The sequence below is a fragment of the Homalodisca vitripennis genome, chromosome 8, assembly GCF_021130785.1.
Source record: "Homalodisca vitripennis isolate AUS2020 chromosome 8, UT_GWSS_2.1, whole genome shotgun sequence".
NCBI classification, from domain to species: Eukaryota; Metazoa; Arthropoda; class Insecta; order Hemiptera; family Cicadellidae; genus Homalodisca; species Homalodisca vitripennis.
The window spans coordinates 4,211,700-4,283,788 of NC_060214.1; the positions used below are offsets into that span (position 1 = coordinate 4,211,700).

The following is a 72,089-nucleotide window of genomic DNA, read 5'->3' on the forward strand; positions in this document are numbered from 1 at the left end:
GTTACAAATGCCGGTTCAGTTTGAAGATATTTTATACTTGTAAGTATTGAAATAAATGTTTAATAAAATCACTGTATTAAATACAATTAAATAAAAAAATATTCTATTTTAGGTTAGTTAGTAAGTTACCAATATTTTGTATGATTAAAATAATTTTAAAAATGTCAACTTTATGGATTAAAATATTTACTCTTTAAAACTCTTTCACTTTTGAAAATATGATATAAAACTATTGTTTAAACTTCAAATAGCACTGATATTAAAATGAGCTGTAAAACAACACTGTGACACTTTCAAAACACATTACAAGACACATACTCAATCAAATTCATGTTCAAATTAAGATTATAAATCTAAACTCATGTCCAAATTAAGATTATAAATCTGCCTACTGCAATCAAATTCGTGTTCCAATTAAGATTATAAATCTAAACTCATGTCCAAATTAAGATTATAAATCTGCCTACTGCAATCAAATTCATGTTCCAATTAAGATTATAAATCTAAACTCATGTCCAAATTAAGATTATAAATCTGCCTACTGCAATAAAATTCATGTTCCAATTAAGATTATAAATCTAAACTCATGTCCAAATTAAGATTATAAATCTGCCTACTGCAATCAGTTTCTCTTTAATTTGAAACAACCCTAATAATTTCTGCTTGAAATTTACCCACATCTTTGGCTCCCTAGGATTAAAATATTTTATTAAAACTAAAATTAATATAATCACAATTATTCAACAGCTGGATAGATAGCGTTACTAAAACATCAACTTACAAATTCTGGAGTGATACCACCAAACACAATGTTTGGTTTCTCCAGGACCTTGAAATTATCTTTTTTGTCCACTTTGAATAGAAAACCAGCATTGACGTAAGCGTGAGCGTTCTGTGATCTAGGCATTATCTGAAAAAATAACATTACTGACTACAAGTTTCATAAGTGAAGTACCTATATACTTTTTACAAAAAACTAACAAACATATCTTGCTCGATCAAATTCAGAGTTATTTATTTTATTTCACTCCAAAATCACATGGTCGATTTGGTCTGTCTAATGTAATGTCTTTGTCATCTTGTTCAGTAGTCTATGGTGATAGTAAGTAAGTACCATTTGGTTCCGAAATTGCTGGTAAACAGGCGTGCTCACCCTCCTTTATTTTGTTACCTGCATACTAAAGTCATTACTGGCAATTAGGTTTACTATGGTAATGTTTTTAAAACAGTAAATAGTCCAACCAACTGTGAGGTTTGCTCTGTTTTTCGGTTTTCGAAAGCAAGAAACTTTAAGGTATTAGAACTCCATGTACCAGACTGAAGAGATATACGTGACAGTGCAATGATACGTGAAACAATATGAAATAAATTTAAGTAGTTCAGTGAAGAACGGACAGAATGTTTACGCTGAAATATGGAGTGGATGGTCTTCCATTGTCTTGTTGACAAGAAAATTAAAGACAAGAAACAGACAATTCATAATCAAATTGCTTTCAAATGAATTATTACAAGTTTGAGAAACTAATTGTATTGGAAGTGCTTTGAATGTGACGACAACACAAACAATTTTTGTATTGGTGTGATTTTTCCTTGAGGAAAAAAGCTGTTCACTCACTTTGACGATTGCCTGAAAAATATTCAAAATATGATTGAGAAACATATTCAAAAAACGTATGATCTGTCAAAATAAAAATATGTTAAAACAAGATTATTTAGTATTCTCAATTCAAACAGGGCATTATTGTGTATGTATCCATTTTCTTCAGACTAGGTTTGAGCAACACTCTTGACAAAATTAAGAGCGATGTAGAAATCTACTGTAAAGAGGGGGCTCAGGGAGCTCAAGCCCCCCCCCAAAAACCTTTGAAAGACAAACATTAAAATTGCACTCAGTAGTTTTTAAGGCCAAAAGGCATTTATAAGGTTTTAAAGCTCAAACAATTTCCCGGGAGAAGAATCCTGAGCCCCTGTTTTTGGAGAGATACCACCTGTGTGTTAGCCCCCCGAAATAAATTTCTATATACGCCACTGCTCCTCTAATCCTCTTTACTGGAGTACTGGATTCGTCTGTTACTATAATAGTAATTTCCAGCAATTTCCAAGAATAAAAATGACCAAGTGAATCAGACTACAAAGGTTTCATTCTCACACATTATTGTTGAGCCAAACATTGAACATTTTCATGTAACGGTGGTCCTCATTGTTTAACCCTCATAGTGGAGGCCATTTTTCCTATAGCGGAAGGCCTTTTCTGAACATTGTGTGCAAGTTTGTTAAATTAATATATATATATATATACGAACATAAAATGTGTTATATGTAATTTTACTCAGACTGAAATAAAAATTATTTATAAATAAAAATAACAATTGATAACTTAAAATATATACAGGTTGCTTAAAAAATGTGGGAAATATTTTGGGATACGGTTTAATTGATGACAATAAAAAAAAATTACTCTAACAACATGGTCTACTTAGCCCTATTTTGTGCCTGTCTGTGTTTTTAATTTTTTAAACTCATAACTCAGAAACAGTTTAAGTTACGCCATTATAATTTTGCACGTTTATAAATTATATTAGGATGTTATTTCCCACCCCCCAAAAAAAATTTGTTGTCAAATTCCAAAAAGGGATGGGCCTTTAAAAATGATACAGCATAAGCGGATGAAAATCCACGAGAAGAGAAAATTGTCAAGACACACTAGCATAAAAGATAGCTTGTATAAAGACATAAAGCCCTCTCTTTCATTCAACCTTGAACAGATGATAAATGATTTATGGTGTTATTAATGTGTATTTACTACTCTCGTGCAGTCCACTTCAGTGTAACAAAAGTGTATTTTGATAAAACATTTACACTTAGCTAACTATGACCGAAAAAATTACAATATTTATTGAAAACTCACCTTGAAGGTTTTACAAACATACTGCTCACTGTCAATTTGAGGCATTATGATTTTCGTCATTAATTTCTTGGTCATGTCAAAGTTCACGAAGTCAGACGGAGACAAGATTGTCTCTTTGTGAGACACATCCTCTGAAAACGTGACAAAAAGTTAATTATTTGGATTGATTTAGTTGGTGGTGCCATTCCGTTAGGCTACAAAAAGAACAAATTTTACACTTAAGTATGACATGGATCCTTTCCAACAATTGTGTTATCCTAAGCAAAAAAATAATCTTGTTTCCCTTGATCTAAATATCCTTTGTAAAAATTTGTACCTATACAACAGAGCTGAAGGTAACCTATAATTATTTTTTAAACTTACCAACCACAATTTGAGCTCCCACAGTCTCCAGGATCAAAAACAAGTCCGAAGGAAATTCTTTGTGCTGATTCTTGATGGCCAGATTTCCTGCCAGAGTTCCAGTCTGAAAAATCACTCGCTTTTAGTTAATTTTAATAAATATAAAATTTTTGTCTCATATCACATGTCACAAAAATTATATTTGTGTTAATTTAGAATTATTATGCTACACAAACTTTGTTTGTTTTTTTTTTTATTTACGATTTTAAAAATACTCTAATTTCATTTCAACAAGGAAATAATGATTCAGGGGGCTGATTAAAAAGTTCCAGAACTTATTTTATTTTACACCAAAAGGATGTTAAGCCACATAATTAACCCACAGTACATTTGCGGAATTATTTGCAGATGCCATATCGTTCTTAAGTGTCTAACACTTTTTTCCACATTACTTTAATTTCCCCAAGAATTGCTTAGTCTGTGATTTTTTTCTCTTTGTCTACTTGGAGATCATTCCAGAGAAGCAGAAGGCGGTAACTTCTGGTGATGAAGCAAGGTCATTTTATCCCACAATTGGCTTTTTCTGCGTAGAATTTATTTAGGACAACTAATAAAATGTTTTATTTTATTAGTTACATTACGAAGAAAGGTTTAACCTTCTAGTTTGCAAGTGTTGAGTTTATCTCCATTTCACCTTCCAATTAGTGCAGCGTTCAAGTAATTACAGCAAACCTTTTCATTGGCAGGTCTTGCTTGAAGTACAGTTGGTTCAACTCCGTTGATGCCTTTTATTTTCTGTTTCAAAGAGATTAATAGACTGTCAGTGTTTGTTCATTTCAATAAATGTGGTTATTAACTGTTTGCTCGAGTTCGGTAATAAAAGCTCTTCTGGTCAACATCTTACTAGTGTTTGATCGAAAGATAAGCTGAGCATTTATTATACCCAAATTCAACAATACATAGAACACAGTCAGTTCATCTTTGGTAATGTTGTTGTCACAAATTTCAAAAAAGTTTAATTCAATTTGTTTTTTGTTAAAAAATATAATCAAACACTGCTAGTTTTGAGTAATGATCGGTCCTAGAGCTAGATTGAATCTTATAGGAGCAGCGAAATGAGCAATCTCACGGCTGAACAAATATGAACATCCTTGGTACAAACGTATTTTGGAATTTTGAATATTTTGTAAGTTGTGTAAAAATTTTACATAAGAAACTAATTATAATATACATAGCTCTACATAAAATTTAACAGGTTGTATATTTTTAGCATACAGTATAATAAAAATTAAATAACAAGAAATAAAAACAAGTTTCATAATTTGAAGAGAAATAACAAGATAACTATAAATAAACGTAATTAAAATGTTAAACTTGTTACTTAATTTAATTTCAAACTTTTACATTTAAAATTAATCTATAAGTTAAAATTACCCATCTTTTCATCTAAAAGATAGTCAACACAATGTTCTGTAATATACTTTGTAATATTAAAATATTAAAACACACTCCAATGTAAAAAGTACTGTTTTACAAAAAAGAAGATTTAAAACAACAAATATCAAACACCAAACAATCTAGAAAGAGTAATATTTTGAAAACTTAAAAATTTTGAAAGATCACAAAAAGGATTTTTTAGCAACCAGTTATACAGTTTAGTTGTATAAAGTTTTGTTGGATACTTCTGAATTACAATTTTTAATTTTTGTAAATGTTTTGAGAAGTTAACACATGACTGTGTTGTGTTTTGCTAACCCTACAATGCTCTATTGCAGTATTATTTCTATTTCTAGTATTATAGCCATGTACTGCTAAAAATGCGAGATGGAAGATTTTTCAGGATGTACGATGTTGAATCAAAAACATATAAATTAATGACAGTTTGTAACTGTAGTTTAATAAAAAGTGGTTTTCAATGATCTATTGTCTGTGCTCCCATTATTACCCTGATGGCCTTCTTTTGTAGAATAAGGATGTTATTAATTTTAGTGCAACTGCCCCATATGACTAGACCATACCTGATTATAGATTGAAAAAAGGCATGGTATGCTGATTTTACAGAGTTACCTATAAAAGCAAAAGAAAAATATCGTACCCGCTAAAAACAAACTAACTTACATTTCGGACTGGAACGTTAGCAATGAGATCAATGTGGTCGGCTAACTCCTTCAGGTATCCAAACTTCTGGGGCTGCAGCTCACTCGTTTTGTAGAAATGTTCCATGGCAGTTGTGAGGCTGGTGGAAGCTCCTAGTGTAATGGTACCTCCTGAATTCTCAATTGAGTGTAACTCTGTCACGCCATTCAAGTTGATGTAATGTTTTATTTTTGAGGTGACGCGATACACACCTGAAACAAGTTTCTGTTTTAGTCTAGTAATTCTTAGCATAGCTCTGACATCAGCATAACTTTCCATTATGTGATGGACATTGTGATCAAATATATAAAATAAAAACCACGAGTAAAATATGATTTCTTGTTGCGCTTAGTCCCACAAGCGACTTTGCGCTCAAGTCCGAAGTAGTAGTTTTTTCGGATTGGTAAGGTTAGTGATAGGGGCTGCCTCCTGTTGAATATTAACCTGTTGAGGAGAAGCTGAAAGTTGTTCCAAAAGAGTACAGACGGTTATAGCCGTTTGATCCCAAAAGAGTATTGACGGTTATGACCATCCATGACGGGGTTGCTAAAACAATCAATATTGCAACTGTTTATGCACTCTAGTGGCGTTCTTACATACTATTTCGACTGTGAAATGTTCAAAGTAATTATTGCTGTACGGTGCTGGCTCCTAGTGGCGGAATACATAATCACAGATTTGCCGCCAAATGTTCTGTCATTTTTCTCGCACCACGTCCATTTATAGGCTATACATGGAATCAAAAAACCCAAATGCTAAGGTTCACATCATGGACTTCCGAATTAACGTTATCAGACAGATACTGGAAGCACATGTTGCACCAAGAGAAGAGGCCGCAGCTGAGATGCGTCCGTTGGGCAGAGCCCAGCAGCCGCTACGCTTGTCAGGTCGCCATTTCCCCCGCCCACTACCAGTAAGGGAAAATGGCCGAAGGAAGCTAAAACGCTGCTTTGTGTGTTCAAATACAACACGGGGTGAGCGTAAAAGGAAAGAAACTGCTTATGAGTGCACAAAATGTGAAGTAGCACTTTGTGTGTACCCGTGTTTTGAAGACTATCATACGTTTGTAAAATTCTTAAAAAAAAAAAAATGTATGAATTTATTAAGTTGTAGATCCAAAAAAATGCATTATTATGATATTTTGTAAGGTTTCAATACATTTTGAATGAAAACAAAAAAAATTTTTTCTTTACTCCCTGGAGTTCAAAGGATAATTTTGCTTACTCTAGTATACACTAGGTAGGATGACGGTTATAGCCGTCAGAGTACTCCCCAACAGGTTAAATGTGGAGAGGTAAAAAAAAAACACATTTTAATATACATTTAACTATATGGTAATATTTATATGTGTACAGATAAAAAACTCAAACAGATTTTAGTGGTACTCAGTAAGGCCACTCTTTATGGCTTTGCAGGTGTGAACTCAAAATTTAGCATATTGCACACCTTTCTTGCATGAGGATAACTAGAATTTGGGGTCAGAACCATCACATGAGTTTGTTAAGCATGAACGCAACGTTTGGTGTGCTTTCATGGACGGTAGATGTTTGGAGCCATTTATCTTTGCTGAGATTTCTGTAACCGGTACAATTTATTGTGATGTGCTTGAACTTTTTGCATTTCCCCAAATCGATGAAATTGAAACTATGCAAGGCCTAAATTACTACCAGCAGGATGGAGTTCCACCACATTTCCAGCAATATTCACACAAGTTCAGCATATTCTGGATGACAAGTTTCAAGACTGATGTATTGGGAGGGAAGCATTGACACAATGGTCACCAAGGGGTCCAGACTTGACTCCAATGAATTTTTTCTGGTTCTATGTTAAGAAAATTGTGTATTCAGAGAAGATAAGAAACATGAACCACCTAAGAGAGTGGATAAGGGATGCTAATGCAAGCTTTACTCAAGAAATGCTGAGAAATGTTTGGTGGAAGATTGAATTTCGATTTGATACCTGTAGAGCAATAAACAGTGGCCTTATCGAGACTTATTGAATACCACTAAAACTGTTTGAGTTTTTTTATCTGTACATTTATAAATGTTACCATATAGTTAAAACTTTGTGAATAAAAATTGATGTTAATATGTGTAATTTATTTTTGGGCCTCCGTCTATTTATCATCATGCATCACCACAAGTCTACTGCATCTATTCGCGGACAACAGCTGATACGCAGTACGCAAATTACTGATTACTAAAAGGTACTTTACTTACGAAGAAAACACAAAAATGGATAACCAAATTAAAGAGTTATCATACTTTTGTAAATAATATTTAGCTTGCAATTCCAAATTCTTATCCTATCTATACTTGCGCATTGCCTGTGTCTGCTCTGTCTATGAAAAGACGTCCACGGTAGACTTAGTGGTAAATAAACAAACGTATGTTAGCTTAATTTATCTCATAATTTTTGTAGTTGTATAAATATGACCTCTAAAAAATATATGTATGTTTTTATATCCTAAAATATTTTCTCATAAGGTTTAAGTGTTTCAGCTGGACACACCGACCTGATTTGCTCCAGTGGTGACAAAATTGAGAATTTAGACTCTAGACTGCAATTTTGGATTCAGAATTAAACTATTTTAGTATCGGCCCTTCAATAATTTTATTACTGCTATTATACTTGCGGTAATAGCATATGAACAGGAGACAGAAAGGAATCAAAGGCTATAGAACTCAGCTATATGATTTGTTTTCAACCCTAAACAGCATGATTATGTGCCTACGCAAAAACCTGCCACTTACAGAGACCTTATGTAGGATGATGTGTGAATGACATACAAGATTTTGATCTGCAGGGAGCTATAATTAATTGAGGAACTACAGTATTTGTATTGCTCAGAGTGACATCAACAGAACTGAAGGCTTTGATTTCTATTGGTAGCTCCATCTAACTGAGTATAATATTAAAAAAAAAATAATACTACTGATTTATACCATGAGCAGTGTTGCCTCCCACGAACATGTAGTTGGTATCAGAGCAATTCTGCAGGATTGCAAAGATCTCCTTCTTCTCTCCAGGGTGGTACCAGCAACTGCCGTCCTGCAAGGGGATAAACCTCGGCCCCTTTCTTCCCACATCGGCCGCTTCCTCTTTTCCATCACAGTTCTCCGTGTTGCATGCCCCATTCCTCACACACAGCTTCTTCTTCACAGGGCAGATCGTAATCAAATCCTGGAAAATTCCTCCGTACACTTAGTCCCACTCGAAAACCTTCAGTTTCTCAATATTGTTTCCAGTCAAGGAATCTCTAAAACTCTCACAGACAACTCTGTCACCTACAGGATGTTATATTGTAAGTTATTACCTCTATATCTGCACATTTGTCAAGTAAACTCTTAGGAGCATCTTTGGCGAATGACTTGAAGGAGTCGAGGATGGGCCTGTATCCTGTGCAGCGACAAAGGTTGCCCCCAAAAGAGTTCTCAATCTCCTCCATTGTGAGTTCGGGTTTACTCTTCAGTAAACTAAACGAAATTTATTGAATTCATTAGTAAATGCCAAACATAAATATTATTCTATACTAAGAACTTATCTTCCAACTTATGGATATTAAAGATGGCTTCAATAAATATTTGGAACAGAATACACTGAGTAAACACTATAAGCAATGGTGTTCACAAAGCTCAATTACCCTTTGATGATCTCAATTTTTTCAAGTTTATTTTAGGATGTGCTAAAAATAGCGCACAAAAACAACACACTACATAATAATAATAATTCGTGTAAGACCGAATCTGTAGTAAACTGTGCATTCATAAAAAGTTCAGTTGTGATTCTCCAAGTGATAATAACATCCATAGTTTGAAGATACTGGCTGCCAGTTTGAAGGATCAACGGTTATTGAAGAGAGTGTTGAGCGAGTGAGAGAGACTTCAACAGAAATCAGTTCAAAAGGCTAGTCGTGAATTAGCAATTCCAGTGATGTTTGGAAAGTGTTATGGAAATGCTTACCACTATGTCCTTATAATGTTGTTACAGGCATTAATGGCTGGAGACTGTAGCTTATGTGCCTATTTTCCAAACAAAATGTTGTTGCACAACAATGAATATCATCTGGATCATGTTGTTTTCAGTGATGAATCAACATTTCACCTCAGTGGACATGTGAACACTCACAATGTATGTATCTGAGGCTCAGAAAAACGTTCACGAGAAGGTGCAATTGCAGTGAAACTCTCCTAAATGGAATGTTTTATGTGCCATATCTAGGCGTAAAGTTTATGGACCTTTCTCTTTTGGAGAAGGAACTGTAACTTGTTTTTTATTTTTTTTTCTTGGCTGGTGTATTTCTTATCTTGATGCTATAGAACTATGGCTATTTTCTCAATTGGAAGATGAAACACAGAAATTCATTTGGCAGCACGATGGTGAACTGCCTCACTGGCATTAATTCAGTACATGATTGGTTGAACGACACTGTACCCGATCCGCTAAATAAAATTGGCCGCAAGGTGACCTAATGACAGAGCGTGTTTCGCATGGCCTCCAAGTTCACCCGACTTGCGCTGTGATTTCTATCTCTGGGGATTCATCAAGGATTGTGTGTATGTGCCTCCGCTACCAGCTGACCTACCCGACTTAAGGAACAAGATTGAAGCAGCAGTTGCAACAATCACTCCAGACACATTGATCAAAGTTTGGGAAGAACTAGGATATTGACGTGATGTGCACCGTGTGACGAATGGAGCTCGCATTGAATACTTGTAAGCTTATAGTTATAACTATTTGAGTTACTCTTTAATTTCATGTAATAATTATAATTTTAAGTTTTATCTAATAAATATTACAAAACGTTTAAAACTCCGATATTCATTTATAAACACCCTGTATTATCCAACTGTAATAAAAGGTGAAAGGTTACAGAGAGTAAGAATCAAATTTTTCATTCAAATTAAGTTTTTTTAAATATGTATTGAATCTTTTGTTAATTCTGGTGGACGAAAGTAGCTTATTAGATGTTACTACTGCAATCAGTGGTAGCTATTGCAGTAGCTAATATACTATTGTCTACAGCTATCACTGTTGACTATAAATTGATAAGATTTATTTTAATTGATTATTTCTGTTTAATATCTCATGACTTGGAGATGGTTCTCTACAGCAAGGTTGAAGTGTCGCAATAATATTTTTCAGCAATGTTTCGTAGCTTCGCAAAATTTATAAGATGGGAATGGAATAGCTTCTAACCTAAGAAGGATAAGAATTAGAGTTATTCCTGGATTAACTTCAGTTATCATTACTTTAATTAGTTTTTACTTATCTCTTTAGAAACAGAAAACTTCATACATACATTTCCACAAACTTTCTTAGAAACATGATAAACATAATTTTTAACACCTAAATTATATATTTCTGAAAATGGCATAAAAACTGTAAGTAAAACTTGTGTATGCTTTGATTTTTTATACTCAGGATGTAATATTTCAAGAGCTAAGGGCCAATTTACACTTTATAAGTAAAATACGTGGTTTTTCTTGTTATTAATAAAAAAACATCACTCAACGATCTCGCTCATTTTGGTGGATGTCAAAAAATAAATAAAAAACAGCGATTTTCTTCTTAGTCTATAATTTCTTAGTTTGACGCACCTAAACCACATAATAATAGTAAGGCACATAATAATTTAAATGAACAATACAAAAAAATTCATAAATAAATTTGCAATCATACAAATTTTAAATTGTAAGATGTTTTATTTGCTTAGAAATATTACATTTTGCAATGTAACGTTATATGGCATATTCTTGCCTTGAGAATATTCTCTAAAATATGGCCAAAAATGGTCTAACCTGTACATATTCATGACCATCCCTACGCTGCAGTAACCACACTGTGTGCCGTTCCCCTTGGCCAGACGGGCCTGGACGTCATGGTAGCCAGTTGTGCGGTTGCCCACACCTTCCACAGTGATGATCTCCCAATCGGCACAAGCAAACACTGGGAGCAGGCACTGGAACATAACAGAGCGCTCTTTTTTGTTTCACTTGAGGATTTCGCCCTAAGAAAAAAAATTACGAAAGATACTTTCTTTACTACCACTATTAAATTTGCTTTGAAATAGCAATTTCTAACTTAGACAGTTTTGTTGTTTCCGATATTTGAAATTGTCATTTTATGATTAAAAAAACTTAAGACTAATTCTTGTGAAGTGAATGCAATGTATGTAAAGCAGACTTTTCCTGGCAGGATTAATTGTTGAAAAAAAGTTGTAAAATAAATTATGTAAGGGGTACTTTTCTTTCAATTCTTATACCAAGAATCTAAGAGTAAAACACTCAACATATCTCTACTAAAATACTGTCCCTAAATATTTGGTTCAACTTTATGAAAAATTATAAACATTACTATATTAAACTTTATTATTAATTGGAAATTATTAGTTTAAAAGTAATGGATAGGAGTCATTGTTAACTAAGACAAAAATAAATAAAACAACATTTTGGGGATTAACATCTGCTCCCTGCATCGAGTGACAAGACATAAATCATAAGGTTGGACATACAGAAAGGTTAGTAAATCACATTTAGCAAAAAAAAAAAAAAAAAACTGAGATATGCACGAGAAGTACACAACAGAGATGTGCACGAGAAGTACACATCAGAGATGAGCACGAGAAGTAAACAACAGAGATGTGCATGATATGTACACAATAGATGTGCACGAGATGTACTCAAGAGAGATGTTCACGAGAAGAAAACACAGAGATGTGTTGTTGTCTTCTCAACATGATAAAAGCTATAGCTTTATATCACGGTGGAAATATGATTGGTCATTCCTTTGTGCTTGTTTGTGTTGAGACACTAAACGAAATAAACTATTGATACGAAAACTTACCATCTCTGATGTGAATGAGTTAAGAAATACGAACATCGTCCTTAAGTTAATGGTTTATCAAACACACACAGAATTGTATCTAAATTTCAGTCTAGCTCTTTACGTAGCTCCTCCTTACAAGTTGACACACTTCTTGTTTGTTGTCCCATGTGTGGATTGTAAGTTCTTTGCTTGTTAGGAAACTAGCAACTAATGTTGAAATTTGGCAAAACAAACGGTAAAGGGTGGTTAGAGGACATCCGAAAACTGGTAGTTGAAGGGTTAAAATGTAAAACGGCAACAAACTGACAAAATAATAATTCACAATTCGACAAGAGGACTCACAGAATTGACTCCATACTCGAGCTGTTCTCCTGTGGTAGGATGTACAGACTTCACTGCTACGATGCAGGCTCCACAGCCTCCTTCCTGGCATGTGTTTTTGGTGCCCTTCAAGTGGGCGTGGGTTCTGATGAACTCGTTCAGGCTGGTGTTGGCTGGCAGGTTATCCGGCACTGGGATAAAAAAAAATTTCAAAATTCACACAAATTCAAAATCCTCAGAACATCTGACAAAATACATTCACTTATTTAAATTCTTATAAAATCTCAGAGTTCAATCAATTTAAAAGCACAGTTTGCTTAAACAATTCAACATATACCCAATTTGAAATGCTGTATTAATGAAAGAAACACTGTTTATAGAATGAACACATTCTTATGACAACTTAAACATTGTTGTTTGTGATCATTGAACTACTTTGAAGCAGTGACATAAATAAGACTTGGCTTTGGGAGAGCCACTGTTGTGGCGCACGGTACGCTTTGAGTACTGGAATTAATTATTGTCTATAAATAAAACACTTTGGTTCAAACTTTGAAACTATTTTATGTGATAATGACACACACTACAATGATATTAGGTGGACTGTATTGTGATGCAATACAGCTGGCTCATGCTACACCTATATGTAATGTAGAGGGCAGTTGTTCTCTACCCTAGTGAGTTCCGAACTGGACTGCCTTGAGGAGAGTGGCTCTGGGCCCTTGTCCTAAGCACAAGGGCCCAGAGCCACTTCCAGCCCTTCACAACCCCAAAGAGACCCTACCATAAACAAGGTGAAGGGGTGACATCCCTTGATTTAATACGGCACCAGCCTACTTTCTGTTCTTGTCTGGGGGGTGGAAGCTCTGTCAACTTTGCTTCCCACTCTCTGAGAACAAACACAACACCTTTAGGTGACCCTTTCATGAACATTAGGGATTTTTTATGGATCTTCATTAGGGATTTTGCCAGTAATATTCATTAATGCACCAACTCTTCTTTTAACAATAAAATGATGACTGACACGAACCTACACTAAGACATATTAAAATTATATTACTATGCAAAATAAACTAACTATACTTAATTAACAAATGAAATTTTAAAAAAAAGTGTCATTCCCCAAAATAATGCTTGTTTGTATGCAGATAACGCAAACAAAAAAATATCAGGCGATTCCAAGGAAGAAATTGAATTATTAGGAATGGTCAAGTTATACAATACCGAAAAAATTTTTAATTCTTATAACCTCATATTAAATGCTTCAAAAACCAATTTTATATAATCGCAATTAGGTAATCATGAACCACTGTTATACCCTAATATAATTATAGACACTGAATTACTTGATGAAGTAATAGAAACAAAAGAGCTAACAGACAAAAATTTACTTTCATATAGATAAATTATTATTTAAAATAAATTAAGGTCTATATGCTTTAAAAATGACTTTCTTGTGTGTTTAAATCACAATGAAGCAAATTTATTTTGTCCTCGTACATTTAAATATATTACATAGTATCTCCTATATGGATCTAACATCTATTTTGAATAAAAATAAAAATTTTATTACATAAAACAAGCTATTAGAATAGTTCTTGGCTTACGTTGTAGGGATTATGTAAGAAAAATATTTATAGATTTTCAGTATTATGACTGTATATGGTCCTTATGTATTTCAAACTATAATATACTGGGTGCTTCAAAAAAAATGTATACACACTTTGAACTTCCATAGAAAATTTATTTACTGTTCTACAAAGTAAAATTTCTGGAAATTAGAAAGCTTAAAGTCCAATGTAAATGAAACGCAAATAACAAAGGTTAATACTGTTCAAATTGGTGACCTGCAGCATCAACACAATTCCGAGTGCGAATCACCACTGATTCTGTACATCGTATCAAAACGTCCAATGAGATTTCTCTACACACAGCTTGAATCTCATTCCAACGAATGTCTAGGTTACGTGGTTTACGTTTGTACACCTCATCTTTTACTGTGCCCCATAAGAAGAAATCCAGTGGTGTAAGGTCTGGAGAGCGTGCTGGAAACTCGATTGGCCCTCCTGCGTCCTATCCACTGGCCCGGCAAATTTTGATCCAGGTAAGCTCGTACGTCCCTGTGATAGTGCGGCGGGGCACCATCTAGTTGAAAATAAAAATTATCATTACCGTATAATGCACGAATTGCAGGAAATATGGAATCAGCAAGCATTGTTAGGTAATTAATACCAGTTACAGTACCTTCGAATCGAAAAGGTCCAATGAGTCCCCTTGAAGACAAACCGCACCACACATTTACACCACGCAAATTTACAGCTTTTTCAATTGTAATGTGAGGATTGTCTTCAGCCCAGTAAACACAATTGTGCCTATTGACAGTTCCATTAAGTTTGAATTGGGCTTCATCCGACCAAATGATGCTACCCATAAATTCCGGTTCACGTATCACCATCTCCTGAACCCATTCACAAAATTGCAACCGTCGATCTGGATCGTCGTCACTTAGCTGTTGTAACCAGCCTTGGAATGTAAAAACACGATACTTGCCTCTCTTCAGAATGCGTAACACGCTGTTAGCACTTGCATCACTTTCACATGCCCCTTGCCTTGAAGATTTGTTAGGAGAGCGTTGAAACAGTTCCAAGACTGCTGTTGAAGACTCATCAATTGTAGCTGTTCGAGGTCGACCTGAATGACCTTTTATGCATATCACACACTGTTCCATGAACTTTGAATTTGTCTTGTATGCGTTTAATTGTTAATCTTGAAGGTGATTCTGTATCATAATCCCTTCTCCACTGTCTTTGAACTTCATTTACATTCTCAAACTTCCAGTACCAACTTAATAACCTGCTTACGTTCTTCAAAACTCAAACGTACATCCGCCATGTTGATATTACAAATTCCAACTAACAATATAACAGATTATGCTGCCACCTGTCGAAAAAATATAACATTAGCCTTGTAGAGCGGGGAAAAACTACGATAGTTCAAAGTGTGTATACATTTTTTTGAAGCACCCAGTATATATTAAATAACACCAGCCTGGTACCTTAGTAGAAAATGAACACTGAGGTAAATGAACAATGTCATAATACAAGAGTCAAAAAAGAGGTACAAACTGGGCATCACAACTTATTAATTTTTTGAAAAGGCAAGTTACATTGGCCTGAAGTTCTATAGACTGCTAACCACCTCGGTAAAACCTATAGGGTCAATTAAACAAATTCAAAAGTTATTTAAACAATTTACTGATCAGTTTAGAAAACTTACTCAATGATAGAATTTGAGGAGGAATTTTCTACTAGGTAATATATTTGAGCAATAGCTATGTATAAGTGTTTGTGTGGTATATTTTTTGTATTACATTACACTGTTAATTATTTTATGTTATTTTTGTGTGTTACAATGTTTTTGTCTTAGTTGGATTGTACAACCTAGTGATAGCATTCTTATTCATTGTTTATTGTGCAAAATGATGAATAAAGAGATTCTGCTGATCCCAATATTTTGCTGATCTATTTTGATAAATAAACTTATTAGACTTCATTAATTGCAACAAGTTTAACTACAATATTTCACAACATTGTTATTATTCCTCAATTGTTTGGTCAATACATAGTTCAAACAAAGGATGTAAAGGAAATATTATTCCATAATGAACACAAGATAATGAATATTGCAAGCACTGAAAGGGTTAAAAATGGAAATTACAAGTCAAAAGACTGTACTAATTTTATTCAAAACAAAGATAACACTTTTTTAACTAGATTTCTTAAATTGTTTAAACAGATTGCAGAAGTACTGATATGTGGGGTTGTGTAAATTGTTTAGATAAACGTTAATCAGTTGGAGTGTGTCACTTCTACAACATTTATAGCTTGTGATTTCAACAACTACAAGTCAACTATTATCTCTGAACAAAAAAAAAACCTCTGTATTCAAGATAGAGCTCTTGTAATATTTTTAACTGAAGTATTATTGGGCTTGATTTTGTAATAGTTTTTAAGCTAGTAGACATGCAATGGAGAATGGTCTACAAGAGTTTTTAACCGTAAGCTTAGCTCAAGATGTACATCATTATAAAGGGATTGTTAAACAGAGATGAATGCTAGAGTGAAAAAACTGGTATCAGTTATTATAATCAAAAATTCTTATTTTTAGGTTGGGCTCTGAACTTCACTTGATGTACATCTTTAAAACATTATTAACATTATACTTTAAAACAATGTATGTCTTGAGCTATGTTTGCATTACATTTTTGCTGAACTGAACTCCTTCTAGACCATCCTTCATTGGATGTGAAAAGTCACTAATTACCTTAAAAACTATTTCATAAGTCCAGTATTAATTTACTAAGTTTAACTTTTACAACTTGAGCCGAGACATTAATATTAAACCAGAACAGGACCTACATTGTAAATGTTTTAAACTTTAAACCAGCGTAATTTTTTAAAGAGTGAACCCTTTGAAGTCGGATTTATGGCATTGTACTCTACTAATAAAGACCTTTAATTTGATATACTACTCGACCTATGCTCTCATTTAAGATTTCCTTCTGACTCCTTGCGGGCCATCCCCCTAACATGACAAAAATATGGTAGTTACTTCAAAAAGTAGATTTATAGGTTCAGTAATGATGTACCAAGTTTTATTGCTTTGCCTGTAATCGTTCGGGAATGATCAAGCCCGTGCGGGAGTTTTCTTACACCCTGTATATGATGTGTGTTAAATTAAAATTAAAATGTTCTCCCAGTTTTAAATTCTACATTTTATTATGAAACATTACTCTGTATTCAATAATACAGTTTTTATTTTATAACAATAATAAAACACATTGTAAAATACATTTCAAATAAAACTCAAGGTTCACATGTACAATTTCTTTCTGAAATCCTCGCCTGTGGCTCTGTATTGATTACGTGTTAATTAACAAGCACTATGGCGTCTGCTACGTTAAACACTATTTTATTCTTGAAAAAGGTTTAGTGCATTAACTATTAACAAAAAGTATTTATAAAGTAAGAAGTAAATGTTGTGTAATTGTCAAAAATAACAATTACTTGGAAACCACATACAATCAGATTACTACATAGAGTTCTCACATTAGAAATTACCACCCAGACCACCTCTCAACATTTTATATTCCATTTACGGGACATCATGTACAACGGTTACAGCACATATATTCCTAGTAGTAAGTCTGATAAAGAGGCAATTATGTCTATTCTCAAATAAGCTAGGAATATACCACACTGTGGGTTGCATAACATGCTTCACCAAGGTCGCATGCAAAATTAATTTCACTCTTGAAATGTCCCACGGTCAGATAGACAGACATACATACATGAAACTGAAAAGAAATTTTAACACTCCCCGGCAGACTAAAAAGGAAATGATGTCAGTATACCCTGTGAGGCTTTAATAACCCTCAGCTAAATCCATGGTTGGACATGAACAATCACAAAATTGTTCTTGTCTATAAAGAAATTATGTTTCATACAAAATTTAAAATCTACAGATGGAAACCTTTCTTGAGATATCTTGCCACATGATATATATACATTCAAATTTTTGTTCATTAAGTCAGGTTTCATAGCAGTGTTTAAATAATAAAAGTACCGGTGAGGTAGTCAGGGTACCATAACGCATGCGTATACTGAAGTGTGATCTTGTAACAAACCTTTTACATTCACTTTCACTCTATTTTTTTCTTTCTGCTCTAAAAATAATGTACAATTGTTTATAAGTCGCATTAAAATCTCATATGGTTCAACAAATCTCATATGGTTTACAAATGTATTCTGCAATTTTCTCGTTGCCATCACGGTTACCCACAAGACCAATTACATCAGAGTGACATGCATCATCATCAAACTCAGTGCTACTAATATAGAAATGAAGCTTCATGGAAATTTTCAAGTCTTTGGGTCAGTTAGTTTTTGAGATATCCTGCACACGGACAGAAATTAAATTTTTCCCGGCCCCACGAGTGATAAGCTTTGCTAACGCTCAGCCAAAGGGTCACCCAGTAACAAAGCCTAGTCAGTTGTGTCAGAAATAATGTATAGTACTACTTATACATAACATTACGATTCCATGGTGTTTTATCACTTGCTACAGGACCTTGTCATATCAAAATTGAGCCAGAGTCCTTATTCTTATTAAATTTAAATTTTACATCTAACTTTCTTACAGTAGGATTTCCCAACTTTCCAGACCAATTGCTCTTACATTTACAGTGACAATATGCCTATTTATAGATTAGCAACATATCAAATTACAGTAGGGATGCATAACCGGAATGGTGTTATCCAAAGTTATGGAAAGCAAAATGTAAGAATTAAATTTTGTGTCATAATTGGATTATGATAATTGTATGTGTAATAATTGATAGAAAGTTGGCTTTCTATCAATTATTACTAATCATATAAACTCATTTAAAGGTAGTAAAATACTCAACTAAAAATGTTTATGATTCGTTTTCTGAATTACTACAGCATAAAAACCATAGAGCCAGACCATAAAATGTCTTTTATGAGTGTTAGTCACTGTGGTAAAGAAGTCATAAGCGACTGCTGATAGAAGCTAGATTGCGTTATTGACCGTAGCAATGTTTCCTGACCATGTTATCTAGTTCATAATTAACTTTTTTACCTAGATTCAACTTTTATAACTAACTTTGATGACTTTCTTACATTGCATTTAATGTACTACATATCGTTATAAAACAATGTTTTGAATAAAAATTAATTATTTAAACTTACTTTGTTGATAGTATGATAACAAATTAAAAATTGTTACGTTTTGGTTTAACCAGTTAAATGTGTATTATCTTTTAAGCTTTCCATACACTATTGTGTCATTAATTTGCTTTCCGCTAGGAACAGATTACATTCTCAGGTTATAAATAACAAGTGCTAAACCTTGTTGGAGCTGAGTCTGTTTGAGCTTATCAATGCCAGATTCTGTCTACAGACATTAATACCAACTAGAAGCAAGCTTTAAATCCAGCAATCTGTCCATCTTATCCAAAATTCCAACTATTTAAAATAGATTTTGTTCCTGTCTACTTCGGATCGTCATGTTCTTAGTGTATTTATTGTAAAAAATTAAATCACTAATAAAATTTAGCTTCAGTAACTATATATTGCAAAAAAAAAACAGAAGTATATGTAGTGGAAAATAATTTTATATATGTGATGTGTGTGTGTGTGTATTAATTTTTTAACAAGACGTAATGCGACATTTATACTTCAAAATTAGTCAACTATATTTTAATTAAACTATCCCTCCCTACGCTATTTTGGAAAAAAAGTTCTCTATATAACATCAATAATTAGATCTATAGACAAGGGAGGACTACTTCATTCCACATGTTGCGTAACTAACTTTACTGAGGCTGCATGTATAATTTCAAATCTATAGCTACATGTGTTACTAAGTCACATATTAAAAAAAATGTCATTTTATTGTACTCAGTTTATCCACACATTTATTTATGTAACGATTTTCTTAGTGCCTTATACGACCAATTTTTAAAATTTCACTAATGCATAGCCAAATCTCATGGAGCGACCATCATTGAACTCGATGTTGCTTATATAGAAATAAAGCTTCGTGCAAAATTTCAAGTCTATAGGACACATTGTTCTAGGCTTCGCCTATGCTCAGCAAATAAATTATTATTATGTACACGGTGTAACAAAACTCTCTACACAAACTTAAGGATATTGTTACATGAACCAAGAGAAACCAAAATCGGGTGCAATCCCAACTATCTATTTTCTATCTCTTTTCATTTACTGTCTGTCTGTCTATATGTATGTAATTTATAGTTTTATTTCAGAAACCAGTGGAAATAAAAAAAAAACACTAATTTGGTCCACTTATTTTTTTTGCAGTCTCAAACCAAGAAAAAATTATTATTACTATATTATATCACAATGAAGGAGGAGGAGCTCTTCTTATTGGAATATCAATTTTCTATTATTTTACAAAAGAAAACTCACAATTATCCAATAATTTATGTATTTTACCACGAGGCCTTTCGACATCAAAGTTGCCATCATTAGGTGTTGATTCATTTTATTCTTCTTCATTGTGCCTCGTGGTAAAATACACAAATTATTGGAGAATTGTGAGTTTTCTTTTGTAAAATAATAGAAAATATTATATCACTTTTCAAGATGTCAGACTGTTGAAGTTTATAAAGCTTAATACCGTAGGAACTAATAATAAAAAACTTTTTAAAGAATAACAAAATTTCCTGCATGTTGTTACAAACATTTTGACACAAAAAACATTAAAATCTGACAAAAATAATGTGGATATAAGCTTTAACTGTTATAATGTATGGCAAAATTGTCATTGTTGACATGTTAAAGGCATCATTAGTTGTGAACTACAATCGTTAAAAGATTATATCTTCATTATTTTGTTAACAGCATCATTAGCTGTGCATTACAATTGTTAAAAGATTATATCTACATTATTTTTTTAACAGCATCATTAGCTGTGCATTATAATCATTAAAAGATTATATCTACATTATTTATAACCCATTTTTATGACGTACATCTCAAAATGTTTTGTAATTAGATTTAGCAATACTAGAATACTAATTAATATTAAAACACTATTCTAAATGAACTCCCCTCCTTTAACAACATATAGCGCGTTTAAACTACCAGTGATGGCTAGTAAATGCCCACTTCCTGTTTCATCAGTGCTGGAAGTTAATTAATTGGGAATCATTCGCTGTTGCATACTGAAGAAGGCACTCTCAGTCCAGTAGTGGAGGAATACAGTGTGTTTATTTATTCATAGAGTACTATCCTCCCGAGCTTTCATCTCATTTAAAGAAGTTTTTCAACAACTTAAGATTTTAATCCATTTCAAGCCTTGAAACTCCCGCTGTGATTGAAGACATCAGGTAAGACAAGTAATTTTAAGGAAGAAGTGGATAAATTCTTTCAATATGTGATCCTACTTTGGTACTAAAACACATTACTTTGAAGACCAATAGAAAGTCATACATATTTACCATTAACTGAACTTTTGAAAACTGATCTAACAACATTCATTTAAATTTACTTTAAAAAAATTTGGACAGGGTGTTCACAAAAGGGCGTCACAAAATTCTGTGGGAGATGGTATTAATCATGTCAAACGAAAAAGTCCAATAAATATAGGTCAAGAAATGTGTTATTTAGCCGCTAGCCTCATTTTGTACTTTTTATAAAAAAATAAATATCTCTAGAACTTGAAGACTCTTGGAGCAATTGAAAAAAAGTTTTAAATAGTACTAAATGTTAATAAAACAATACTTTTCAATATGGTTTATTTTTTGGACAAATAAAAATAAAAAATAAAAATTGAAAGACAGTTGGTATCTTGTAAAATTTTGCTAACCAATTTAAAACAGCTGATGCCAATCAAAAGACAAAATGTTTGTTGCTCCCAGCTTGTGCAAGCGTACCTTTAAAGTAGTTGCGTTCTCTTGTGCACTGAGGGATTTCGTTAAAACAAGAACTTTTGGAATTGTAATGAAATTGTGCAAACAGTTGGTGTCTAGTACGTTTTTTTATAAATTTTGTTGTTACTTGACTTTAAATATTTTCAACAGACACCATTTTGTTAGTATTAAAGAAAATAACATAATTATTTAGTTTAAATTTTACTCTTATCTATTCAAACCTATGTGACAAATTTTGTTTTCTTAGCTTAAATAGTTCTAGAGATAGTACTAAATGTTAATAAAACAATACTTTCCAATATGGTCTATTTCATTCACAAAAATCAAAAAGAGAAAAAGGTCCCAGTACTAAGCCCTGTGGTACTCCTGCTATAACATTTAAAAATTATGATTTTTTTACTTTTAGACAAACCATTAGCTTTCTTTCTTTTAAATAACATTCCAATAATTGTAATTCTTTGTTCAACCCCATAATGTTCTAACTTTTTAAACAATAAAGCATGAGAGATGGTGTCAAAAGTTTTACTCAAGTCGATTAAACTTGTACTGACATGTTTATCCTGAAATCCATTGAGAATAAATTTGACTATTGCTTCTATTGCACTTATTGATAATAAAACATTCACTTTCGTGTAATAAATCAAAATTCTCCAATGTGTGCTTTCATTAGAAACAAAATTTTTCGAATACTTTAGAGGCATTGCCAAAATCTCCTGGTCTTCCCAGTATGGAGTCTAAGAATTCTTCAAAGTAAATCAAACTCTCTAGAGCATTAATGGTCATTGGGTCGACCAGCATTTTTCCACTGTTATCTGCCATCTTTAGTATAAGAGTATCATAATATGAGCTGATGTGGCCATCTGAAAATAAAAAGCTGGACACAAAGTATTCAATTTAATTTTGGCCAAAGCTATTCATTCTTTAGTATTAATACTTATTCAATACAATTTCTGTTATCTTCTTGCAATGTTTACTTAGTATCGTATTCTTCATTATATTTGTGCTTTCAGAATTTGTTTTTCATTTCAGTATCTTTATGAGGACTTGCTTTAATGATTTAAATGTATTTGGAATTAGATATCACAGTATTCCTGTGGTTTATTTCATTATAATCAACATGTCTTATTATTAGATCATTGTTACAAAAGATTCAGAATCAGAATTTTTATTGCCGTTACAAATGTGGTATGCATGGCATCGTCATCTCATACAAAACAAAATTGTATTATAAAAGTAAAATATTCATAACTAAACTATGTTTGCTTCAATATGATCTATAACTTCATCTAAACTGTATGCTGCTAGATTTACTAAGATATTTTTTAAGCATTTCTTAAACCTAAATAAAATCTAGACATTTAATATGATTTGGTAACATGTTATAAATTTTAATACCTATCTCTACAAAACTATTTTTGGTACACTGGTAGGTACAGTAGTTTACTCTAAGATTAGAACAATTTCTAGTAAAGTAATTATGTATAGATTTAACTGTTATTGTCTGCAAGTTATTTTTAACATACAGTAATACATCCAGAACAAATATATAGAAGGCACAGTCAACACCTCTAATTGTCTAAACAAAGGTTTGCAATGGGTTCTATTGTTTACATTACACATTATCCTAATAGCTCTCTTCTGCAATATCAAAAGTCTTTTGGTGTTAGGATCATTGCCCCATACAATAACTCCATAGGACAAATGACTCTGGATGTGTGCATAGTATACTGCAGTTAATGTTTCAATATTTACAATTAATCTCAATCTTAACAACATAAAAAATGCCTTTTGCTAAATTTTTTACATAAAACTTCTATATGTCTGTTCCATTTCAGATTCTCTTGGAGGTGAACACCCAGAAACTTTACATTATCATGGTTAGGTTTATGTTGCAAACTAAAATTTAATCTCCTGAGTTTTCTCATGGTTTACACAGAGGACGTTCGCCCGCACACCAATCATTCACAATTGAGTTAGCGACTAATAGAGAATCATTTACTACATTAAAAATTTTTACCATTCAGTAAGATTGCTAGGTCGTCTGCAAACATGTATGATCTTGTCACATTGTTATTTATGGAGGCTGGCAGGTCATTTACATAAATTATAAATAATACAGGTCCCAAAATGGATCCTTGTGGAACCCCTGCTGTAACTGCATTGTAATTGAGAAGAGCTTCCATTAAAAGCAACCATTTGATATCTCTCTTTGAGATATGATTTAAAAAAATTGTAAAGACAGATCATCAAAACCATAATACTTAAGTTTATCTAACAAAATTTCATGATTTACCGTGTCGAAGGGCTTTAGACATGTCGAAGAACTTGCCTATGACCACTTTTTTATCATCTACACCATAAATACAGTTCTTCATAAATTTTACAATAGCATTTAGTGTTCCTCTCTTAGGCCTAAAACCAAACTGACTATCTGATAACAATAGGTTACTTTTCAAAATACTGAATTACTTGCCTATTTATTATTACCTCAAACACTTTTGAAACAATTGGAATTATCGAGACAGGTCTAAAACTCTTATGTTTCTTTCCGTGAACCTTTTTTTATACAGTGGTATAACCTTTGCCAGCTTAAGGCACCTTGGAAATGTACCACAATTAATACAAAGATTCAAGAGATAGGCTAGAGCTTTCGGCAATAAAAGGTGCAGCAAGTTTCAACAGCTCAGAATTAAAACCATACACATCCAGACATGAACTATTACTTAACAAATTAATAGCATCATACATCTGTTCAACCTTTACTTCAGTAATACTAAATTCACAGTTAGACACATTACAACTTAACTTACTTAAATAGTATGACATAGACTGACTAGAAAAAGGCACATTAGCAATGAGATCATTTACACTATTCACAAAAAAGTTTATTGAAATCACAAGCTGTTTAGACTACTTCCAACTTCTGTATACTTTAGACCTATCACTATTACTTATATTTTCATTAATAATAGACCACATAATTTTAGAGTTTATTTTTAGGCAGATGACACCCTCTCACAATTAAAACGTAGCTTACAACTTCTAACATCGCTTTTATAATTTCTTCTTTAATTTTCATATAACATTCTTTAAAAGTAGGTTATGCCTGTAGACTTATACTGAGCATACATATATAAACAACTTTCCTTAAGTTCTTTGAGGTCTGTATTATACCAAGAGGGAAGTTTACAATAATCCCTAACAGCTGGTACATACTTAATAGGAAAAGCAATATTCACAATGTTCATAAAATTTATTTAAAAAATAGTCAAATTTATCATCCTATGCTATTTAACTCATACAGAAGCAACCAGTTAATTTTACTAATTAGAGTGACAAAATACAATGAATTGATATAATCAATTGTTCTGACAATTTTAAAATCTTTTTGCTTAGAACTATTTACATTGGTTAGCCTACTATTTACATGACTGGTAACGTTATCTTTCCTTGGTAACAATTTGCATTTTAGAACAATCGCATGATGGTCTGGACATAACCATAGGCTCCACTGCAGCATTCATTAGCAGCCTTGTGGTCAAAGCATTAGCTAGCTATGTCCTTGGAAAGATTAGATAAGCACTTCATGAGGTTAATGTAAAACACCACATTACATACTGGGGGGTTGTATACTGGAGATAAACAATTCAACCTTGAGTACAATTTTATGTGACTCACTTTCCTGGGAGCCACGTGTGGATAAACTCTCCAAAAAACTTAACTCTTGCCATTATGTTGTACAATGAACCAAACTCATTAATAATAGAGACTTTGCAAAACAGCCTTTTACTCCCGCTTTGAGTCTTGTCTTGGATATGAATCAATTGCAGAGCAAACCTACAGAAGGTACTAAGAATAGAAGAGATGCAAATGTTCAGTTTAGCTCTCCATTTCCGTTAGTGTAGCGTCTAAAAACTGAAACTGTCAAAGACTTGACGCCTAGAATCCGCTGTGCTTAGGGATTAACCCTCGAGCTGGCAGTTGAAATTTCCTCAAGTGGCAGGCCATTTTGAGGTGTTTTGAAGTAGTATTGGTTTTTATTTCTTTTTAAATATAATTTGATTATAAACCTATATGTATTCTATATCACTGTTTTCACAAGAAAATTTACTTTTTATTCATGGAAATAAAAACCCAAAAATATAAGAAATTTATCACTTTTTTTTTACTAAGTTTGTTTTCAAAAAATAAAAAAGGTATGTAAAAGTGGTGGGGGTGCACCTATAAAAGACATATTGTGTGAAAAAAATATTTCCAAAATACCCAAAATGTTGAAAATTTTTTATAGTTTTAGAAAATGTATAGTTTTACTACACTTTTTTTAATTAAAACAATTATGAAATACTCTAAACTAGTACAATACGGCTAAATTCGTTGCTATGGATACGACTGTGTTACAAAAATTCATCAAAACCTTAATTATTACTCGAAAAATTCATAAAATACATTAAAAATAAGCCTATAAAAATAAATAAAGAAGCTTTATATCATGATCATCGTATATGAAATTGATCCTAAAGCTAACTAAAACTATCACAACACTGCACATAGCCTAGAATACAAAATCTCACTAATATATTTTTTTCACATATATTTCTTCATAACATGACAAAATAAACTGATAAAACACAATATACGAGAATTTATACGCATAAATAAACACACTTATTACATAAAAACACTTATTTCATGTAATAAACTTACGTTTTAGATGGACAAAGAATAACGCGACAGGGTAACAATACAACAACAATGGCCGACTGTTTACAAACAACTCTCGTTTTCAATATGTCATACTTAAATCATGGCATACAAAACAAAACAAAATACATCGATCAAATCAGCAACTATTTCTGATTCCAGTGGTATATGAATCATTGCAGTTTAGTTCGTGTATTGATTATAACAGATGTCAAACGGGCACGTGTCAAATCGACTGATTTTCAGGCGACTGCCACTACAGAAACATTAATATCGACTGATAATCAGGCGACTGCCAGTTGTAGGGTTAAGTCTAAAACATTGTAGAACACTCAATTGTACACCTGACGAGACAATGAAAACACCTCTTCATCTGGATTACGTTGAATGGTTACTGGAAAACCAGACAGACCTCTTTTGAAGTCCAGGTGAATCTGATGTTGAACGATGCAGAGTCTTCATCACCAATTATTTTTTGGAACTCTTCAGACGGACGTGTACTCCAGCTTCCAGGAATCAAGTCTGTGACTGTGCCAGATTTCAGATGATGTACTATGTGAAAGGTAAAATGAAACTAAACTCAACATTTGCATCAAATCAAACCCTTCCCACCACAGTTACGTTATGAATAAAAAAATGAATATTAAGGCCACGGAACAGTTGCAGTTAAACCTTTAGGGAACTGAGTGTTCTCTCTATCTTTCAAAACATTGACAATATTGAAAAGAAAACATTTTTGATGTAATAGTTAATACATGTTAAACAGTTAATAATGCTCTCACCTGTAACCTAATATTGTTTATGTTTTCTGAAATCTATCCGAGTCCAAAGTTTATTAAAACCTATCTTTAGGGAAATTTACTATTTAGCAGTTTTATTTTATTACAATTGTACAAGGAAGCATTGTACATAAATGCCCTCTCAGTTTTGCTTAAGAAAACTTCAGAAAAATACCTCGAAAGAAATTTCTCAAAAACTTGGTTCTCCAACCAGAGCCACTGGCTACTACTCTACTAAGGAAGTCATAGAATTGAGAATAAGTGTACCACGAATTGATAAGATATCTATAATTATATCATGACCATTCAGTATGAATTGTAATGATGAAAATTCTAAACTTAATGTTTTAAAAAACACAAAATTTTCTATTGTCTATTCCTCTGGTGTTTACAGACGAATTCAAAATTTTGATAGAGATTGTGTCTGTTTTAGAATCTGCTCAGTTGCAGTCAACTTTAATGAGTTGAATCATACAAAAAATGTGCAAATCAAACTCAACAAATATGCTGGTATGATCTTACACCATTCTTTTGTGCCTTTGTTATTTCAATGTTTTTTTTTAAAAGTGACGATATTTCCAGAACTTCATAGATCTGAATTGGGGGATATAAACCACATCTGCTAATAGACTACTGGGCTTCATTACTTGATCAGCCAGAGAAATCAATAAACTGATACCATGGAGTATTAAAGTACTGACAGAACGCAACAAAAGAAAAGATTTATCGGACGGACAGACCCCTTTGATCTTTTGAACCCAAAATCAATCCTTTGTTTGAAGTTTGTTTTTGACGATGGAAGGATTGTGAAGAAAACAAGATTCTTTTGGACATTTGCCATCGTTCAGTGATACAACAAAAAATCAGCAACATTAAGTTTCGAGATCTGCAATTTGATTTCTTCTTCAGGTAAATAACTAACCTAATACATAATTAATTACAAACATAATTTTAAAAAACTATTTGAATTTAGTTTACCTTATAGGTTTATTAAATAATTTTTCAAATACAACTATGTTATGGATAATTTAATATTTAATTTAATAATACTTAAAATGATTTATAAGTATGTACCAGTTTTGTTCAAAGAGAATTGATGAAATAATAAAAACGTGAGCATGTTCTTCCGCGATGGAGCGGCTCTATCGATTCAGCCCAGTAGTACCAGAAACGTATTACGGTCGTTCAACCGGGAGAGGGTTAATACAAATCTAACAATAGCTACCCTGTTTGCTCTGAGGTACATATGGAAGTCGAGTTCAGAATATCTATTGGAACAAGATCAACTAATATCTTCCGTAATGGTTTCAGAGCCACGCTTAACAGCATAGCAGGCCATTAGCTCGGTTTCTTCCTCTTTGCAGTTGAGTTTCATCTGAAGTCAATGTCTTCACTAATAGCCTTTTATTTAAAAAAAAAAAATCATTAACCTCTCTGTCTCACCAATTAACCTATTATAATTTCTTACATTTCCTGTTACTGTTGTTCATTACTATCGTTTTTATTTTATTGTGGTATATTTCATTTAGGCCTATTTTAGTTTTTATCTATTGTTTCTCACCGTTATCATTGTCATTTTCGTCAATTATAACTGTTGAGCCTATACGTAGAAATCAAGATAGTTCTACGCTGTAATAAACTGAAAATTAAAATAAAATAAAATTACACATGCAAATAACGTGATTTTAAAATCTAATTCAACTAGTGTTACCTGGATATCTTTTGCCATTGATGAGAATCGAAGTGGCTTTCTTGAATTCCTCCATCCTGAAATCCAACAATGCCGAAATTAAATTTAAACCAAACAATTCCCTTTATTTCTTATATATCAAATCTCTTTTCCAAACATTATAACATAGCATCAGTAAGAAAACAAATGTTAACTATTTATGTTATTAATGAAAATAAAGATAAGGCAGAGAAGTGGTACAGACCCGATACAACAGAGTGTCTGGCACAATTCAGTATCAGTGTATCAGCAATGTCTTGTTCATGGTACACACCACAAGTGGCGCAATAACTTCAACTATTCTATTATCTCTATCACTGACAGCACTATCTGCTTACCTAAAGATTACCTTTCCTTAAGTGCTTACACAACATTGGATAAATTGTGAGGCAATAATAGCTAGAGAATATCTCTCTATGTAACTTCCTACTTCTTAGGAATCTCTTTATTGCTCTTAAGCACATATGTGAAAAAAGTCAAATATTAGACAAAATAACACATACTAATATGAAACTACAAATAAGATAAATATTAATAATGACAGTGATGAAAAGCGTACTAATTATTTTCTTATCTAAATTATGTAATCAGATATGACATTTTTTTAAACCACAACAATACAAAGTAAAATGAATTTTTAATAAGCCAGCTGTAATAACACTTAAAAGAGACTCGAGAGAAAAAACATTTGCCTGGTAAGGTAAATGCCTAGACTAAAAACTATTTATGAAGGAAACAGGATTTTTCCGGACATTTGCCATCGTTAAGTGAAACAAGAAAACAGTAACACTACGTTTCGAGATCTGCAATCTGATCTCTTCTTCAGGTAAAGAACTAACCTAATACATAATTACAAACTAGGTTAAAATAAACAAATCTTACTAAAGCGTTGTGGCACGCCTGAGTCAGGAATCACAACCTACATGTTGTATGTCAACTTCACTAACACTAAAGACATGCACTTAATAAAAAAAACTATACAAAACACTAATCATTAAACTAAACTACGGAATACAGGTCACAATATGTCTTCACTCGTCTACTAACCATCTACGACTGACCAGAGGGGGTAGCCAATAGTAATCGTGACGGCCGGCTAAAACAAGATGGCGGAAATACAAGGGAAGGGGAACAGGAATGGGCCCTTTCGTTATTATTGGTTCATGCGAGATGAACTTCTTAAAACCATATTGTGACTCCGCATTGGTTTATTGCAAATATCCGATCCGTTTGATACTTTTGGTATTCTCTTTAGTTCATTTTTTAGAATTGGCAACCAAAGCGGCCTAATCTCGACTGATGGTTGACTGATTGGTTGGTCTGCCAATTTAATGTATGTTGCCTCAATTAATTTCCTTTTGAAGAAATGTGGTTCCCGATGTATTATGTGGGCTTCATCCCAATTCATATGATGGTCTTCGGACCAACAATGGTGTGCAATTTTTGACTTTTCTGTGAAACCCTTTCTCGTGTTTTCTTTGTGTTCTTTTATCCTTATGTTTAGTGGTCTTTTTGTCTCGCCTATGTATTCCCTATTGCAGCTACATTTTTATACTGTAAACACAGTTTTTGGAATCCTGTGTGCCATTTTTTGGTTTTGTTTTTACGAGACTTTGTCTAAGAGTGTTGTGTGTTTTAAACGCGGTTCTAATGTTGTACTTTCTACCTACTCTTCTAATTTTCTCCGATAATCCCGGCACATAAGGGATTGACATAAACGCAAATTTATCACAATTCTGTTTTTCTGACTCAGGAATGATTCTTCTGGTTCGTTTGCACTTATTAATTACTAATTGAGGGTATCCATTGCTTCTGAGATCCGATTCAATTTTCTTAATAATAACGAAAGGGCCCATTCCTGTTCCCCTTCCCTTGTATTTCCGCCATCTTGTTTTAGCCGGCCGTCACGATTACTATTGGCTACCCCCTCTGGTCAGTCGTAGATGGTTAGTAGACGAGTGAAGACATATTGTGACCTGTATTCCGTAGTTTAGTTTAATGATTAGTGTTTTGTATAGTTTTTTTATTAAGTGCATGTCTTTAGTGTTAGTGAAGTTGACATACAACATGTAGGTTGTGATTCCTGACTCAGGCGTGCCACAACGCTTTAGTAAGATTTGTTTATTTTAACCTAGTTTGTAATTATGTATTAGGTTAGTTCTTTACCTGAAGAAGAGATCAGATTGCAGATCTCGAAACGTAGTGTTACTGTTTTCTTGTTTCACTTAACGATGGCAAATGTCCGGAAAAATCCTGTTTCCTTCACAATCCTTCCATCGTCAAAAATAACCTTCAAACAAAGAAAACTATTTACTTGCTTCGTTTAATCTAAAAAATAGTATACAAATTGTTGGTATATAAAACATTAACACCAAATCAAGTTTATTAATTTTTAATAGTATAAACAAATACATCAAATATAAAAGACTTATGATGGTCATAAGTTTATGTGCCACAATTCAAGACTTTCAAGAACTTTCATGCAAATATTATACATTGTCCGAACTACTTGTGCGAAACACGGTTGTCGTAGGAATGCTTCTTGCACAATTATACAGCAGACAACAGAATAAAACAGGAACTATATAACGATGTGTAATATTACTTCAGTAACAAACTTTTATGCAATCGCTAAGCACGTAATGTTACGTCAAAAACCGTGACGGGGTTTAATAATACGATATGTACCTCAATATTATAATAGCATCAGTTACAAGCCTATAGGCTACAAAATATGCCAGGTTGTCCAACATGATATGAGGTCTGGAATTTACTGATCCATCAGTGCTGCTAGAGGCCTCTCCAGGGCTACCCCACTCTTCAGTAGAAAAAGAAAAACATCCCCTACGATAGTAACTAAATTCAAGCTCAGACCACGTAACTTAAGTGCTCATGATGGTTAAATTTAACTTTTTCTATTCTATTCTATTTGTAACTATCTAAATAAACTTATTATATTGCACGATAAAAAATAGTGGACGGGAGCAATTACAAGTTAATTTCATTCAATATTTTAACTATTATTTTAAGTTCTTTTCATTTTCCGACATCTTTAACTGTCTCGAATACTATTAAGAACGTTCATCTCGTAATAGATTTCAATAGTAAAACAATAGAAGTTGTTATCGCATAGTAAAATAGTAGACAAGGATACAGGATTATATTGTTTGCATCATTTTGATACTTTTTATTTACCAATTTTACGTTATTTTGTCTTTTTGACACGTCTGTGATCATATCAGATATAATTAACACAGTCCATTTTATAATATATTTCAATAATAAACAAAATTTTATTTTATACCGTTTTGTACAGAATTACCGGGAGTAGGAAGAGAATAAACACAGCTTTATGTTTTTGTAATTTAGCCTAATTATGCATCCTAAAGGGACTACAACTATTATATTTTGTGAAATTAACTCATATATACAATGTTCAAAAAGGGGTATGGAGAAGAAAACATAATAGAGAAATCAGGGAGCTCTACAATAGTACGGATGTAATAGGAGAAATAAAGTGCAGAAGACTCCGTTTGGGCAGGCCATGTTTTGAGAAGAGAAGAGGTATGCAAACTGAAGAGGGTAATGTACGGTAACCCAGAAGGAAGACGGCCCCCGGGGGAGACCAAAAGTGAGATGGTGGAACCAGGTGAAGGCTGATATGGAGAAGATAGGCGCTTCAGAGGAAGATGCAGAGGACCGTTCAAGATGGAGGAGCTTTGTTGGTGCGGCTAAATATCACCTCCGATATAAATAGCCCTGGGAGTAAGTAAGAGTAAGTATACAATGTTCATAAATTACATATATAATAACATGAATATTACAATTTGAATACCAGTTATGAGGCTCTATTCAAAATTGGACAACTTTCAGAAAAAAAGTTTATTTATTTATAGCCCCTTCTCTCCCACAAAGGAATTTATTGTGGGGGTAGGCCTACTGGCTGTAGTACAGTGCGTTCGGAAAATTGCTGTGCACGAATTGTGACTACGCATTTAACGTATAAAGGAATGACTAAGCATTTTGAAGAAAAAATTAATTTAATACCTTAATTACATTGTTAAACCATACCTTAATACATGATTACATTGTTGATAAAATGTGTTCGAAATGGCCTCCTTTGGCATCAATACAGCATTGTATTTGTTTCATTTTGTATGCAAACACCTTACCCAACTGAAGATCAGTGATTGATTCCTCGAATGTAAGCCGTTATCGCGGCTTTAAATTCGTCAATCGTGTGTGGTATGTTCCGTTACACTGTTTGTTTCGCTGCACCTCATAAAAAGAAATTGGGGGAGTCAGATCAGGATATCTTGCAGGCCACAAATTCTTGGAAATGATCGTGTTCTACCAACACGTTGCGCAGGAAAGCCATTGAGATGTTAGACGTATGTGCTGTTGCTCCGTCTTGTTGGAACCAATCATTATTCATTTCCACTTGTGTTAATTGATTCATAAAGTTCTCTAAAATATCAGAAGAATAATGATCACTATTAACTGTGTTTAAAAAAAATTGGTCCCACAATGCATGCTCTACTCACGGCAACCCAGACTCCAATTTTTGCTTAGTGTAAGGACTGCTCGTGTAAAGCGTGAGGGTTAGTTGCCAACCAAAGTCGATTATTATGTGAATTTACATAATCTACCAAGTGAAACGACGCTTCATCTGTATAAAACGTTATGTCAAGGATGTTTTCGGAATTTTGGTCAATGAAACGTTGAAACCAATGACAATAATTTAGTCTCTTGTCATTATCTGAAGGTTTCAGCTCTTGAACATACCTTACTTTGTATGGGAATGGGTTAAGTTCTTGTCTGACAACTTGATGTGCGGCAGCAAGTCCGATATCATGCTGTTGTGCTAACTTACGCATTGATTTTGTTGAACTTTTTGCCATAGAATCAGAAATATCCAGCAGCTTTTGTTCGTCTAGCTTAGGAGCCTACCACTAAGTTCAGCGCCTTCAACAGGAACCAGTTGCCCAAAATTCTTCAATCAGTGTTCATACTGCATTACGCTGAGTAATAATTAAATCTGAAATTTTGCAGAAAATTTAGGCTTTACTAAATCACTGCAATTGTCACCTTCACGAAATATGTATTCAACGAGGAAAATGCATTCCTCTACTGAAAGAACCATCGAGTCCAGCAACAAAAAATGTGCAACAGAACTTCAATAAATGAAACAGGTACAACCTCAACTCAACGACTGACAGGTCTTGCAGTGTTCGGCAACAACAGAGCTACCAACCTAATGGTGAAATTATTCCGTCATGTCAAATGGTGCACAATGACTTTCCGAGAGCACAGTATAATAAACGGTTGTGAATATGAATCATCAATATTCATGATTATCTAAATCTACGAAACCAAAATCTCGAACTGAATTACGTTGTAAAAATGTCAAATTACTACTGTTTTTATATCTAAAACATTATAATTTAATGATGAATAAAAACTATCTAGGCTATATGAATTTATAAAATGTAAGAAACGAAACCGTGTAATATTTACTTACATTTTACTATATTGACACAAATAACACAAGTACTGTACATAGCCAAATTGAACTTGTTGCAATTACTCAAATCTCATATAAATAATTTTAATTTGTTTAAATTAATTTTTAACAATATTGTTATTCAACACATTAAACAGTGCTGGCATTAATTATTGTAAATAAACCATAATTACACTGTTTTTGTATTAGATAGATTAGGAATTTCTAACCGATAATTAGTATCCTTATTCAATTGAGGTGGTGGGCACTTACTATACAGCTGCTCCTTCCCTCCCACAAAGGAATTTATTGTGGGGGATAGGTCTACTTTAAATGGCATTAGCCATACTATAACGGAACTTATGATTATATTTGAACCAATCATTTATAGGAATAGAAACCAACAGCTAGGGATCACCCACAATTTTAAACAAAATCTATAGTTTTTCGTGTTAATTTTACTCGTATTTGGCATAAAACTGTAGAACCCATCAATTTTAAAAAGTAAATACGTATATAAAACTTGTAGGCTTAGCCTGAAATATTTTTATCTTGCCCTATTTGTCAAATTTGATTTTATTCACACTAAATCATAATTTAAATTTGTGCTTCCAGTATTATATATCTAAATAACAAAGTAATAAAAGAATTTACCTACATATAAATGCTGTTCTCTGCTTCAACTAACCGCAATAACCGTATCACCACCACAGTCCTATCATTAGTGAATTGTTTAAAAAATGAATTTGAAAAAGATCAGTCTCACCTCGAAAATCGAATGTGAATGATGGTGTATAAATAAATAGAAAAAATAATCGATGCTTCCTAAAATTCGATCTTCTCTTTGCAAACATCGATGTTTTTACATCGATTGTTGAATTGCGATATTTTTACATTATTTGGTCAAAAACATTGTATTTTACTATTATCAGATAATTATTTCTTACTATTGATTTTACCATAACTACTAAAGTTATAACCTATTACTTGTGTTGCGTACTTGTCTAACTGGACGAAATTCAGATCGAGAGCTCTCAAAAGTTTTCTTTTAAACTAAATTAATTTATCATTATTATTATTAGCTCACTACATAAGTTACAATGATTGTAAATTCTCTTAATCCCACTATCTTTCTTAACTCTCCCCATCCTTCAACTCTCAAGAACCACCCGACCTCCCCCCAACACTGTAGCTACTGCACTTGCCTACTCAGCACTCGGAATATTGTACAAAATTGACCCGTCATTTATTTAGTGTCAATAGCCATATCAGCTCCGTTCGAGAGACTCGTCTCCAAACATTGAACCACTGTTAAAAAAATTAATTAATTTAGTTCAAACGTTATAGTAATGATTTTACTGAAAATTACTGACAATCATTGAATTGTGTTTATTTGTCGCCTTTCAATCCAACACAATTAATGATTTTTCATATTTTAGAATTAAAAGCAATATAATTAAATGTAACCTTAATTTATGTTCACACATTTATTTTCATAATTTAATTGTGATTCTGTATTCGTTTAATGGTGTATATATATATATATATATATATATATATATATATTATATATATATATATATACATATAGTTATATTCTACTCAATTTTGAAACATCGGTATTTTTGGAGAATCGATAAATTTGGTGTGATGTGTCGATTTCATGTTTTATAATATATCGATATTTCGAGAAATTGCTACCACTGTGCGGAAGCTAATAAACTCAAGTTCACTGTCAATGTCAACAGCTGTTTGAATGATAATTGATAAAACAAACCAACGCAACGCCTCCCTGTCTCTACTCAATCATAAATAACATAAAATAGAAGTCTAAAGTCTGACTTTACTTGACGTTATTAAAATAAAAGTGCATGCATAACGTAGTAAGAATAATAATATTGCATTAGGTCCATCAGGGACTATGGCCTATTAATTTGTGTACATTAACTTTTAATATTTACAAACAAATATAAATTATTTCGGCCCACATATGAAATAAAAGTCCAGATGGGCCCAATAACATATTATAAGTTGGGTACACACTTGTTATAATTACTGAACTATATTTAGGTCAGCTATAGCAGATTTGAAGTTTTATTTTTCAATAGTAGGAATACTTGATTATTAATTATTCTTATAGTGAAGGATATTATTGAGTAACAATTAAACGTGTAGTTAACCCTCCACTCTTGCTGACCGACGCGATGGCACAAGCCGGGATAAACAAACAGCTGTTGCTTCTCAAACGTGAGTTATGACAAATTTGTTGCTCTTGAGTTGTGGAAGCGTACCTTCAATGTGGCGGTGCTCCATTATGCGTTGACGGATTTAGTTGGGAAAAGTATTGTTGGAATTTTGATAAAAATAGTTGGTATCTTGTAAATTTTGTATAACTATACTGGATATTTTGTTATTTGACTTAAAAACAGACGCCATTTCGTTAATATTAAAGCAAATCACAATTATTTTTTTGAGTTTTCCTCTTATTTTTCATAACCTATTTGCAAAGTTGGTAACTCTAGCTGTACTAGTTCTAGAAATAATAATCTTTGTATTATAAAATGACGGCTAGTGGGTAAGCAACACATTCTCAACCTACGTTTATTGAACATTTTCTGTTTGGAAACATGAGTACTATATTAGCCACAAAAGTTTGAACACTCTTTTGTGAACATCTATATACGCTCGATTAATAGAAAGTTATAATTTGACAGAGCAGTTTTGTAAAATTGAAGACACGTAATTGCACAGTACAGCTATGTCTACAATGCTATTATTATCTACTATCGTGTTTTATTGAAGAGCTGTAGAACCTTGAAGGACTGTGGTTATGATTATTTATAGTTGTACACGCTGGCTTGACCTGAAGCTACACTCAAAATTCACATTCAATCAAATCTTCCCACCATAGCTACATTATGTTAAGAGTTGTATTAGTTGTATCAGGATATTAGAATTTGTGTCCTTCAAGAACAGGAGTAGTATAGCATTCAATTCTGCCAACCAGCAATATGGTAGACTGACACTAGTGGAACTTTGAGTATAAACTTATCCAATAATTAGTTTTTTAAAGCATGAGCTCTTTTATATTGGGAATAAACTGTATTACTAGACAAATAACACAATTATCAAATACGTTTAAATTTATTTTTCATGACCTTGCAACATCAAAGATGCCATCATCAGGAGTAAATTCAAGAACCGTTTAAACTTTGACGTTCCTATTTTATTTATTGTGACAAAAGTATAATTCATTAGTTAATTATAGAATTTTAACAGACATAAAAAAGTTATACAGCAAAAACAAATGTATTAATTGAAATTATACACAATTTAATTTATCATTAATAAAATCAAACTGGAAATTGGTAATATGTTGATAATTTATTGAGTGATTAGTTTCTTATGATGTCCAATTAAATAGTTCATTACTTGAAACACTGGCCAAATTCTTTTATTACAACAATTAATCAATGATACATAGCTTTCAACCCAGGACTATCAGATTTATTAATTAATATTATTTTTAGTTGAACTTCAACAACAGCCACAGGCAAGTGACAACTAGACCTCCTAAACCAAAGAGGGGGCCACCTGAGTTTAAGTATATCGTTATAATTGCTGTAACAGGCAATTTTGCATTTCGATACTACAAAAAATTTAATGTTTGGAAAGAAATTTACTAGTAACCAAAAATTAGTTCATAAAGTTAGGTTAATTTTATTTTTTATGGTTACATTACAAGAGTAATTAGGGTTGCTCATAGAAATGTCCTTTTTCAAAATCTAAAATCTTAATTCCTTCGACCCCCTGGATCTATCAATGTTCTAAATAACTTCAGAATGATTTAACATTATATGTTTATCCACAACATTAAACACTGATTTTCTACAAAATCAAAATACAAATATATCATGCATTAAATTAGCACTAAGTTTGAAGTAAGTGTGGGAGCTATTAGTTGATCAGATTCCCCCAGTTGTTACTAATTGTAAAACAAGGGTGGAACATTGGTTTTCATTATAAATCAGTCCATAAATTCTGTTTCCTAAGCACCCATTTCTGAAACATAGTTTTTATTTCAAATTAATTCCAAATTTAACATTTGCTCTGTTTTTAACTCATCAAATGATCTCCAAAATTATTGAACAAAGTTAAAATTTAAAAATGTAAAGCAAGAATGTAAATTATAAAACCGGGCTGTGGATGGAACAAAACTTACATTGTACAATCAGGATTTGTAATGAAAAGATTAAAAGAACACAAAAATAAGAAGGACAATATTGACAGATCCAAATAAGTAGAACTAGCTGTAAAGAAAAATCGTTAGATGAACTTTAAATCATCAAGTGTTCCTTTTAAGGAATCTTCATTTACCAAAAGAAACCAAATTGACAATGCATGTATGTCTGTTCTGTTTTTATAACTGTACTGCTTCTATCAAAGATTCAACACTTCCACAATTAAACCGTTCAAAATGTTAACATTAAATATTATTGTAGATTAAATTCAGCAGCCAGTAGATGCAGGTTTGCTTCAAAGCTTTTACCTACACTTTGTTTGAAGATTGTTTTTGACAATGAAATTATTGTAAATTTTACCTAGCCTTACAAAGTCTTAAATCTAGAAAACAATAATAACACCAACCCTTCTCTATGAAGCAGTCATAGTTCTTGATACAAATTTACAGAAAAAGCTGATTGTTTTGGAAAATAAAATACTAAAAATATGCTTTGGTACCTTATTAGAAAATGGAGTGTGGCAAATAAAACAACAAACAAATTAAATAGCCCTTAAAAACTGTTGAAATTGTAACCAATACCAAAATTGTTTGCTCTAAGCTGGGCACACAATAAGCAAGGAAGATGATGGATGCTCTAATCAAGCAAGTTTGGAAAGAAACCCCTGATGGAAGAAGACCTAATGGATGCCCAAAGAAAAGGTGTAAAAACCAAGTGCTATCAACATGAACAGGATGTGTCAAAGAAGAGGATGCGGAAGATCAGAAAACATTGGAGGCAGATTGTTGCCGAGGCCAAATACCACCTTGAACTAAAACCATAAACTTTAAAGTAAACTTAGAAATAAATTCTTCAAATTGAAACGTCACTTGGTCACCTGCTACATTTATAGTCAATGCTAAATATTAACAACTTTTGATTTTATGAGATTTAATTAATTCTAAATATTTAAACTTTTATGAGAAAAGTTAATTACCAATTGTAATACGTTTATGATCCTTAACGAAAAGTCTGCTGCAAGATGAGAGCAACAAGCAAATGTGTTTACTAATTGACAGTGACAATTCTGGGTACAACTTTAATAATTTTCTGTCAACATTTTTTGAGAATCTTGGGCCACTCAAGCCTCCCTTAAGTACATACTTTTATGTAACTAAATGTATTAACGTAAATGTGAGCTATGAGATGGTGTTGTAATACCACAACACATGAACAATTTAGCAACAACAGTTGTAAATGCTTAAGTTCTCCAAACATCAACTATAAATAAAACTACTTTATGAGTTTATCATTTAAATTCTTATCCAAAGGAAATAAGAAATGAATTAAGACAAAGTAATGATTTTAAAATAGAATATTTCCTCATTTAAGTACTAATATAATAAAGGATTTCAGTTATTAATCAATACAACTTGCATTGTAAATCTTACTCACCTTTATGTTATGACAATATCCCAGAAAATTGTGATAAATTTGTCCAAGGTGTCAAATCAAGTAAGTGAACTGTAGCAGTTCACAATCAGCTGTCTAATTGACCTTCAGTGCCTTTTATACACCACTCCAAACCTCCCCCCCCTCGCCATTCTTATAGCTGTGAAGATATATCTGCCGAGTCATGTTTATTGACAAGTCGCTTCCTCATTTATTTTCCTTTTGAACAATCTTTGAAGGTGGTGCAATTGGTAGTAATAACAGTTTTAACATTTTGAAAGAAAAGTTTGGCCATAATTGTGAGCGATTTGTAATATTATTCTCTACTAATAAATAGTTTTCTTTTACTTAATTTTAATTCAAACATTATTACTGAATTAATCTTCAGATAATTTGAATACAATTTCTTTCTTTCTGGCCTTTTTACAAAATGAACAACTTATAAATACTGTTTAATAAAGAGCAATAATAAGAAAATTCACAATATAATATATATATAGTATCTTACCAGTTTATAAATACTTTGCATAGGTACTGAATTAACGCTGACAAGAAACTTATTTCACTGTTATTAAGACCAGATAAAAAATATTATTTAATTTGACAATATTAAATACTAGTGTTTAATTTGAGAACTTCATTAACGAAGCAGTCTTTTGAATAATTAGTTAGACTAAATTTGAAAGAAATAATGAAATGGCGATACTAATTATTATTTTTAATCAATTTAAATCATTAATTAGTTGATATATCACATTTTAATAATCTATGAATATTCAGCTAACTATATATTGAATTCTAAGCGGTTTACCTTGATTTGAAGAAAATAACAATCTACAGAGTGAATTGCCAATCACATAATTTTAAAAAAGATAGTACAAATTATGAACTAATTAGAACAAACTAATATGAATGATAACCACCAGGGAAAACTTGGATATTGTTCTCAAACTCCAAAAAATGAGTATTAGAATAATGAAAAAAATTGAAAACAAATGCTAGTGTTAAAGACTTCTTAAAGAGCTCAAGATTTTTACAGTATATGGATTATACATATATAAAAGTATAAAATATGTAAAAAATAAAAAAACAGGCCTTCCATGTTAAAAGTACAGTACAGTAAGATGTGGTATCACACTGGACATACATAGACTGTAGTTTTATGAAGGAAAACACTAAAAAAGTTTTAATTAAAATACCACTAACAATAACTGCAGAGAAAAATAGTACAATATTTAAGAAAAAAAATTGAAGTCATACTTAATTTCTTTCTTTACATTCATTTGACAAGTTTTGTAATTGTAGGTTGAGCTGAGTTTTTTTATTATCACTGCAACAAACCAATTTGTGTTTATGTATTTATTTCGATTGTTTTGTGTATTTATTTCAATTAATGTTGCTAATGTATTGTTTATTACTGAAATATATAATTACTATTGTTATAGTTCAATAGTTTAAACAGGTTTCTTTTTAATTATTTATAATATCGTTTTATTTTATTTTTATTATGGCTAAAGCTGCAATTATTGGGGAGTTTGTGATTATATTGACTATAAGATTAGGGTATTTTATCACATTATAACCTCTTAGTTTACAAGTTAAGTAATGTTTGTAAGACTATTCAATGTACATAAAATGTATATTCAATGAATGAAGAGATTTTCAATTCAATTCAATACTTAGTTTTTAATTACTACTAATTGAGCTTACATAATTTGAAGATGATTGATATCCAAAATTGTGCACTCTCAAATCACATCAAACCGTTTCGGTTGGGTTATCATGCCCAAATAAGCGCACCCACACACTTACAAGTAATCCTAGTAGATTCTATAACTTTCCATCATCCAGCATCCTGTGATAGACTCTTTGGTTGTATCTATACCACTACAACCAATCTACAGTTATTGGTCATAGACAAAAACTCATCAATATGGCTGGTTGATAATAAGATTGCCTTGAAGTAGAAAAGGTTGGTAAATTCCAATAATTTTACAATGCTTTGTAAGGACCATTCAATTGAGGTTAATTTAAGTGAGAAGAAAAGTATGCAAAACTTGAGAGTTCAAAGTCAAAGATGTTTAATTAATTACTATGGGAAGTCCATGATGAAAATAATAAGTTCCTTGAGAGTGTTCTAGGAAGGACTAAAGTGAGATGTCTTTCCATAATTAGTGAGAATGGAAAGTTAGATCAGGACAAGATTAGAGGAATACCTTACATAGGACTTTAAAATGCTGTTTTCAAAATGTTTTTTTTTATTATTACAGGAGAAGTGGTACTGATTTAAAGCAGGATTTTGGGACACTTGTTATGAACCCTAAGGAAAAACAGTTCAAGTTAAGGACATGATTTTGTACAGTATGTACATTAAAGATACTGGATCCCTTCAAATTATCATATAATTAAAAATTCATTATTTCCATAATATATTTTTGTAATAGCTATAACTCACATATGTTCTGTAAAAAATTTCACATTTTTACCTTCTGCTGTTTTCAATTGGGTCTCATTAAAAAATTGCATACATTTCCAAATATATTATCTGTAATTTCTAGTGGATTGATAAAAAATTACACCTTTTTTATCTTTAGGGTTAGTATCTGGGCTATGAATTTTAAAAGTAAACAAATTTCCCACCCAAAATAATTGTATCATCTTACTCAGATTAATTATTTCCAACAAAGCACGCAACATTACATATTTTTAAGAATTTACATTTTAAAATTTATAAAATGTCTTCTGGTATCTATGCACTCCGACAGATGTCGCAGATTTGTAGTATACAGACATTGCGGACTATATATTTCTCACTAGTACATTCACACTTAGCCTATGGAATTAGTATATATGGTGCAACGACAAAGAAAAATTTAGACAAAATTTTACACCAACAAAAGAGAGCTCTTAGAGCAATGTTTAGACTAAAAAAAAACAGAATCTGTCAAAAATTTGTTTTCAGAACACAAAATTTTAACTGTTTACAGTCTATACATACATGAGACAGTGATATATATAAAACAAAATGAGAGAAATGCAAAACCTACAAAAATTTTACATCATTATAATACTAGATTTAAAAGAAATGTCCCTCAGCACAAACTAGAATTTTTCAAAAAAAAAGAACTGATTTTATGGGCCATAAATTCTTAACAAAACTACCAACAAAAATAATAAATGAAGAAAATCTTATTAAAATGAAAAAAGAGTTAAAAATATATTTGATAAATCTGGCTCTGTACTCCCTTGATGAGTTTTGGGAGGGAAGGTAGATTGGGAATGCCTGGTATGTAATTTTAGTATTTCATGTATATAAGCTTCTGGATTGTTTATTTCTTATTACATTGTATAATTTTAATTTTAAATGACATATAGATTAATTAGTATATTGAAAAAAACTTATTGACACTATTCATGTACACGCTGTACTATGTACGAATAAAGAATTTTTGATCTTGAATCTTGAAAATAAAATATTACCCAGGTGGGTGATTCATTTTATAATATACTTGTTTTAAGATATCTTATATGTTTAATTACAATAAATTACATTAGTTTCTAGGAATTAATAGTTTTTATTTTGAAATATGTTACAAAGAGTATATACAAGGTTGTATAAAATACAAACAGTACTGATTTTATTTTATTTGCACTTTATTTGCTTAAATTATAAATGTATATTATTTTTATACATATTTTCCCAATCTTGAAATAAATTGTTGCATTGGATTGAGAGCTTTAGTTATTTTCATCATAGTAAAACCTCCTTGGAAATTTTTTTAGCCAATTCACAGCATCAACTCATCCAAAAATTATAATATACTTGTCCTCCAAAAAAAGGACACACATGTAATTACAAATTTATGTAGTTTAGAACATTGTGAAACACTTTTTAACATTTTAAAAGTTTAAACTGTCATAAATCAGTATGTTTTTGATTTCATGAAATATAATTTTCAAAGCTCTGAACTATTAAAACCCCACAGCATAATCACTCATCCAACACAAAAGCACGAGTTTGGAATAAATAAATCTTAACAGACTGACCAAAACCTAAAATAGTCACTCCATAATTTCTTTAGAAATATATAATCTCTAATCATGTTAAAAATATGACCATATGGTAAAGACAGCCATTTTTATTTACTGGAATAATATTATTCTGCACAAAATCTATAACTCTAAATCTTATTGACCAAAATTCTAAGAGATCATCAAATTTTACACAATGAATATCAGTTGTATTGAAATCTATTTCTTTAAAACCTGAATTTTTACTTGCCAGAATTAATTTTATTTAAAGTTTTTAGCTAGTCTTTTAAAATAGAAATCATGGCAATAAGAAAGATTTCGATTTGAATGGAGCACAAATTCAAACTGGCCTCCAAGCGTTTCTTTGAGAAATAGTAGTCTATCAAAATAATTTTTTTACTGAAATCTCCAAAACGAGCAAAATTGTGCTAGGAGTTTTAGCAGATGCATTGAAGGAAATCAGGAGATATAGGAGACAGAAAGTTATCTACTACTACAGGGTGAGCCAGTCAAACCGGCGATTTTTAATGAGGTGTAATGACTTGACCTGCATATTGGAAAAATCATTTAATACTAAAAATCTAAAGTACACAACTGGAAATTTAGTTTAAACTCACCCAAACGTGATTTACAGTTTACTTTTTAAAAATTGTGTCACTTAAGTGATGCCCATTAGAATTTAGACATTGATCCAGTCTTGAACGAAAGTTATCCATAGTGTCTCGGAGCATTCTCAAAGGAATAGCATTCACTTCATCACGAATTCGTTGCTTCAGATCCATTACAGATGCTGGTCGGGTTTCAAAAACTTTTGCTTTTAAATAACCTCACAGGAAATAATTGCATGCGGAGAGATCTGGCGATCGTGGTGGCCAAGAAATGTCCCCATTCCTGCTGATAACACGATTCGGGAACAAAGCTGACAGTTCATTCATAACCACTCTTGCCGTATGACTGGTAGCTCCATCTTGTTGGAAAAACGTTTGTTCATTCACTGGAAAGTTTTGAAGTGTAGGAACAAAAAAGTGTTGCAGCATATAAAGATAACGCTGTGAGTTAACTGTAATTGCATTCCCATTATCGTCCTCAAAGAAATATGGGCCAATTATTCCTCTTGACGATATCGCACACCACACAGTGACCTTAGCTGATTGGAGAGGCCTTTCATACATGGACTGAGGATTTTCTGGTGCCCAATACCGGAAATTTTGTTTATTTACAAACCCGCTCAGATTAAAGTGCGCTTCATCACTCATCCAAAGATTATGGATGAGCTCTGGTTCATCCTCAATCAACTGTAACATTTGCTCACAAAAATGCAACCGAATACCATAATCTTGTACGTTTAGAGCTTGCACAATTTGTAATTTGTAGGGATGATAATTCAAATCTTTATGCAAAATTCTTCTCACCGAAGTGAAGGAAATCCCTAATGCTGTGCTATGGCGTCGGGCAGATCGACGTGGACTTCTTTCCACTGCTGTGCGCACTGCATTCACATTCTCAGGTGTTCACACTGTTTTCATTGATCCGCCTTTTTTTTGGTTGTTGAACCTGACGATTCAAAATTCTGAATCCAGCCTTTAATAGCGTGGGCTGATGGCACAGGAGCACGAGGAGGCAGGCGGAAATGACAGCGAAAAGCACGTTGAGCACCGACGTAACTTTCACCGCCAGTGTAAAAGGCTTTAACAGCGAACGCACGCTCTTCACCGGACCAACGCTGCATGGCGACTAAACTTCCCAGTAGGGAGGACTAGAATAGCGGTGACCTTCACTTCTCCCCCCTCCCATCACGCAGCCGGACTCGTCTACAAATCGCCCGTTTCACTGGCGCACCCTGTACAACAGGCAGCAGCGTATCTAGAACTTGGCTTTGCAGAAGGGGGGGTGGGGGTGGATATTAATCTGATTGAACAGTACACAGCACGGAAGGTGTGAAATAAATTTTAAAATTTAACTATGTATTTCAATTTCAAACAAGCTGGATGGCTGTTATATAAATGTTTTATTTTAAGAGATCTTCCCAACTCATAGTTATAGAAATTTATTATCTATAACTATAAACTGATAGATGGAACTTATAAACACAAACTTACATCATAAACAGTGGAATAAAACCTTGAGTACTAACAGACTGTAAAGTATGTGTCTGTGAATTACAACAAAATTTCACATAAAAATTCCAACTTATGTTCGTATAAATAACGAAAACGTGACTCGTTACCATACAGTACTGGTGGCATTTTTGAAAGGACAGAGTCGATGGTGCCTTCTAGCAGCTCCAAGGTTAAAAAAGAATTAACTTTAGGAAAAATGTAACAATCAAACAAACTTTAGCCAATAAAATTTGTACAGACAATATGACATTGAGTTCCAGAACCAAACATAAGGCAGAAGCATCTTTCCTTTATCCTTCCCTTTCCAACTTTGTTCTCCTTGTTTCAGATAAGGAGTCATAATAACCCCCAGGAAGTCCTGAGATTGATTTTCTCCCCAGTCTTCCATCTTCCCTGGTGTGTGTGACAAGTGTTGTGTAGTGGTCTTACTTAGTTCTGTGCATTGACATTGTTTGGGTTCATTCTTACCAGTGTGGACTTTATGCAGTTGCTGTACCAGTAGTTAGTTTATGCCACACATTTTAGTTTTAAGTTTATGTTTAACCCTATATCCTAAGGCACTTTGACACTTGAGGAAGGGGGTGGATTTCAATCCTTGAAACAGAGTGTCCTATTTGTGTAACATAGAAACAACAGTGTCACAAAATCAATGTCCAAAATCATATTATGCTTTTTAAATTTAGTAATTACATTGAAGAAATTTTACAAATTAAACACAGTTCTAAGCTATCAATTACTAAGCTGAAGTATTCAGATTAGACCGTGAGTTTAACACAGTTAATTTTGAGTTCTTTACATAATGCCTTATTTACCTAAAATAATAGCAGGCTTAAGCCCAAGTTGTAGAGATATCTGCAAAAATCTGAACATCCTGACGGTTACTTCAATCTACATCTTGAATACGGTACTGTAATGAGTGACAGAAGATGTTGCTAAAAAAAGTGTTGTGCATGAGTATAATACCAGACATGCAGGTCACGGAACAGCCATGTATGAAATAAAACCATTGTATGCATGAGTAAAGATGCTTATCAAGCTGGTGGACCACTTGAAAGCTGGTGACCCTTTGCTGATGAAGAAGATGTTGCGGAGATTTCAGTTTGCGAATTTCACACCCTAAGTGAATTCTTTTCCTGGAGAGACCGTACAGAACAATGAATATCTTATTTCTATTTCATTATGTATTTTTGATATCAATGTAACAAATTTGACAACATAACATTTTTTATGAAATTTTAAGAAAAAATATTGTCTATTCTCTACAAAGACATGTACTAATTCAGTTTTAAAATTCAAATTTTATGCTCATGTAGAATCACATATTGCATATGGTATTTATGTTTACAGATGCACCCCTACCGCAACATTACAAAACGTAACAAAACTGTAACAACCTTCTAATTTTTACAAAAAAAAGTAGTAATAAACTTAAATTTGAAGACTGATGAGTCAGTTAAGAATGAATGAATTTCTCTTCAAGTATTAACTGTGTACAAATTGGTAGCAGTGGCGGATATACCATTAGAAAATTAAAGTGATTAAAATGTCTGAGTAGTTTTAATTTAAATGCAAGTATGCTATCTACATTAAATTGGACAAAGTTGTTAGTGAATTTTCATCAAAGAAAAGGTAATGTTTAGTAACTTGTATTGATTCCTTTGCTACAAACTATTGTCTGCTAGGACTTAAACAAAATGTATTTTCTTTAAAGTGCTTAAAATTTAATAACTATTAAACCATTATTCATAAGAATTAACCCTTTGAGTGCCGCGGCATTTTGCTATATGGTATGCATAAAATGCCGAGTCAAACTGCCTGATTTTGCAAGAGTCTGGTTAAAAGTTTATTTATTGGTATAATGTCCCTGGGTTTTATTTTTTTGTAAATAAATATATTTTCTTTTTAAATATAATACATTGATTACTTATTTTAAGTTTTTATACCAATAAAAAAACATTAACAAAAACTTTATGAGCAAAAACATTCTGTTTTTTATTTTGACACAACTTAGTGTTATTGAAATATTTTATTTTTTTTCACTTTCAGTTATTCTATTTTATACTCCACTTAATTCTTTGTAAAAAGACATATAAAAGTTTTGTTATACTTATAAATAAAGTTTGGAAAATAAATATGAAAATGTGAACTGCTACAAAACTAGAAATTTTCTAACCTAACCTAACACTCTGTGTATTGTCTTCACTGCTAATGCTTAAATCTAATGCCTGCAATACTAGGTCTTCATTGTCAGCAATGTTTTTATGACTCATTGTTTATAAATATCACTGAACAAACACAAAAACTATACAAATGTATTTAGTAAAGTACTAGCTGCTTACTATCACCGTAACTCACGGTCAAGTCATTGTTCTACTTACACACAGACTAGAACAACATACACAAACGAAATAATATGAATATACTAACACTACAAACCCATTTACACTTAAAAACTTTCAATATTTAAAATAATTTGTGAAATAAACACCAGCGCAAACAAAACATGTGACGGCTCGTCTGTGCAGCTGATTCTAAACTCTACTGATGCGCGGTAGCTCTTTACAACCGCTGTAAAAAATTAGAATCTAACCAGAATGCAACAAAACCTTTATCAAAAGTTACGTTGAAGCCTTTGGACTGCGTATGTATGTGTATGTGTGTGTTGAGCCAATTTAGATAAATAATATATCAAATATAAGCGTTACTGCAGAAGTCGCAAATAGCGATTCTGGTATTTCTTGCATATAATGTAGAATTGTTAACAGCAACGCTCTGGCACTCAAAGGGTTAAAGAGTTTTTTGTTACTTTTTAGAAAGATTTTCACAAAAATCCCAATTTGGGGGCGGCGGGGGAGGGCTGCAAATTTGTTCAGACTTAGGGGCTCAAGAAAGTGAAATCTACCTCTGACGGCAGGCAGGTAAGTCATCCAAATCAGAAAAAACCATGTCACCAGAATCCAAACCAGACCAATCTGAATGGAGGAGATGGGAGTTACCCTACAAATCAAATTTAGAGAGCCACATTACCTAAACACAGGATTTTTTTAAAGAAAAAATTCATATGTATTACTTATTCATATGTATTACTTTCTTTAAGAGATAAATTTCTTTCTTTCTTTTTCCTTGTATAACTCGGGCAATGATAATATGAGAGTTTTTCCTTTAAAAAAATCCTCGTTTAACTTTATTACTGCCACAGACATATGCAACTTGCCTCAAAGCACTGAGTCAGCTGATTGTCTTAAGGCATTGCTAACCCCACAACTCATACCACAAAAAAAAAAAAATATGCTGTGGCAAAATTAATTTGATGAAATCTGTTGAAACGATCGTAATAATTACTATCAAATACTGGGATCTTAATTAATAATCAGAAACAAAATTTAACAAAATATTAATTGTTTTATTTTTATTAACAAAACTGTAGTTGAACACACACTTTATAATAATTCTGACATTGGCATTAGTACGTGTAACACTGTAACGTTATCTAAAAAATACAATGACGTCAGTCTTTTATATAAAACAATGTGTTGTGTTAATAACAAATTGGTTTTATACAGCTAACATTTTTCCTCACTATTTTATGCATCTGAAAAAAAAATACATCGAAAGGACAAAACTAGTTAAATATATAAACGATAACGATTATAAATGCACTTTTCATCAACTTCACTAATTCATAAACATTATATAATATATGTAATAACTTAAGCCGTACAATAACAAAATAACAGCAATGTACGCATTTGTATAATACAACAAAACTAAACACTGATATCATACAAGCACCAATAAGGAAGACTTAGGTGCAGTTTCAAAATATTTTTTGATTGATTTAAATGAGCCCTTAACCCTCAAGTGTTGATTTATATTTTCCAAGTGCTGATCAATTTTTACTACCCTGTGCGAACTTGCCGATTTTATTTGATATACTATTTATTTTTCAATTAGGACCTTACTATTATACATCTTTTTAGGAAATTTAGGATGATAATATAAAAATAAATTAAACCAATTACCTTTATTTAAAATCTGTGTATTGACCATTTTTAGTAAAAATTTCAAATTTTTGTTTTTTATTGTTTACTTAGCACTTGTATAGATCACATATTAATAAGTCAAAATAAAAATCCATTATATACTAAATGTTTCCTATTTATTTAATGACAACAGATGCTCAATTGACGTAAATACACCTGACGATATACAATATATATATATATATATATATATATATATATATATATTGATTGTGTCATATTAATAGAGAATCAATTTCTGAGCAATACTACATAAAATATATCTTGATATGACAAGAATTAACAAAATGACAATTAGTTGATGTTTGAACCATCCCAATCAGACAATTAACACTTGGAGGGTTAATCTTTTAATTTTAAAATAAAACATGAAGAATCATCCTTAAGCATTAAAAAAAAAATTAAACCTTATCACTAAGCCCAGATACTTTAATTTGTAAGAACTAAAATGAACGTATTTGAACGTAACAATCAAGTTAGCACATGCCCTTTAGATTCCATGTACGCATTTTAGGTTAGACACTTTATATGACTATTCTACAATATATGTAATAAACACTCATTAGAAATTTAACATTACGGCATCGAAATATTATCTAAACCATTTTTTAGAGTTCAGCTTATTACAATTTCACTTTGTACTTATCATAGACCACAGGAAGCTTTATTTTTTATTGCAACTCTTTTCAATTCACTATTATTTATATATTGACAATTTTACTGTTGTTTTTTTATTAGTCATGAAACATTGAAAACTAAATAACCCATCTAATCTCTTACACTGGATGATGTGGCCAATTCAGAAAAAAAAAACAGAACATTGCACTTATTGGTGTTTTTTGGCCTTGGGTCAAAATTTGCTAGCATGTAACTAGAAAGATGACTTTAGGGTTGGTTTATAAGACTTCAAGAGGCTTATTTATGGGGAGATTTTTAAAATGGACAAAATTAGAACTGTTTACAATCTTGTGCTTTTTTCATATTACAATGTTGTGTGTTGTAATTGGATAATCGTTTTCTGTGGTTATATTTCTATGTTAATCTCGTTATAAAGCAATTTTTTACTTTTACTTTTGCTCTTCAAAAGTGAAACCATACACTGTATTACATGATTAACAATTCTTTGTTCCCTTTTATTTAATTTTACAAGAATAACATTTTAGAAAATCCTATAAAACTCAATGCGTTTCAAGTACAAACACACTCAAAAAGAAAAATTGCCTTTGGTAAAAACTCATTTATGATATACTGCGTACTTTTAAAACCTATATTTACTAAACAATTACAGTATTTTAATTTGTTTAAATCTTTTGCTTTAGTTTATTATTTAATGTTAAGCATTAACAGACTGTTATATATTGTTGTGTGCTCACTGCAAAGAATATATCATATGAATAAGAAGAATTCTGCATAAACTATATACAAAAATATTTAAAAAGATCAACCAACGTACAAATAATGAAATAAAAACAATGATTGCCACAATCACAATGTTTGTGTCTTCAATGAATTTACACGGGATACTATATAACAGGAGTGCCATGAAAAACTGTAAAAATATTTTCATTAAGGACACACAGTAACAACAAATTGAAACTCAAGTATCTACATTATGATAATATATTATAATCTATTAGTATTAACATTTCAACAGGAACATTATATTTTTTCTATGGAAGAACTAACGTCGGTGGAAACTGTACAATAAAAAAATTGTACACTTTCAAACACCTTGAATGAAAAACAGCAGGTGTAAACTATCATAAAAATGGCTATAAAATGTTCAATCTCCTTTTTTCTCCACAATGACTTTGACTTTGTTTGACTTTCTCCTTTTTTTTATATTGTAGGAAGTCTGTTTTTGACGATGGAAGGATTCTGAAGGAAACAGGATTTTTCCAGATGTTTGCTATAAAAAAAAATCATTAACACTACATTTTGAGATCTGCAATCTAATCTCTTCTTCAGGTAAATAAATAACCTAACACCTAATTACCAACTAAGTAAATAGTCGTGGATGGTTGGTTGGTAAATGCAGACCTATTGTGACCTATATTCTGTAGTTCTCTTTTAATAATTAGTGTTGTGTTTTTATGAAATGCATGTTTTAGAGTTAGTGAAGTTGACACACACAACGTGGTGGTTGTGATTCCTGATTTATGTGTGTCACAACGCTTTGGTATGATTTGTTAATTTTAACCTAGATTGTAATTTTGCGTTGGGTTAGTTATTTACTTGAAGAAAAGATCAGATTGCAGATCTCGAAATGTAGTGTTACTGATTTTTTGTATCACTTAAATGTCTGGAAAAATACAGATGAATTTCCACCAATTGCATTTCTTTACTGAAAGAAATCAAATGAGGCTATGTATTTCACAGTCGGCGCAAGAGTTGGTTGCGGGGGCCATATTGAACAATACTTTAGAGTGTGTAGAATGGCGTTGTGACCTTGACAATGACACTGCCAGCTGCGCAGTGTATGAAGCACCACTCAGTTTGCGCCGCTACCTCCACCTGTTTGGTGATCAGATGACTTGACAACTTACTTTCCGAACGACCCTCGTATCTTGGAACTCAAAATGGTAAAAAGATAAATATTTTGTTTTAATTATTTCTGAGATAAAAAATTAACAATTTTATTAAATGTTTGAAAAATTTTACCTTTAAAATAATTCTTTAAAACATTTTTCAATTATTACTGAATGCACCGAAAAGATTTTTGTCAATTACAAGACAAGTCGAGATTGGAACCAGACTTCCATACTTTTATATAATAATAACTTGTGGAAACAAATTGTATTTATATTTTATAGCCACTTTAACTATATAAGACTACTGCAAGAGCATACTGCGCTATAAAAAAACCAAAGAGAAAAAAATACACAGACAATAAAACAATACAATTTTTATGATAAAACTACTTCTTTACTTCATTGTATCTTAATATTACCTTTGATTTGTATAGACAATACGTTATTTATAAGGCACAAACGACTATGATTTTCTAACGCTATTTTAGAATTACATGTAGAATAAAGAATGCAACATGCACCTATATCTATGTGATAAAAAAATCTCGGGCATAAAAAATATTGTACACATGTATATGTATGTACATACAGCAGCACGTAGGTACTTAAATAGAATACTACTGAGTTTGAAATCAATATTCAAACAGATCAATCAAGTGAAAGTGATTACATAGAAGTTTAATTACTTTTTTCAACTAAGAACACAATAGATTATAGTTTAATACTGCAACATCATGATCAATAATGCTCAAGTGAATTTATTGTACGATTTTCAAAATGGTTTGCCATTTAATTTTTCAAAAAAGTTGTGGTAGTGACTCAGAGAAAATATGACGACAGCTGTTTACACTCCAAGACTATGAATTATTTTAAATTTCCTCCTACTATTTTTGCATTTATTTTAAGTTAAATTGTAATTATTTAAAAATTAAATTAATTTGTAAGTTATGCATTGTTTACATTATGGCAATAATAATTTAACAAACAAGGTCTAAATTAATTGGGTTGAAAGCCAATGATTATCACTAATGGATAGAAAAATCAGCAGGGTTACTTTTAAAACTCCCTTCTAGGGTCCTTATAAATCCCTTCTAGGGCCCTTATAACTCTCTTCTAGGGCCTGTATAATTCCCTTCTAGAGTCCCCCTTATAATTCCCTACTGGGGTCCCTTATAATTCCCTTCTAGGGCACTTATAGTTTCCTTCTAGGGTCCTTAAAACTCCTTTCTAGGGTCCACTGATTTTATAAGGTGGAGGTACATAAATGTACACACATATTTATACATTTTCAATTGCACTTCAATTTTTCTTGACTGAAATGCTCTCCTTTGGTTGTGAAAATCTGTGTACGTGTTCCTTCAAATCAATCGACCCTAGAAGAAAGTTTACAAGTTGAGCCTGATTTTCCTGTCCATTAGTAATAATTTATCAAACGAGTTTAAGGTAACTGTAAACCTTGAACGAACGAGTAATGAAAGAATATGACCTTTAGATAATTACTCACTTTATCTACAACTAAAATACAAAATTACACGTTTGCATCGCAACGGGACGGTCTTTTAAAAAAACCCATGCTAATTTTCCACATCGCCTTGTAGCAAGGTCTATGCCCTACGATGTACTGACTGTTAATTTATTTTTGTGGATGTTTCCAGCCCTGAGTCGACCTTGTTAAATTAATCGTGGTCTCTGGGGAACCACGATTAACGCATCAGCAAGGAGGACAAACAAACCAATTTCAAAACTCAGAAGGAATGTAGTTTCGTTGATAAAATCGCTAATGTCATTTTGAAGTTACATATCTGAGCAGAACACTAGTTTCAGCAATCTTTTTTTCATACAATGATGTAAAACAAACTGAATGAACATGTCATTACAATTCGACATAAATGTAAACGAAACTATAAACAAAAAAAAACTTAGATGTCAAATTGAACCAAATAAGAACTAAATCGGAGACCTCACTCCACACGTTCACTCACCTTGTGATTACACACACAGGTGAGGTTATTATTACACATATTTTGAAAGCTTTGGAAAATATGAATATGGTAATCTGAATGCATAAATAATAGAACTAAGATGTCCCTATTCAAATTAACTTACTCTTGATTCCATTTTCAAATCACTTGTTTATAATCTGATATTCAACACTAAGAAAACATTTATACTAATAAACGTCACTTACATTTTTTAATCTTAATAACAATAACTGTACTTTTAACCTAAGTGCTCGATATATTTCTAAACAGTGCAAACAAAAAAAAAGCTTTTGCTAACAATATGACGGTAAGAAATGGTAATAGGAATAATACATACAAAATATAACAATGTACTTCTAATTTATGCTAATTAACAAGCCAATACAGTATAGTGTTGTATTAGAATAACATGTTACTCTATGGAAGATAAACGTTTAACAGACAAATTTAGGCAATACGATATGCTCTGTAGGTTAGATCCAAGTATACTGCTCCCACATTGGTAATGTAATTTTCCAACATTACGAGTACTATACTCTTTTATTTGTCAAGAATGATCTAAGATGTGTAACCGTAAAAGTGCTGACATCACGCTACGCGAGGTTAGGTCAACACTTACCACAAACAGCCATAATTGAATATATTTCTAAATGAATTTTATATAGTAAACTAGAAAAACGGCACTATTAACTTATTCACATGCCGTCTTTATTTTTCCATCTTGACACTCATTTGTTGAAGTAATTGTTTCACTTTGCCAAATTTTTAGGGCTTTTCAGCAGGCAAAAAAATGTTTTGTGCCTTTTTAAAAGCGTTTTGAGGTACCTAACATGTCACATATTTTGTTGCTTCGAAAATGTAATTTGACACATTTGATACTTCTTTTCATTTATCAATATATTGCGAATGTATGATATGGGTATTGATATACGATAGGGCAACATGTATAAAACTTATATTTCAAACAAATAATCGTAAAAATGATGCACCAAGATCAAGTGTTCTGATCAGACAGCTGATAGCCGCTACTGACAAACAGCTGTTTGCTGTTTGTTGTTACCATTGCGTTGGTGGTGTTACTTTGCCAATATTTTTAATGTCCTATGTATTATACTCAGTATCACAGCATGCTGCTTTAAAATATCATGATCAGATAATATGTTTCATGAAATGTTAATAGAAATTTGATTCAAGATCTATTGCTACAATTTAAATCTTTGTACTTAACAGGTTATAGCTCTCCTAGACCAGAATAAGGAGGATATAAGACTGATATTGGGAATGTTTGACAGGACATGGCCCTCTGAGGAAGCACCTTTTGAAGGTAGGCCTTAGTCGGAGCAGCGAATGTAGACTCTGTGGAGAAGAGGAGGAGTCAGCAGAGCACATTTGGTTGGATTGTCCTGCCATCGTAGAGACTAGGAAAAGATACTTGGGAGCATATCTCCTCAGCCCCAAGGACATCAGAGAACAGGAGCCCTTAAATCTGATTGGTTTTTGCAAAAGCCTCGGTTTTTGAGGGCACAAATTTACAGTAAGGGAGGCGCAAAGGTCCTTTTTAGGACTAAGTGCAGGGACAAAGTGTCCTCTTCCCTCAGAAGGAAAAAAAAAAAAAAAAAAAAAAAAAAAAACAGGTTTATAATTTGATCCTGATAAAAAAAATCCAATAACACAATTGGATTTGAGTAATTAATTGTGTTAATGCAATGTTTATCCCCATTAAAGAATAAACAAATTTTAATTCTTAATTTTATTTTATCCTATTTTATATCCATTCTAAACACTATAATTTATTGGGACTCCTATTTTAAACGAGCAAACAACGCATTCTTTCACAACTCGTGGACAAAGATCAAAATAAATTACTGAAAAGTACAAACCAATGTGGGAGATCTTTCTGTTTCATTGAGATAACAAAAATAAAGAGAGAATCCTTTCAAAATGCTAATTCAAGTCCAAAGAATCCTAAATGAATGAATTTCCTAAGTCTATGTGTTTATTTTAACTCACCTTACCTAATAGATATTTAAAATCTGAGAATCATAAAATAAAATTATTATGCTTATGTACAGATCATAAAACTCGTAATACTTGAGCTTTACTTGTTGTTGAAAATATTCAACAAACAAGTTAACAAAAGTTATTAAAAATAGGGTTACTGGTGAAAATAAATCCAAAGATTCAACACGAGACAGCGATCACAAGATAAAATATTAGGCCTGTATCGATACATTAGAATTTGCGGTACTGATGAGTCGTTGTAATAAAACTTATGATGGTATTAATACTGGTGTTACTGGAACCTGGTGAGCAGTTGTCGCGTGGCCTTGGCCATGTTGTACGCGCAGGAACGGACACGCTCGGCGCTGTTCTCCAGGCCGGCGCATTCCGCTTGCAGACGGACGGTGCTGGTGTTGAGTTGGCGCAACGCCGTGCGAACCACCTCGTCTCCTGGCTTCTGGCAACACAACATAACCTAACTCACACACTATGGCTGACTTGTAGACTGAAAGAGATAAATTACGCTTTCTAATAATTTAAACTAATATATTTCATATAATAATATATACAGCATTAAATAATATTAAGAACAGATTGTGCTGCTAACCATCTGGATTTTAGTACCATAAGAACAATGTTAAACTTCAAATATTAATAAACGATCCTATTTTCGTCTGTTAAGACGAACGATTGAGTGACATATCTCTCTATTAAGGACATGATCAATACCCATCTAAACGCTATTTACATTATTTGATATTTTAATTGATTATCCAGAAAAATATCTAAAATATTTTTGTGAATCACGGATTTAAACCCAGGAGGGATCACTTCTGGCTGGTTTATACCTTCCAGTTGAACCTACACTGAGTACAGCAATAACCGATGTGTCACTTAAATCTGGGCAACCTTATGGATGTCCAGGAGCGGCACATCACTAACCGCAAATGTATGTAATATTGGGGTAGAATGGTAGATCAATAGGTCTAGTTTACTGTGGGAGATGACTGTTGGAGTTGGTGGGGCTGCTTAAGTTTCAAAGGTTCTTGCTAGTCTAGACATAAGGGCGTGCCACCCTGCCTGCTTTGTCACTGGAGAGGCTGGTTCAAAGCTGGCTTTCCCATTCTTTTTCTGAGGAGACATGACTGAGATTAATGCCCTAAATTCTTCCTCATGGATCTCGACACGAGACGGCCCTTACCCCCAACCTTACCCATCCAGAATATCCTGTTACTCCGGAAGCAGCGCTAAGGTCCTTTTAGGACTATGTGCAATTTCTTAAGCTTCTTGTCCTAAGAAAGAATAAAATCATGGATTAAATCCAAAAAAGTATACACTTCACAAGGAAACTTAAAAAGCGTTTTTGATGTGTATTAATCATATCTTTACAATGAGACATAGACAATAATTCTACGAAGAAAAACTACCATAAAAGTGTTTGAAGTTTAAAAACACTATTTTTTAGTGCGAGAATCTCAAGGTCGTTTCACTACAGCTGGATTTTAATATTCGTTTTGTAACATACACTTGTAACTATCCATATGTTGATACTATACTGTAGGATTTCTTTTACATACCACAGTCCTAACTGCCAAGGAAAGGTTATTATCAGTCATACGCTACCTGGAGAAAAACTGTATTATCTAAACTGTTCCTGCTTTGTAGTAAAAAAAAATATATATATATATATACCAAGAAAAATGTTATCATCACTTTATGTTCACCATAACATTTAAGGCATTTCTACTTTGATATCTCACAAATTATCATACTTAAAATTCCCAACTTATTTTAATGAACTTATTGACTTTTTGGATTTGCACCTTAAGAATGTCAATATACAACCACACAACAATGGGAGTGCCGACGGCCTAGCGGTCTAAGACGTTGGACATTAAGTCTTAGTTAAGAGATAGCGCAGGTATCTTTGTTACAGGTTCAAATCCTGTCTGTGACCGTTGCACTTCTTATCAGGGCCGACCTTGTACTGTATCGACTCTCCCCCTTATTCTGTTTGGTAAGATCCTCGCACAGGCCAGTGGCCCATGAGGACGGGCAGAATAAGGCATAACAGGAGATCGGTTTCCCCAGATTTAAAAAAAAACAAACAAAAAATAACTCAGATTTGCAACTGAGCAGACAGGCTTTACCTGAGGGAAGATGGCGGTGAGCTCAGCCACTGCTACTCGTATCCGCTCGGCACACACGGGACGAATGCGTGTCTGGTGTCCTGGAGATTGCATGGTGGCCCATAACTCCTGTATCCGCTTGGTCACCTGGTCTGTCCGCCGCACCACCTCCTCCGACTGGGGCATGGCTCCACTCAATGCAGCCTGCATAGTCACACAGATTAGAGGCAACAACTATTATTACCAATAATGCAGTTACAATTCTACTGCACTCATGTCTAACCTTTATCAGGTACTTATGTATATGTAATAGTTTATATAAGGGTCAGATGGGGCTTGATGATCTATTATGTCTTCCAGTCATAGGCAATCATGGGACAACAAGGAAGTATTAAGAATAAGAATAAGAATAAGAATAAGAATCATTTATTCCATTGATCTGTTTTACAGAAATAGGACAAGTCATTTTAAAATTACATACATTGTTAGAGCTAAAAATTACATTAACACAAAAAGTGTTAAAAAAGTTCACATGAAATTTAAGTAAAGTAGCAATAAATAAAAGTAATTATAGTTAGTTATAAACAAAAACCTAACATTAATATGGCAATTCATGAATTCCTCAATGCTGTAAAAAGGATTTTTCACTAGCCAATCATTATAACTTTTTTTTAAATATTTTAAAGGAAACAAGTCTCGCATCATCAGGCAGCTTATTAAAAAAATTTATAAAAATTTAAACGAGCTTTTTAGTTTTAGCTAGTCTGTGAGGCAATATATCAATCTTATTCCTTCCCCTAGTGTTGTATTGATGGATCTCCTGTCTTGTATGAAAAAAGATTCAAATTAGATTTTGTATACAATAAAACTTGAAAAATATAAAGATTTACTATGTGGGAATTTGAAATTGTGTACAAAAAGAGGTTTGCAGTGTTCAAGTGGGTTGGCTCCTCCAATATTACGAACAGCCTTTTTTCTGTAGCACAAGAATGTCAATGACATGTGAAGAATGACCCCATACAAGTAGACCATCACAATATGTGCGACTGAAAAAGCCCAAAATATGCCAATCTTAAATACTCTGGACTAACAAAACTTTTGAGTTTCCACAGTAAGTAATTTACTCTTAGAGATTTTGTTACAGACAGTATCTATATGAGTTGACCAGTTTAATTTTTGAGTCTACATTAATTCCTAGGAGCTTGACCGATTACCAAATTGATTTCCTGTTTGAGGCTTAAAGTAATACACTGTGTTTTATCCAAATTGCATGCTAGCTTATTTGCTGCAAAACCATTCATAAGCCCTTTTTCTCAGATTGTTGGGTAATTTGTGCCAAACAGTCTAAATTATGATGACTAGAAAGTAAGGTGGTATCATCAGCGTAAATCACTGAATGAGGAGTATTGAGGTTTTTAGGAAGATCATTAATATAAAACAATAAAGAAAAAAGGCCCTAAGAATAGAACCCTGTGGAACAACCAGTTTCCACGGTTTTCATTTGAGAGCATTTATTCCTGACACATACATATTGCAATCTATTGGAAAGATATGACTTAATTAAGTCTTAAAGCACAATCACTAACACCGTAAAATGCAAGCTTATCAAGAAGAACATCAAACAAGGACACTGTCCAAATGCTTTACTTGAGGTCACATAAAAACTAATGAAGAGGAATCCTTTTTTTTTCAAAAGCCTCTAGGGTATGATCAATTATGTTTAATACAAGCCGAAAGTTTGTAGATTCTTCCCTGGCGGAAGCCATATTGACTATTTGAAATTAAATTATGAAACTCAAAAATAGCCATTCAGCTGGTTTGTAACATAATTGATTCAAAAAATTTATAGAAAATATAGGGACAATTGAGATTGGACGATAGTTATGTACACAATTTTTGTCACCTTTCTTAAACACCACTGGAGTAACTTTTGACACCTTTAGTAAAGGTGAAAAAAAAAAACCCTCATTCATGCAGTTATTTAATATTATCGCTAGGGGGTTCACTTATAAATTCAATAGTACTTTTAATAATGAAATTCGACAACCAAATAATAGTCCATAGCTTTTTGAATTTGAGAATTTTGACACAGCCTTTATAACATCCTCGGCTGTAACTGTTAGCCAAACAAATGAATTTTGATCAATCAATCGTTCTCACCAGAAAGTAATCAGGACTATGGTGACTGGGCGGGGAATTCCTTCACACTAAGCTCTTTAATTGAGTTTATGAAATACTGGTTGAATTCCTCAGGATCCAAATTTACATCTGTGCCCCCCCCCCCCCCCACCCCCCCCCCCCCCCACCCCCCCCCCCCCCCACCCCCCCCCCCCCCCACCCCCCCCCCCCCCCACCCCCCCCCCCCCCCACCCATTGTTTTTTTAAGAGCTTTGTGAATAGTTTGTTTCTTTTTTATTTGAGTTGTGTGTAAACACATTGATTACTGTAAATGGAAACAAAAAATGATATAGTAATATATTGTTTTTTAGGTTTATAATAATTGTTTCAGTATTTTGATAAAGAACCTTAAAAAGGTTTTATTCGTCAAAAAATCCACTACATTGTTGTATGTTACTCGTGCAATGCATGGATTTAACTCTGTTTTTAATACGTTTGGTGTGAGCTGTACAATTCAGTTATTTGTTATTCAATCTTTTTTGAAACAAAAAATTGTTGAAATTTGCTAATAAAATACGCTAAAAAAAAGCTATCCTGGCAAATTTGTTTTTCAAAGTAGCCGTTTCGAAGCTAATACAATTTGAAAATTTTGAACGGCCGCCATTTTGAAATGCGATGAGATATTTGTTTTATTTTTTTTTCACTGAAAAGGACCATACACTAGGTTAACATAACTGTTAAGTTTGAATTCTGTATCTTAAGTGGTTTTTGAGTATAATTTTTTCCCCAAAAAACACATACAGACAGACAGACGCTAAACGAAGCGAAATAGGGCACCTGTTATATTGCATTATTTGTTAGTTTTGGCCTGCTGAACAATGTGGCAAAGTTTGTTCTAATGGTTGCTGGACACCCTGTACATTAATATTGAAGAAAGTCATTATGCATTTTCTAAAAGATAACGTTCTTAAGTGCGCCTACTATAAATTACAAAAACAAGATAACCTTCGGGTTTAATTTTACATAAACTATGATTTCAAATCAAACGTTTAAATGAGTTAAATAAAATTTTAGTGTAAAAAAGCATTATTTTCATCCGCCAGGAAATAGGCATAACAAAAAATACGATAGTTCAAAAACTCCAATACTGTAAATAGCTACTAATTGTAAATAGCATTAAAACATGTCCCATTTTTTTTCGTTGGTTATACGATAATACATTGCACTTTGTTCTACAAATTTAATTTATCCCACTTAGTGCATGACGATACTACACCTTGCACTACAAATTTTATTTATCCCCACTTAGTGTATGACGATATATATACTTGTTCTATAAATTTAATTTATCCCACTTAGTGCATGGACGATATTTACACCTTGTTCTACAAATTTATTATTATCCCACTTAGTGCATGACGATACTACACCTTGCTGTACAAATTTAATTTATCCCACTTAGTGTATGACGATATTTACACCTTGTTCTACAAATTTATTTATCCCACTTAGTGCATGACGATACTACACCTTGCTGTACAAATTTAATTTATCACACTTAGTGTATGACGATAACTACACTTTGTTCTACAAAACTAGTTCGTCTCAATTAGTGTACGACGATACTTACACCTTGATCTACAAATTTAATTTATCCCACTTAGTGTAATGACGATATTTACACCTTGTTCTACAAATTTTATTTATCCCACTTAGTGTATGACGATATTTACACCTTTGTTCTACAAATTTTATTTATCCCACTTAGTGTATGACGATATTTACACCTTGTTCTACAAATTTAATTTATCCCACTTAGTGTATGACGATATTTACACCTTGTTCTACAAATTTTATTTATCCCACTTAGTGTATGGACGATATTTACACCTTGTTCTACAATTTAATTTATCCCACTTAGTGTATGACGATATTTAACACCTTGTTCTACAAATTTTATTTATCCCACTTAGTGTATGACGATATTTACACCTTGTTCTACAAATTTAATTTATCCCACTTAGTGTATGACGATATTTACACCTTGTTCTACAAATTTTATTTATCCCACTTAGTGCATGACGATACTACACCTTGCTGTACAAATTTAATTTATCACACTTAGTGTATGACGATATTTACACCTTGTTCTACAAATTATATTTATCCCACTTAGTGTATGACGATATTTACACCTTGTTCTACAAATTTTATTTATCCCACTTAGTGTATGACGATATTTACACCTTGTTCTACAAATTTAATTTATCCCACTTAGTGTATGACGATATTTACACCTTGTTCTACAAATTTTATTTATCCACTTAGTGTATGACGATATTTACACCTTGTTCTACAAATTTAATTTAATCCCACTTAGTGTATGACGATATTTACACCTTGTTCTACAAATTTTATTTATCCCACTTAGTGTATGACGATATTTACACCTTGTTCTACAAATTAATTTATCCCCACTTAGTTGTATGACGATTTTACACCTTGTTCTACAAATTTTATTTATCCCACTTAGTGCATGACGATACTACACCTTGCTGTACAAATTTAATTTATCACACTTAGTGTATGGACGATAACTACACTTTGTTTACAAAACTAGTTCGTCTCAATTAGTGTACGAACGATACTTACACCTTGATCTACAAATCTAGTTCACCTACTTAGTGGCACGACGATATACGATTATTCACGTACATTGTTGGGTTTGTAATTCCCCTGGATCAGGTATGTACATGAAGTCTGCGACGTTAGCATTGTAGTTTTATGTAAATGGGTCAGACAACTATAACAGCGACAACTGCTTCCTACAGCTGCCCTCACCACCCATCGGATTCTGCTGTCCCCTTCCTATCTTCTCCTTTTCTCTCTTATATTGTATTCCAAGATTTTGCATGCAGACATCTTCTTCCTAAGTAATTCACAATCACTTAAAGCCATTTCGAAACCAACAAGTATAAATAGAGAGAGACGACGGGACATTGATCACTCTCCAACCAATTGTTATTTTAAAAATCCAAATTTAAACTTTATTAACTCTTATTAGTTTATATGTTATTGCATTATTTCCGTAAATTATATAAAATAAACTGTTTGCCCTGCTTTCTTAGCAAATATTTCGTAAATGTCATTTTCAGAAAAAAAACTCTTGCTTGGTTTATTTGGTAGAAACAAAAATTAATAATAGTAAAGATTTACAATTTAATGTGCCAACATTATAGTTGTGGCAGTACATATCACTGTAAGCCTGGCCGTAGGCTATATTATTTAGTAATGTAAAGCGATCTCTATTGGTAGTGACGACTCTATTGTTATCGCAAGAAAAATAATATTATATTCACATGAGAAGTTTAATAATATGTATCACGCATAATATGCATTGAACAAGAGTTTATTTTCCACCACTCAGGATTGCAATTTACTCGTATATATCTTGTACTATAATGTTATCATAGTCAGATCTTCTTCATAAAGTATATTATATCCGTTTTAAAATTCTTTGGTGAATTGTCATACACGCCAAGCCAATTCTTACCATTTTGTTACGATTTACATGGGTTGACAAATATATAGATGCCATTAAAAACTTAAGATGTAACGTGGATAATCCTACACCTTTATAAAATAAAATAAAACATTTTTGGTGGGCATTAATAAATGCAATCGCGCACAGTCTGCGTATTAAGGGCAGATACCTTATTTTCCTTACTCTTTGTAAAACAGGAAATACGACAGATAATACGCGTTCAGAGCACATTTAATATTAAATATATTTATTACGAAGATATATGAAAGGCAGAGCCGCTCGCACGACCATCAAATACTCTACCACCTCTGATAAGTTGAATTGGGGAAGACGGGAAATATTTGCACTTCACTTACTTAATTCTGCAGGGATTCTGAAACCTGTTTCAGATACAATCGTGCTGGGAGATACCTAAATAATACAATTTATCAACCATATTTATATCTTGTATCAGTTAAGTTAGTGAAACCAACTAAAACAACGACTCGTTTTAAAATTATTTGTATGCTTTAGAATAAACTCAACTACCGTAAAATTTACTTCAAATTAATAGGATGGTTGTACAACATTGTCAATATCGTTAAGGTTAGTTCCAAAAGAATGTTATGACACATGCCTTTGACGTATATACAGTTTCAGAAGTGTCACGGATTTATTCTAACAGAAACAATTCTTCAGGACGTTAACACAATTACCAATAGATATCAGGTCGATTTGTAATATCCGTGTGTTGACGCGATATTTATCGTACCATCAATACATCCGTGTGACAACTAATTATAACAGAGAACAACTTTTTAGAACGTTTAACTTCTACCAATAAATATCAGGTCAAATCGTATCTCCGTGTGCTGACGCGATATTTCTCGTACCATCAATACATCCGTGTGATACACTAATTATAACAGAGACAACTGTTTAGCACGTTTAAACTTCTACCCAATAAATATATCAGGTCAAATCGTATCTCCTTGTGCTGACGCGATATTTCTCGTTCCATCAATACATCCGTGTGATAACTAATTATAACAGAGACAACTGTTTTAGAACGTTTACCTTCTACCAATAAATATCAGGCCAAATCGTATCTCCTTGTGCTGACGCGATATTTCTCGTTCCATCAATACATCCGTGTGATAAATAATTATAACAGAGACAACTGTTTAGCACGTTTAACTTCTAACCAATAAAATATCAGGTCAAATCGTATCTCCTTGTGCTGACGTGATATTTCTCGTTCCATCAAATACATCCGTGTGATAAATAATTATAACAGAGACAACTGTTTAGCACGTTTAACTTCTACCAATAAATATCAGGTCAAATCGTATCTCCTTGTGCTGACACGATATTTCTCGTTCCATCAAAACATCCGTGTGATAACTAATTATAACAGAGACAACTGTTTAAGCACGTTTAACTTCTACCAATAAATATCAGGTCAAATCGTATTTCCTTGTGCTGATGCGATATTTCTCGTTCCATCAATACATCCGTGTGTTAAGTAATTATAACAGAGACAACTGTTTAGAACGTTTACCTTCTACCAATAAATATCAGGCCAAATCGTATCTCCTTGTGCTGACGCGATATTTCTCGTTCCATCCGTGTGATAACTAATTATAACAGAGACAACTGTTTAGAACGTTTAACTTCTACCAATAAATATCAGGTCAAATCGTATATCCTTGTGCTGACGCGATATTTCTCGTTCCATCCGTGTGATAAACTAATTATAACAGAGACAACTGTTTTTAGAATAGAACGTTTTAACTTCTACCAATAAATATCAGGTCAAATCGTATCTCCTTGTGCTGACGCGATATTTCTCGTTCCATCCGTTGTGATAAACTAATTATAACAGAGACAAACTGTTTAGAAACGTATACCTTCTACCAATAAATATCAGGTCAAATCGTATCTCCTTGTGCTGACGCGATATTTCTCGTTCCATCCGTGTGATAACTAATTATAACAGAGACAACTGTTTAGAACGTTTAACTTCTATACCAATAAATATCAGGTCAAATCGTATCTCCTTGTGCTGACGCGATATTTCTCGTTCCATCAATAAATCCGTGTGATAACTAATTATAACAGAGACAACTGTTTAGCACGTTTAACTTCTACCAATAAATATCAGGTCAAATCGTATCTCCTTGTGCTGGCGGTATTTCTAGTTCCAATCCATACATTCGTGTAACAATTGAACTATCTAAAACTAAAATAAATATATTATAACTATTTATTACAATCTACAAGTACTTGAATTCGTACGTTTGTGTGGTGTGTCTGTTGTCAATGACAGGACTTGTTTATCATATAAGTGCATATAAATCTTTGCCACAGAACGAAAGAGTAAAAAATAGATTAAAAATACATACCAATATCGTTGTCGACACATTCTTGCACATTTTCGAGGTAGTCCCCGACTCACCACATTCCGGGACTACCTACAAAGTAATATAATAATGATCCATACAGTAGTCAGTACATTACTTCCAATGTATAAGTTAATTCACATATAATATGAGTGAGGACGGTTGTCAGATAAGACAGATGAAGCATACACTTAGAGTAACAAAAATATTAAGTTTTAAGTGTATAATAAGAATAGTATTAAGTGTGATAAGCCATATAAATAATGCTAATGTTGTTCTGTAACAATATCTTTTATAATAAATTCTAGTTCGGCCGCGTTGCAACGCAATGTTGCTCAATATTGGAATTAGTGTGGAGGTGAAAATAGTAACATACTTAGTCAAGAAATTAGTTCTCATAGTTTTAATGTCAAATGAAAAATTACATACTTCTTTTCTTTTTAAATAAAAAAAATGAGAGACCGATCCTCTTTAAAGCCTTATTCTGTCCGTCCTCATGGGTGGGCCACTGGCCTGTGGGAGGATCTTATGAAACAGAATAAGGGGGAGAGTCGATACAGTACAAGGTCAATGGTATTGATAAAAAGTGCAACGGTTACAGATAGGATTCGAACCTGCGCTTTATCTAACTCAGACTCAAAGTCCAACGTCTTTGACCACTAGGCCATCGGCACTCCCAACCATACCATAAAAGATTGTAATCAAAAGAAATGTTGTTCAAACCTCATTCACAAAATTACTATCTGATTTCATAATAATTTCTTAAAAAATTACATTTGAATGTGAGCCGACCTTGAGGTTAATTTCTACCTTAACATGTTTGAACGATTCCCCGCACAATAGGGCCACATACAACTGACCGCGATTGAACACTGGTTCAGATAAATATACCGCGGCTCGGTCGATTGTTTGTCCATACGCCTTTTTAATTGTCATGTATAATTCCACTTTGATAGAGAATTGTCTTCGCTTTAATGAAAGTGTACTTTACAATCTTCCAACTCGGCAATTATTGTAAACCCGAATTTATCTTTCATTTTCTCCAAATTCACAATTTTGTATTTCTTATTTTCTTCTAATTCTATTAATTTCTTGTATTCTTTGAATGTTAAAATCACCAACCTTATTCAAATAGGTAAGAAAAGGAGGGTTACTATACTACTTTTCAACTACTTTAAAAGAAATCACATTTTTTGCAAAAATTATTGAGAAAACTCTTAAATATAGCACATTTCCCCTGAAAACTTTGTGTTTTTTGTTTAAAATTTTAGGCAAAAGATTTCAACTACTTTTACTTTCTAGACATTTTTAAGTAAATTTAGAGCTTTTTAAGTAAATATTTTAGAAAAAACAAAAATCCTAATTAAAAATTTTTGGTATTTAAATGGAAGTTGAAAATAAAATCTGCACTACTGGAAAATATTCTTTAACAGAACTCTTAGGAAATAAAATAAAACCAACTAACGAACGATTTGGACTATGGCTTTTAAAAACGAAAAATTTACATAACGATAATCTAATTACAAATATTGGAGATATAAACTATACAGAAAGTGGGCAAAGAATGAGCAAATTTAGAAGAATTACAGAACCTTTTTGCGATAATATTATGATTGTTAAAATAACAGATTCTACAGATTTAGAAGGTAAATTGTTAAAGAAAGACGCTTGTGGATCATTTAATAGTTACTTAAGAAGCAAATTTTCTAGATTTCCATTAGCAAAACATGGTGTAAAAGCGAAATTGCCACAATTTTTAGATTCTAATACAATAACAATAAAAGGAGTTAAACAAATTATACATAAAGATTTAAAAACCATAACAAATAAATATAAAAAACCAGTTGCAATACCTTATAAAATTGAGTTAGCAGATGTAAAATTATTAACACTCTTGGAAGAATTACCAGAAATACTAGAACAATTAGCTATAGAACACTATTATTTGCTAGACTTAGACATAACACAAGATTTTGCTGGTATCTGTAATAAACAAGAAATGACCGATTATTTAATAGAAAACTATAATTTTTGTAAACAAGGAGAAATTAAAAATAACTCTAAAATTATTGTAGATAACGACAAAACTGTTGGAAAAGATTGTTTAACTTGGTTAAGTTCTAATTCTAGGGTAAAAAATATATAATAAATTTATCTGCCAAATAAACGAGTCCAGGAATTAATAAACAATTAGGTAACCATATAGTAAATTTTGCAAATTGTCCCGACAAAAGATTAAAAGAAACATTCTCTTGTGAGTTAGCAAAAAATAATGGAATTACGAGATTAGAAGCAACTATTTACAATTATGTAAACGAAAAATGTCCAAACTGATAAAGAATTTGATCCGCTAGATGATTGTATAAGCTTATTAAAACAAAGTAGAAGATATTTTAAGAATGCTCCATTTTATTCTGTATCTTTATCGAAAATGTGGACAAAATTAACGAAGGCATTAAAAAAACAGTTGCTGTATAGTTTTTAACGATATTTTTACAATATGTTTATTGGGGAAATAAAAATACGAAAAAATTAACAGGATTACAGATCAAATTACCAACAGATAAAGAAGAAAGAAGCAAGTTGATTACATACGTAATATCTGCATTTAGCCTTAATCTTTTACCAGTTAACTTAATCTATGTAAAAGAAGACAAAGATGACAAAAATTTGGTAGATTAAACATAAATGCTATTTAAAAGAAGGCAAAACATACTTTTCTAAGTCTAATACATTATTTTCGACGATTCCAAAAGAGATCGATTTAGAAGAATTAGGACTAATAAACACCAAAAATGTTGTTCCACACATCTGTCGAAAGAGATTTAATATTACAAACAAATTATTTCCAAATACATTTAAGAAAATTGATCCAATAAATTCTATATTTTTAAAAAGTATTAAAAAAAGAGAACAAGAATTGGAGGAAATAAATATGGAAAACTAGGAAAAGAAACTATCTAGAAAACTTAAAAGAAGAACAGGAAAAATATAAAGATAGTTTGGAAAAAGATAAACAAATTAGAGAAATCGAAAACGAATTAGTTGATCAATTTTCGAAACAATGGAAGGATTTAAGTACTAAAGGACACTATAAAATCTCTGCATTTGTAGTTTAATAGAAAGACTAGATTTAGCTATGTTGGAGTTTTAGCAGAAAAAGACGGTAAAAAAGCTGTATATTTTGTTAAAGGACTTTTTAAAAAATAAGTTTATCGAATTGTACAACAACAAGGAAAATTTAAAGGAAGAAGGATTTATTTTAATTCCATACAACGATCTAAATATAATTTACTATCCAATCGATAAACCAATTATGGAAATAAAAACAGACGGTTTAACTTCTTTTAATGGCAATACTTTTCCTAAAATTATAACACTAAACGCTTTAGATCTTTTTACAAATAAGGAAGATATTATTTACAAAGAAGAAGATAGAAATCAAGTACAAAATCTAAGAATGAATAACATTCTTGGAACCATAAAAGTAAAGGATTGTAAAAGATTAGAAGATTTACAAGAAGGATTAGAATTAAAAATAACTGCTTTATCTACAATAGTTTATAGAAAAACTGAAAGATATATCTTAAAATTCGAAAATGTAGAAGATTGTTATATTTCTAATTATTGGTTAGAAAAAGAAATAAAAGATAGAAAAATTGATCTAAATTACAAGTTAAAAATAAAGTTAGACAAGATCAAAACAACTCCTAATAAAAATAAAGAAAGATTCGTATTTATTGGATAAATGTATTAAAATTTAAAAAAATGTTAAAAAGAATAGAAAGACGTGTTTAGAATTTTAAATGTTGTCTTAATCCACTACCATACTTAGAACTTCTAAATCTGTATTTATAGAGTCTTCCTCCAGAAATATTATGTAAATCGTTAGAATCTACATCAATTGTGCTGTTAACAACTTGTTTAATAATCTCTAATATTTTATCTTCGTCTTCTGTATCTAATGTAAAAGAATCTGATTCTGTATTGTTTAAAATATTTACAGAGCTTTTACTATTTTTAAACTGTATTTCTACGAGTTCTGGCTTATATTTTTTCATCTAGAAGATTGTATAAACTTGCTCTTAAATTCTTAAAATCTGTCTCGGCATTTTGTATTAATTCTAAAATTTTATTTCTTTCTTCTTCGATTTTATCTTTTTCGCTTTGTAATAATGTTAGTGCTCTATCCATTTATTAAGAAAAAAATTTGGAACGTGGAACGCGGAACGTGGAACGTGAACGTAGAACGTGAACGTGGAACGTGGAACGTTAGAACGTGGAACGCGGAACGGTGGAACGCGGAAACGTGGAACGTAGAAGGTGGAACGCGGAACGTGGAACGCGGAACGTGGAACGTAGAACGTGGAACGCGGAACGTGGAACGTAGAACGTGGAACGCGGAACGTGGAACGCGGAACGTGGAACGTAGAAGGTGGAACGCGGAACGTGGAACGCGGAACGTGGAACGTAGAACGTGGAACCTAAACCTTTACATGTAAAATCATGTTACGTTCTACGTTATTTGATAACGTAATAAGGCCATTCCCACATGTGATTCTTCTTAATTAACACAAAAAACATGGTGTTTTTTCTTATCAAAATCTTTACAAACAAGATCTGGTTTCATTAAGTCAATTTTTACACTTTGTTTTGCAATTATTTCCGTTTTGATTTCATCTTTAATTTGCAAGTGCTTAACTTTGTCCTCTAAATATTTAATCTTGTTTTCAAGTTTGTACACACCAAATTTACGAATGCTTGGTAAAACATCTCTCGTAACCCATTGTTGAAAGCTTTTTGCTTCT

At 32.3% G+C, this 72,089-nt stretch overlaps 2 protein-coding genes across 5 annotated transcripts; both read right to left on the bottom strand.

Annotated features, from left to right (window-relative positions):
• Positions 1-757: 757 nt before the first annotated feature.
• LOC124367220 (probable aldehyde oxidase 4) lies at positions 758-40,516 on the bottom strand. Of its 3 annotated transcripts, none has more exons than XM_046823882.1 (10): positions 40,404-40,516; positions 29,208-29,263; positions 12,557-12,726; positions 11,188-11,348; positions 8,703-8,862; positions 8,332-8,569; positions 5,369-5,598; positions 3,272-3,374; positions 2,909-3,039; positions 758-910 (listed from the first exon to the last, which is right to left on the bottom strand). In XM_046823882.1, exons 2-10 carry the CDS (start codon positions 29,260-29,262, stop codon positions 773-775), a joined length of 1,386 nt encoding a protein of 461 aa, XP_046679838.1. In that variant the 5' UTR covers position 29,263; positions 40,404-40,516; the 3' UTR covers positions 758-772. The 3 variants fall into 3 exon arrangements, with proteins under 3 accessions (XP_046679838.1, XP_046679837.1, XP_046679839.1); XM_046823881.1 differs by lacking the exon at positions 40,404-40,516 and adding an exon at positions 35,387-35,454; XM_046823883.1 differs by lacking the exon at positions 40,404-40,516 and adding an exon at positions 29,431-29,525.
• A 16,784-nt stretch (positions 40,517-57,300) lies between these two features.
• LOC124367085 (ARF GTPase-activating protein GIT2-like) lies at positions 57,301-59,439 on the bottom strand. Of its 2 annotated transcripts, none has more exons than XM_046823738.1 (2): positions 59,260-59,439; positions 57,301-57,563 (listed from the first exon to the last, which is right to left on the bottom strand). In XM_046823738.1, the coding sequence occupies exons 1-2, from the start codon at positions 59,422-59,424 to the stop codon at positions 57,402-57,404; spliced, it is 327 nt and encodes a 108-aa protein (XP_046679694.1). In that variant the 5' UTR covers positions 59,425-59,439; the 3' UTR covers positions 57,301-57,401. The 2 variants fall into 2 exon arrangements, with proteins under 2 accessions (XP_046679694.1, XP_046679693.1); XM_046823737.1 differs by having other exon boundaries at positions 57,301-57,566.
• Positions 59,440-72,089: the final 12,650 nt, after the last annotated feature.

Bases quoted from the DNA above. Each gene is read 5' to 3' on its own strand.
- LOC124367220 (XM_046823881.1), bottom strand. The intron at 3,375-5,368 runs GTAAGTTAGTTT...GTGATTTTTCAG, and splicing joins CTAACGTTCCAGTCCGAAAT to ACTGGAACTCTGGCAGGAAA. The intron at 3,040-3,271 runs GTAAGTTTAAAA...TCACGTTTTCAG, and splicing joins GGGAGCTCAAATTGTGGTTG to AGGATGTGTCTCACAAAGAG.
- LOC124367085 (XM_046823737.1), bottom strand. From the start codon at position 59,424: ATGCCCCAGTCGGAGGAGGTGGTGCGGCGGACAGACCAGGTGACCAAG. The intron at 57,567-59,259 runs GTAAAGCCTGTC...TTGTGTTGCCAG, and splicing joins TCACCGCCATCTTCCCTCAG to AAGCCAGGAGACGAGGTGGT.